This window comes from Mobula hypostoma, chromosome 5 (genome assembly GCF_963921235.1).
Source record: "Mobula hypostoma chromosome 5, sMobHyp1.1, whole genome shotgun sequence".
Taxonomy (NCBI): Eukaryota; Metazoa; Chordata; class Chondrichthyes; order Myliobatiformes; family Myliobatidae; genus Mobula; species Mobula hypostoma.
The window spans coordinates 54,364,681-54,436,769 of record NC_086101.1 but is presented as its reverse complement, the minus strand read 5'-3'; the positions used below and the strand labels follow the sequence as shown (position 1 = coordinate 54,436,769).

General features: G+C 40.5%; 1 long non-coding RNA gene across 1 annotated transcript; it reads right to left on the bottom strand.

Moving 5' to 3' along the window:
* Positions 1-17,518: 17,518 nt before the first annotated feature.
* On the bottom strand, positions 17,519-57,301 carry LOC134346206 (uncharacterized). Its single transcript, XR_010017863.1, has 3 exons — positions 57,220-57,301; positions 46,821-46,948; positions 17,519-17,632 (listed from the first exon to the last, which is right to left on the bottom strand). It is a non-coding gene; the product is annotated as an uncharacterized LOC134346206 (long non-coding RNA).
* Positions 57,302-72,089: the final 14,788 nt, after the last annotated feature.

Below are 72,089 nucleotides of genomic sequence, written 5' to 3'. Positions count from 1 at the left end.
CACCCTAATGATTGAAAGTTTATAAGCTTACCCTCTGCAATTTTAGAAATAAAAGGAAGCCTTCTATTTATAAAAGTATAAAATAGAATGCATTCCATGTCCTTTAAAAGACCATAAGACTATAAAACATAGGAGGAAATTTAGGCCATTGGCCCATCGAGTCTGCTCTGCCATTTAATCATGGCTGATCCTTTTCTCCACTCCTCAGCCCCACCCTCTGGCCTTCTCCCCATAACCTTTGATGCCATGTCCAATCAAGGACCTATCTTTCTTTCTTTTTAAATCTTTTTATTAAATTAGTCCACAAAAAGTAAACCATGTTGACACTAATACACTGTTGCAATATAAATTTGCAAGAGAAGAGGGAGTTGTATGACATGTATAGGAAGCAGGGAGTAAATAAGGTGCTTGAGGAGTATAAGAAGTGCAAGAAAATACTCAAGAAAGAAATCAGGAGGGCTAAAAGAAGACATGAGGTTGCCTTGGCAGTCAAAGTGAAGGATAATCCAAAGAGCTTTTACAGGTATATTAAGAGCAAAAGGATTGTAAGGGATAAAATTGGTCCTCTTGAAGATCAGAGTGGTCGGCTATGTGCGGAACCAAAGGAAATGGGGGACATCTTAAACAGGTTTTTTTGCGTCTGTGTTTACTAAGGAAACTGGCATGAAGTCTATGGAATTAAGGGAAACAAGTAGTGAGATCGTGGAAACTGTACAGATCGAAAAGGAGGAGGTCCTTGCTGTCTTGAGGAAATTAAAGTGGATAAATCCCTGGGACCTGACAGGGTCTTCCCTCGGACCTTGAATAGTGTTGAAATTGCAGGGGCCCTGGCTGAAATATTTAAAATGTCGCTGTCTACAGGTGAGGTGCCGGAGGATTGGAGAGTGGCTCATATTGTTCCGTTGTTTAAAAAAGGATCGAAAAGTAACCTGGGAAATTATAGGCCAGTAAATTTAACGTCGGTAGTAGGTAAGTTATTGGAGGGAGTACTAAGAGACAGAATCTACAAGCATTTGGATAGACTGGGACTTATTAGGGAGAGTCAATACGGCTTTGTGCGTGGTAGGTCATGTTTGACCAATCTATTGGAGTTTTTCGATGAGGTTACCAGGAAAGTGGATGAAGGGAAGGCAGTGGATATTGTCTACATGGACTTCAGTAAGGCCTTTGACAAGGTCCCGCATGGGAGGTTAGTTAGGAAAATTCAGTCGCTACGTATACATGGAGAGGTGGTAAATTGGATTAGACATTGGCTCGATGGAAGAAGCCAGAGAGTGGTGGTAGAGAATTGCTTCTCTGAGTGGAGGCCTGTCACTAGTGGTGTGCCACAGGGATCAGTGCTGGGTCCATTGTTATTTGTCATCTATATCAATGATCTGGATGATAATATGGTAAATTGGATCAGCAAGTTTGCTGATGATACAAAGATTGGAGGTGTAGTAGACAGTGAGGAAGGTTTTCAGAGCCTGCAGAGGGACTTGGACCAGCTGGAAAAATGGGCTGAAAAATGGCAGATGGAGTTTAATACTGACAAGTGTGAGGTATTGCACGTTGGAAGAACAAACCAAGGTAGAACATACAGGATTAATGGTAAGGCACTGAGGAGTGCAGTAGAACAGAGGGATCTGGGAATACAGATACAAAATTCCCTAAAAGTGGCGTCACAGGTAGATAGGGTAGTAAAGAGAACTTTTGGTACATTGGCCTTTATTAATCGAAGTATTGAGTATGAGAGCTGGAATGTTATGATGAGGTTATATAAGGCATTGGTGAGGCCAAATCTGGAGTATTGTGTTCAGTTTTGGTCACCAAGTTACAGGAAGGATATAAATAAGGTTGAAAGAGTGCAGAGAAGGTTTACAAGGATGTTGCCGGGACTTGAGAAACTCAGTTACAGAGAAAGGTTGAATAGGTTAGGACTTTATTCCCTGGAGCGTAGAAGAATGAGGGGAGATTTGATAGAGGTATATAAAATTATGATGGGTATAGATAGAGTGAATGCAAACAGGCTTTTTCCACTGAGGCAAAGGGAGAAAAAAACCAGAGGACATGGGTTGAGGGTGAGGGGGGAAAAGTTTAAAGAGAACATTGTGGGGGCTTCTTCACACAGAGAGTGGTGGGAGTATGGAATGAGCTGCCAGACGAGGTGGTAAATGTGGGTTCTTTTTTAACATTTAAGAATAAATTGGACAGATACATGGATGGGAGTTGTATGGAGGGATATGGTCCGTGTGCAGGTCAGTGGGACTAGGCAGAAAATGGTTCGGCACAGCCAAGAAGGGCCAAAAGGCCTGTTTCTGTGCTGTAGTTTCTATGGTTTCTATATTAATACACAAAAAAAATTAGTACAAACAGTGCAGTTTAGATATAAAATAACAAGGTAATATAATAGTATACTAATTTTCCATACATAACAGTCAAGAGAAGAAAAAAAACCCCAAAAAACCCCACTGTGCAACTAATCTAAAAAGCAAAGCAAAACAATGGGCTAACTAGGTAACAAGTAGACTTAAACAACTTAAAACAATCACGTCCTCAAACCCAACCTCCATTAAAAACAGTTAAAAAAGCAAGAAGGGAAATCAAGGACCTATCAAGCTCTGCTTTAAATATACCCAACAACCCGACCTCCTCAGCTGTCTGTGGTAACAAATTCCACAAATTCATCACCGTCTGGCCGAAGAAATTTCTCCGCATCTCTGTTTTTAATAGAACATCACAGCACAGGAACACGCCCTTTGGCCCTCAGTGTTGTCCCAGACTAAGTAAGCAAATGACACCTAATTAAACAAATCCCTTTTGCCTGCGCATTCTCAACAGATCTGAGTACCTCTTAAAGACCTCTATCACATCTGCCTCCACCATCAATCCTGGCAGCACATTCCAGGCAACCACCACAGTCTATCTAAAAAAAACTCCCACACATTTCCTTGGAACTTTCACTTTCTCCTTTGAAAAGGTTTGGCGCAGACTATGTGGGTTGAAGGGCCTGTTTCTGTGACTCTATGGCTCACTTTAAATGCATACCCTTTAGTATTAGACATTTCAAAGATACCAGATGTGTAGTCTATCCATGTCTCACATAATTTTATATACTTCTATTACATCCCCTCTCAGCCTCAGCTGTTCCAGAGATAACATCTTTAGTTTGTCCAACCTTCCCTTGTAGCACATACAGTATCCTGAAGAGGAGCTACTAACGAAGCAATCATAGTAGAATTTTTAAACACGAGAGGTTCTTCACACAGACTGTCACAGTGTACACTGGCCATATCGGAACCCAAGTGTGGAGGAAAGACCGATGTAGAGATGTTGATCAAGGTTTACTCGTAATAATTCCAAATGAACATAGGTGGCTCAGCCGAGAGACACTGTGATAAGTAACATTATCAAAACTTGGACCCCGCAATGAGTGCTAATCAGCCATCCACTTAAATAATACAAGTAACACAGAGTTTCCGAGCCTATCTCACTCACCAAGCCCAAAGAGAAATCAACAGGAGAATGCATCACAAAGAGAAAAGCACAAGGAAATCTAAGTGATTATCAACTCTCATTACACAACATTTAACCAATGTAGGTGCTCTAAAAACCTCAGGGCTTAACGCTCTCCAGTGCACCACACAGGCCCGAAGAGTTTATTACAGAAACGAAATGCGTTAGGAACTCCGGTGAGGCAGCATCTATGGAAAGGATGAGTTTACGTTTCGGGCCAAGAAACTTCGTCAGGACTACAAAGGAAGGGGGAAGAAGAAGTCAGAATAAGAAGGTGGGGAGGCAGGTGAAAGAGAACAAGCTAGAAGGGGATAACTGAAACCAGGTGAGGGGGAAGGTAATTGGGTGGGAGAGCAGGATGAAGTGAGAATCTGGGAGGTGATAGATCCAAAAGGTAAAGGCGGAAGAATAAGGAATCTGATAGGGAAGGACAGTGGACCATGAGAGAACAGGAAGGAAGCAGAGTACCAGGAGGAGGTGATGGGCAGGTGATGAGAAGAGAAGGGGTAAGAGAAGGGGAATGTGGAATGCAAAAAAGAGAGAAGGGAGAAATCACTGAAGACTAGAGAAATTGATATTCTTGCCATCTGATTGGAGGCTACCCAGACAGGATATGAAATATTAATCTTCCAACCTAGTTTTGTGGATGTAGATGAGACCATGGACCAACATATTGGAATGAGAATGGAGATTGGAATTAAAATAGTTGGCTGTTGTGGATGGAACGAGGAACATGACAAAATGGTCCCTCAATTCTATGTCGCGTCTCACCGATGTAGAATAGGCCATATTAGGGACACTGGATGCAGTAGATCACGCTGAGAGACTCACAGGTGAAGTGTTGCCCCACCTGGAAGGTGATTGTGAGTGAGGAGATGAATGGGTAGGTAGAATTCTCTTATCTTTCACTTATTTTCCAGTCAAACCAAAGGCTATAATCTTAGGGAGATGAGTGGTAGTGATGCTTGTTGTGTTATTTTTTAAGTTTATACCTCCAAATGTAACAGCCATGAATGTAGAAATATTTTGCACCATTTTTTTCTTTGTATACGTTGTTATTATGAATAATGTCTATCTTTGAAATAAAATGAAGGGCATAGGATCGAACTATGTCCCAGACCCAGATGTTTGTTTAAGTGCTGAACTTCCCAAGACCCTGGTTGAACTACATCTTCATAGGAGAATTTTTTAAGCCATCCTGTCACCATGGTTCAGATATGGCCCAAGTGCAGAGTGAAGCAGGTCGATAGTTCGCAGACTTTAATACGAACAGTGTTAAAGGGAAAATAAAACAATAAACGTCAGGCCAAAACAGGTCCGTTAACTAAAACTCTCAAAGAAAAACGAAGCCTACACTGTGGCTGAAAAGAACATCTAAATATTAAACGAATACCACTAGTCTTCAGAGTCAGTTGATTTGAAAGTCCAATATCTCAGGGAAGGCCGAATACAAAACAGCAACAAAGTGTTGCTATGCTCTGTCCAAGTCTCGACAAGCACTACGACAACAAGTATGGAGCTAAATACTATCACGATTAAATGATAATTACCTGACACGGGCAAATTCACAAGCGCAATTGCCGTATCTACTGCGCTGCCAAATCCGTGGTTGTGACACATCAAATGCAGCCTTTAACCAATCATCCAGGGACATGGCTGTCCCCTTGCTCCAGTCAAGAAAGATCTGATGCATCCAGCGTAATGCTACTTTGGCTATCATCTTTTTTTATTCAGGGTCTTGCCATTTCTGATTTCTGATCCCAAGTTACTCCAAGGATTCTTCAGAGATTAATGTGGGAGATATTCAGTCTTCCCACTTGCTTGGCTTACCTGATCCAGCTGTGAATATAAGACAATCTCCATAAAATACAGGAGCAGAGTTAGGCCCATCAAGCCAGCTCCACCATTCAATTGTGGCTCATTTACTTTCCTTCTCAACCCCATTCTGCTTTTTTTCTGTAGCCTTTGATGTCTTTACTAATCAAAAACTTATCAACCTCTGCTTTAAATATGCCCAATGACTTGTCGTTCACAGTCCTCAGCACCAATAAACTCCATGGATTCACCATCCGCTGGCTAAGGAAATTCCTCCTCATCTCTGTTCTAAAAGGACAGCCATCTATTCTGAGGTTGTGTCCTCCGGTCATAAAGTCTCCCACTATTGGAAACAACTTCTTCACATAATCTGTATCTAGGCCTTTCAATATTCAGTGTGTTTCAATGAGATCTCCCTTCATTCTTCCAATTAAGTCCTCTGAGAAACAGATTTCTTACTTATCAGTTTTAACAACTTGATGTCTTGGGAAGCGTAAATATATAATGTTAAATAAAATGATCTAAACAAATAATTATTCAATTTGAGTGCAATTTATATGTAATTAGATAAGAGTGACCCATATTTCACTGATTAATGAGGACTGATTAAGTTATGTCTCACTAAACGTGATAGAATTCTTCAGGTAAAGTTACTTTACTTCAGACCTTGTTGAAAATGTGAGTACCATTGAAGTTAATGAACGAAGTCCAATCTTATAATCTTAACCTTGTCTATCTAGTTAACTAGATTAAAATCTGTGGTGAAGAAATATTTTTATTTGGAAAGATTGTAACTATATCTTTTAGAATTCAGTAGATGAGAGATGATCTTACTGATGATTCTGTCGCACCTTGTCAGGCTGGATGCTCTGAGGACAATGTAAATCCAGGAGGACAAAGGGCTGACTAGTAGAGACCAAAATAAGGATGGATTTCTTCTCTGAGAAAGGTGCATTTTTTAAGAATTCTCTAACCTAGGGTATTATGGACCCTCAGTTCTGATGTTTATTCCAGCTAAGATTGATTTTTGAGATACAGAAAAATTTAGGGTTATGAGGATCAGGCAGGAAAGTGAATTTGAAGATCAGGCATGACTTTAATGATGGCAAGCAGTAATCCAGCATTTAATTCTTGTGTTCTGAGTTATCAATCAAATCAAAGAATTTAGAACTGAGAAAGGTTCATAATAAAAAGATTGAAGAAGAACTGAGAAAGGTTCTACAACATAAAGAACAGAATAGTGAATTGCATTCAAATTATATATAAAAAGAGAAATTTTAAAAAGGAACAAGCTTTAGAGGGATAATTAAATAATTACCATACATAGAGTTAACATTTATAAAATTCCTATCAATATCCCACTAGAAAACATAAAATAATATGACCAGTTTAAACAGTGAACCCTCTCATCAAAGACTCCCAGCATCAAGGACCATAGTCTCTTCTCACCACTATTACTAGGCAGGAGGTACAGAAGCCCAAGGTCTCACACCATCGGATTCAGGAACATTTATTACCCTATAACCATTAGGCTCCAAAACCAGCGTGAATGACTTCACTCACTTCCACTCCAAAATGATTCTATGGTCTACAGAATCACTGTCAAGGACACTTTACAGCTCATGTTCTCAGTATTATTTTTTGTTTGCACATTCTGTCTTCTTTTGCACATTGGTTGTTTGTCAGTCTTGGTCCGTTAATGTATAGTTTCTCATTGTAAAATTCTATTCTTTTTCCTATAAATGCCAGCAAGAAAATGAATCTCAAGGTGGAATATAGTAACATATACAGACTCTGATAATAAAGTCCAGCTTGAAATCTACTTTAAGTTTTGAACTCTAAGCAAGAGTGGGCTGATTGGCATTGCCTTACCAATTATCACATTGTAAAATTCTTCCTAATTATAGGAGTTAGCTTTTAGTGACGAGTGTAATAATCAATTAATGTGTAACTCCATCAGGTTCTTAAAATTAAGGGGATGCAACCAATCAGATATTGTTGCTGACAAAGCAAATAGCTGGGTAAATCAATTACAAATCTAGGGAATTTGCAAATTACAAGATATTCCTAAATTCCTGAATTTGCTGACCAACTCATGAATTAAAAATAGTTTGCATCATTAACACTATATGATTTCTTATAACAGGATCCATGTCATCAGTAGTCACTGTGACACTTATGTTTTTGTAAACTCAGTAGTCACTTTATTGGCTACATCCTGTAAATAATGCATGGCTATTTGAGTTACTGTCGCCCTCCTGTTAGCTCGAACCAATGACCATTCTCCTCCGACCTCTCTCATTAACAAGGCATCTTTGTCCACAGCACTACCACGCACCTTTTTTTTCTTGTTGCTTTTGTACAGAGACTGTTGTGTATGAAAATCCCAGGCGATCAGCAGTTTCTGAGATACTCAAATCACCTCATTGGGCACCAACAATCCTTCTACAGGCAAAGTCTCTCAGATCGCATTTCTACCTCATTCTGATGTCTGGTCTGAACAACTGAACCTCCTGATCATGTCTGCATGCTTTTAAGCATTGGGTTGCTGCCACACGATTGGCTGATTAGATACTTAGGTTAATTAGCAGGTATACAGGTGTACCTAAGAAAATGGCCACAGAATGTATGATTAAAATATTGTTCAAATAGTGATTGTGCAAATAAACCCAGAGACTTGTACATGTTTGATTCATGTCCTATAACAAGAAGGTTGAACTGCCTTTTGAGCACAAGGTTTATAGTCTAAGTCCTATATATTCTGTATGATTTAATCATGTTAGGGTGTTGGATGCACCAAATTTACACTGGGAGGTATATTCTTAGATCATTAATGCTAAATGTCCAATATAGCAGTGCTTGCCTATCATTCTCTAGGTCTAAAATTCAATTCAATTCCACTGAAATAAAATTTCAAGATCAGAGCACATTGTACAAACACTGCACTAGCATGAGCTCAGTTAACAGATTGTGACTTGTTCATTCACCAGTTTCACTACGATGACACTGAGTGATCCAAACACTGACGTTTTATTGAATGCACTTGATCCAGAGAGGTTGCCCTTGTGGAAGTTGTATTCTGTGGAGATGTAAAAGGGCCAAAAACTGGTTTAGATTACAATGAAAACCTCAATGAATGGAATAGAGTGTACTTCAGAATTAGAATCAGAATCATATAAGTCTTTAATGAATACTATAGAGAGAGTGTAGAGGAGATTTACAAAGATGTTGCCTGGATTGGAAAGCATGCCTTATAAGAACAGTTTGAGGGAACTTGGCTTTTTCTCCTTGGAGCAATGGAGGATGAGAAATGACCAGATAAAGGTGAATAAGATGATAAGAGGCATTCATTGTGTGGATAGCCAGAGATTTTTCCCCAGGGCTGAAATGGCTAACATGAGGAGGCATAGTTTTAAGGTGCTTGGAAGTAGGTATGGGGGGATGCCTGAGGTAAATTTTTCACACAGAGTGGTGGGTGCATGAAATGCACTGCCAATGATGCTGGTAGAGGCAAATACAATAGGATTTTTTAAACGACTCTTAGATAGGTACATGAAGCTTAGAAAAATAGAGGGCTTTACGGTAGGGAATTTCTAGGCAGTTTCTAGGCATGGTCGGCATAACATTGTAGGCCGAAGGGCCTGTAATGTGCTGTAGATTTCTGTGTTCTCTGTTCTATGTTCATGAAATTTGTTGTTTTGTGGAACAGTACAGTAAATTACTATAAGTTATGAAATAAATAAATAGTGCAAAAGATGACTAACATGGACATGTTTATGGACCATTCAGAAATCTGACGGTGGATAAGAAGCTATTCCTAAAACATTGAGTTTGGGTCTCAGGCTCCTGCATCTCCTCCCTGATGGTAATAGTGTCCTTAATAATGATGGCATGTTCCAGATGCTCAGTGCCCTTAATAATAGATGGCCTTCTTGAAATATTGACTCTTGAAGATATCCTTGATGACAGGGAGGGATATGCCATATTAGAACATACTGAGTTTACAAACCTCTGCACTTTCTTGGGATGCTGTGCTTTGGGAGCTTTTTGCCAAGTTGTGTTGTAACCAATCAGAATGATTTCCACTGTGCATTTATAGAAATTTCCAAAAGTCTTTGTATTGGCTCAGAAAAATAATTGCACATAAACTAGCATTTTGTTAAAATGTTTAAACCAATGGTTGTGATTTTTTTTCTCACAATTTATAATGAATGAAGTCCTAGGGTTGTAGTGATATTTACTGTATAATTAATATCCATTAGGGAAAACATAATATGAAACAGTTTGCTTTGAATCATTGGTTTCAAGGTGATCTTTGACCACTTATTTACACTGTTTCTAAATTAATATTTCTTCATCATAGCACCCAATCACTTAAAGCATCTACACGAAGCAGCATATACCAACAAAGACCCCCACCATTACTGTTGGGCCCTCTTTTTATGCTACCATCAGGGAGGATGGCTAGAAGGCTGAAGTTCCACATCGTCAGAAACGACTACTTCCCAATAACCATCAGGTTCTGAAACTGATCTACACAACCCTATACCTATTTTAGCAATAGAATACTAGGGGCACCCTCTGTTCTGCCCTTTGGGCAATTGATTTATGTTTGTTTTTTTTCAATGTGATTAAACACATTCAGCTTTTATTTTGAAATGAGTAGTTTCAGATCTGTATTAGGTCACTTCCTATGTAGTCAGGAAACAGTAAGTAGGAAAGCACATTGGCTGACAGAAGGGCAGAGGTCTATTTTAGGAGCTAAAGCCACTTCTATCTAAAGCCATCCTGTCGTCTCCCCAGCAGAAGTGTTTCTTGTAAGTTGATGTTATATTTTTTAGAAGCTATGATAAAGGTATCAACAAGATTTTGCTGAAATATAATGTTATTTTTAGTTCATTAAATACTAATCCAGATGCTAATGGTTTACACTTACATTTACTTGTAGGAAAGTTAAGTAAGCTCTTATTTATCTGTGCATATTTACTGGTGAGAATGGAACAATGTGGTGATGGTACTGCATTTTGTTGCTCTTCAGTTTCACTCTTTATTCACTATGCCATGCCATTGGGTCCTGACTCTCATGTCATTTTTGAATGGAGTTTGACTGACTGTCTACTAGATGTAACAGCACCTCAGCACCCTGGAAGGGCTGTACACCCATCACCCATTTGCTCTACCATGGACTTGTCCCTGACTTTTTTTCTCACTAATGTTTTTCAGTTATTTTCTTCTCTTCATTGCCTTGTATAATTTATCAACTGTAATTTTTTATACTCTGTGTGTTCTCTGAACTTCCCTGCTTGTAATGTTGCTGTAAGCAAATTTTTCATTGTACCTAGACCTCAGCACGTTGGTGCACATGTCAATAAACTCAACTTGCCGTTCGCTTCATCTCCTACACACAAGGGATAATCTTCAGTGACCAATTAATATTCTAATTGGCACAACTTAGGGCTGTGAGAGGAAACTGGACCACTTGGAGTAAGCTTACATGGTCACCAAGATAATGTGCACCGTAAACACAAAATAATCTGCAGATGCTGGGGTCAAAGCAACACTCACAACACGCTGGAGGAACTCAGCAGGTCGGGCAGCATCCGTGGAAAAGATCGGTCGACGTTTCGGGCCGGAACCCTTCCACGGATGCTGCCCGACCTGCTGAGTTCCTCCAGCGTGTTGTGAAGATAACGTGCACACTGCCTTCAGAGAATAACTGAAATCAGCATTAAACTCAGGTCTCTGGTGTCATAAATAGAGGCGAGACTGGCTACATCACTGTACCAATGTGCAAAGTTTGTGGACGTATGTGTAAAGCTTATGTTAAGTTGTCCTCAGGCTGCCTTAATCTTGTCTTTCAGGACCTTGCTTGAATTTGGGTATAGTTCTGTGGATCTTTAACCTAAGTAGCTGCGTATTGTACTTGAGCCCGGAGAGTAGGCTGGTTGATATTGAATATATTAGAGTGTCTGTAAGATTGGCTTGATTCTGTTCTTATCCTGACCCCACACATAGTCTCTTTTTCAAGAGGATTCACTGGATTCCCAAGAAAGGAGCTGGCTGGATTGTTCTTATAGAAATCAGTACAGACATGATGGGCCAGATGACTTTCTTCAGCTTTTTTTTTACAGAAAGTCTGTGATTCATCCTCTTTACAACAGACTTGAAAGAATGTCAGCTAACACATCTTTTTTATGATCTTTGCCACATGAAATTCTGCAGCTGCTGGAAATCTTAAGCAAGGTGGCAGAGGAAGTTATGCAGCGTCTATAGAGGGGAATAAATAGTCAGTGTGTTTCAGGCCTACCCCTTTCCTCAGAGGAAGAAGACAGAAAAGGAAGATCGAGGGAAGGGGAAGGAGTACAAGATTGATGAGACCAGGTGAGGGGGAAGGTGGGAAAGGGGAGGGAGATAACGTGAGAAGTTGGAAGGTGGAAAACATAAAGGGCTGAAGAAGGAGAAATATGATAGGAGAGGACAGAGGACTATGGAATAAAGGGATGGGGATGGGGAACCAAAGGGAGGTCATGAGGGCAGGGAAGAAGTGTATGAATGAGAGGACTCTTAGAAAGGGGGTAAACAAAAAGGGGCTGGGGAAAACAGAGGGCAGTGGTTACTGGAAGTTAGAGAAATTGATGTTCATCCAAACAGATTGAGACTACCCAGACAGAAAATGAGGTACAGTTCCCTCCTTAAAAACTCAAGATTAGCAGATAACAGTTCCTTTGCTACATATCAGATTGAAACATCGAAGGCACAGCAATCATTGAAGATTCTCTCATCCTTAGACAGCCAGAAGTACCCAGACTTTGCTTTTATCAGGATACTCTCACATTTTTCACACTCTCCACAGTACATCTAGTTTTAGTTACTGCATATGCTCCAGCATCAATATTATCTTATTTGTTGGAAAAATGGTAGGAATTGCTGTCCTCCTGATCAGTCACTAAGACAGTAGCTTCATTCATTATTTCTTCAAGGTTGATCTGATCAGCACTTTCTCCTTAAATTTTGATATCCATGGTAACCTTTTCACACCAGGAGTCACGTTAAATAGCCCTCCAGTAACAATTTACTGAGCTTTTGAATGCAGTTAATTCCTTCATGTGCTGTTCTATGTTGCTCATCTATTTATTTTATAAAGCGATGCATTAGACACATGCTGCATCTGTCATGCAGCTTAATCTATAATTGTTTGTGAGCTTGAGCCAACATAATTTGTTTTCTCATGATCATTTTTAAAGCCGGTACATTGCTCCATCTAGTCAATATCCCTCGAGGTCCTGAATAGAAAGTTCTCATCTTTTTCCATCCCAACCAGAAGATATAAGAGATCTCCGCATGGTTGTATGTCACAGAGACCCTGTCCAAAACCAAGCCCAAAATTATTCAAGCTATCTCATACCAATGTATGAAGCATCAGTATTCTAATGTTCGGTAGCATCTGACTGGGTTGGCCTCAATCAGTTCTACTCTATAGACATGAAATGTTTATGATCAGCAAGCTGAAAACAGATTTGCAATATCTCATTGTATCACTGATACACCGGAGATATTCCTATGTTACGCAGATGAACAATAGACCAAATTTCAATGCATTTCTTCAAGGTAAATTGCATTAAACATTCAAGCAAAAAATCGAAGTTTACATGGGTAAGCAGAAGATGCACATACGATTACTTGTGTGCATCAGATCTTACAGCACAGAGTTCTTCTATTTAATGAATTCCAAAAACTCATTAAATATGATATCAGATGTTCTTTGTTCAGTTTCATTCTAACAGTAATGTTAACATGTGCAGGTAGTGCTTGAATCACTGTTACAAATCAGTGATTTTATGAGGCACAGGCAATGAATGTTGCATTAATTAAACTCCATTTAGTTCCCATGCTGTTTTTATTGCCCCTCTACTGATTCAGCTATCATTCCCTTGTTAAGGAATAATAAGTAAGTCATTTACATACTGATTGATGAATAAAGGTAAGATAAATTTGCTCTTGCCAATATTGTTGAAAATTTTGTTTCTGAAAAAAATTTGAGCACACATAATGCAATCTCAAATGATGAGGTGATTTATTGAAGTCGTAATAGCTTTATCAAATGATGAACTTTATCTTCTGAGTGATTTATTATTGTTTCTGAAAGGGAACATTTTTCATCTGCCTTGGGATGACAAAAAGTACTTATGTCTTAATGCAGATTCGCTTTAATTTAATAGTATAAAAATCCAGAAATGGCTGTTGCAAAATTTTGGTCACATGCTTCTCTCTGGACATTTGAAGAACCTTACTATAAGTCATCATGCAAATCAGTCTTGATTACTCAGAGATGGTAGGAGCCATATGAAGAGTCTTGAATTGAAACATTAATTGACCATTTCACAATGAGTTACTCTGGCAGCTCTTTTCTTGCTCTAGACATTTACTTGTTGCAATCTCTTATATCTCCATGGTCGCCATTCAGGAATAGAAATTCGTTGATGATGTACAAAATACAAGCACGGACCAGGCAATTTATAATCCAAGATGGACACACAAAACCATCTGATGCTGGAATCTGGAGTAACCCAGAGATGAAGGATGTCAAACTGAAAAGGCAACTGTGCATTTTCCTCAAAAATTTGGAGGAACTGAGCAGGTCAGGCAGCATCACCTGAAGAATCTCAGACTGAAATGTCAACTGTTTATTCATTTTCATAGATACAGCCTGACCTGCTGAGTTCCTCCAGCATTTTGTATGTGTAACTTTGGATTTTCAGCATCTGCAGGCTTTCTCATGTCTGTGCATTTTCTTCCATTGGTTCTTCCTGACATTCTGAGTTACTCCAGCTTTATGCGTGTTGTTAACCAATTATCCAATATGATGAGTGCCATGTATGTAGGCATCTTGCTCCTAATTGTGGTACTGTGCTGGACTGGTCCATGTTATCTGTTCTATGTTTGATAAATTAGTAAAGACTACTGTTCAAAGTTTGAAGTTTTTTCATTATCAAAATATGTATATGTTATACAACTTACAGATTTGTCTCCTTACAGGCAGCCACTAAACAAAGAACCCATTTTCAAAAAGACCGTCAAACACCCAATGTGCAGAGAAAACACGTCCATGCATTTATTTTTAGTAGGCTTGAATCCTGTAATGCCGTTTTTCACAGCACTCTGTAAAAAATCCCTCAGACAGCTGCAGCTCATTCAGAATGCTGCTGCTACAGTCCTCACTAAGACCAAGAAAGTAGAACACATCACTCCATTTCCCAGATCACGACGCTGGCTTCCTGTCCATCAGAGGATCGGCTTTAAAATATTACAACTGGTTTATAAAGCACTGAATGGTCTAGGGTCAAAATATAACTCAGATCTCTTGCTGCATTATGAACCTTCCCCCAGCTCTCAGGTTGCCTGGGATGGGTCTGCTTACTGTCCCCAGGGTCAAAGCTAAACATGGTGAAGCAGCTTTTAGTTGCTATGCTCAACCTATCTGGAATAACCTTCCAGAGGATCTGAAGTCTGCCCCAACTTCAAGCTTTTAAAAACGGAAGCCTAAAACCTTTCTTTTCACTGTAGCTTTTAATTAGAATCTTTTTCTATGTAAGCCACTTTGAACTGTCTTGTGTTTGAAAAGTACTGTACAAATAAACTTGCTTGCTTGCTCCATTGGCTCTTCCTGACACTTTGAGCCACTCCAGCTTTAAGCGTATTTCTAACCAATTATCCAATATGAGAAGTGCCACATGTGTAGGCATCCTGCTCCCAATTGTGGTACAGTGCTGCATGTTCTCTGTTCTATGTTGGAAAGATTAATGAAGACTGCTGTTCAAAGTTCAAAGTGCATTTATTATCGAAGTATGTATATGTTATACAACCTTGCGATTTGCCTCCTCTTCGGCAGCCACAAAACAAAGAAACCCAAAAGAACCCACTTAAAAAAAAGGAGACCGTCAAACACCTAATTTACAGAGAGAGAAAAAAATAATGCAGACAATAAATGCAAGCAAATTATCATTCAGAACTGAAGTCCATGAAAGTGTCCACCCACAGACCCTCAGTTCAGTGCAGAGCCGAGTAATGTTGCAGAGCAGCAAGCTGAACCAGCCCGTTCCTCGCCTCAGGCCCTGACACCTTTGTAATCTGGCCCTGAGTTTAAATCGTTGTCCAGGCATTGGGTTCACTCACTTCAATATGCTCTGGAGCCTGGACCTAATCGCCTCGATTTGGCCTGTACCCAACCCTTACAACTTTGCCTGGAGCTTAAATCGATTGATACTTGGGACTATCCTTGCTTCCAGCGATGGGCCCACTGCCTCGCATCCACTGCTTTGCCTTGGTCTTGCTGCATCAAATTGCCACCAAGTCCAATGGGAAGTTAAAGGGTGTTGTTTGTGGTGATTGTTTACCAGATAAAGTGTGATTAACGAAATATGTTTCATTGGCCACCAGCAAGTAGATGCTGATCTTCTTCAGCACCGTCTTAAACTGATTGGTATCAAGACCAAATGAATGAAACAGGCCTATGAATTTAAAAAAAAAGTACCACCACAGCCTGTGGTCTCTTTTCCAAATTTCATAAGATCATGACGCTAGCCGGTGCTGTATAAACAGTGGTCAGTGCATTTTATTGTTTGGTTCAGTTGAAAGGTTCTTGCCTCTGAATCATAACACCTACCAAGCTGGTCAATAATTAAGTAGTCAGGCTGTCATTCTATACATGCACATTGCAGAAGGCACTGCTAGAAGTCCTGTTATTTTGGATGAGATTTTCAATCATTTCATGTTATTAAATAAAACCAGCATTATTTTGGAGACGAACAGGGAGCTGTCCTTGGTGTGCTACCCAATAATGAATTAACTATAATAAAAGAGGTATTCTGGTCACGTGGGAGCTCAATATACACAATTGGCTTATTCATATTTTTCTGCATTATCGCAATGATTTTACCTCTTAATAGGCATCCGTTAGTCTCATGAGACCATGGATCTGTGCCTTGGAATGTTTCCAGGACGCAGACCAGGGCAAGGTTGTACGGAAGACCAGAAGTTGCCCATGCTGCAAGTCTCCCCTCTCCATGCCACCGATGTTGTCCAAGGGAAGGGCATTAGGACCCATACAGCTTGGCACTGGTGTCGTCGCAGAGCAATGTGTGGTTAAGTGCCCTGCTCAAGAGCACACACGCTGCCTCAGCCAAGGCTTGAACTAGCAACCTTCAAATCGCTAGACGAACGCCTTAACCACCCGGCCACGCGCCAACACGATTGTACTTCAGAAGTTATTAAATGGGTACAAAATGTTCTCTGACATATTGAAAAGCAGTGATAAAGCTGTCTAAGTTTTTTGTTTCACTATCAAACCAAAAGTTCCTCAAGGTACTCTCGAGGTTGTCTTTGGTTAGCACAATGCTTTACAGGACCAGTGAACTGGGTTCAGTAGCCCGCCGGCGCCTGTAAGGAGTTTGTGCGTTTCCCCCATGACTGAGTGGGTTTCCTCCCACAATCCAAAGACATACTGGTTAATTAGTTATTGCAACTTGTCCTGTGATTAGGCAAGGGTTAAATTGGGGGTTGCTGGGCGGCGCAACTCAAAAGGCCGGAAGGGCCTACTTCGTGCTGAATCTCAATTAATAAATAAAGGTCCAAAGGTTTAAAGGTCCAATTTAATGTCAGAGAAATGTATACAATATACATCTCAAAATGCTTTTTTCCCACAAGCATCCATGAAAACAGAGAAGTGCCCCAAAGAATGAATGTCAGTTAAACGTGAGAACCCCAAAGACCCCCCTTCCACACATAAGCAGCAGCGAGCAACAAACCCCACTCCCCCCACTGGCAAAAAGAAGCAATCATCTGCACCACTGCCGAACACAAGCATGAGCTAGGCGATAGCAGAGACACAGACTTGCAGTTACCCCGAAGACTTAGCATTTCATCCCACATTCCACAAACCACAAGTTCTCTCTCTCCTTTATAAGGGAGAGTGAGATGTCCTCCATTTTTACAGCGAGTGGGAGACGTAACAACAACCCACTGGTTTACGATGCTAAAAGTCCGTTTTGTCCCTTTTTACAAGCTCGGTGCTTGAAGATCGCAAGATCTCGGGTCTTCGGACCCACAGTGAAAGATTTTCCTGCCTCCCCGATGACACAAGAGTCTCCTGACATGACACTGACCCTCGATCCGCCTGTCTCTAGAACCCTGAGATCTTAGGCTTCCAAATACGAACCCTTGGCATATCCCATAACGGCCAGTCATGAAACCCCAAGAATGGGTCCCATTTCCACAAAGAACCGAAGTTCGCATGTAACTCCAGGTCAGGGTCTTCAAAAAAAACCTGAAAGGGAAAAATAAAGATATTAACAATGGAAATAGAGCTGTTTCCAAAGGTGCAAGCAAAGGAATCGCCATTTTGCACTACCTTAACTCTGCCTCCACAATAAATAAACTCTTATTTTCATAAGCTTACTGTGGAGCTTCCTTACATATCCTATTCCCTTAGTGTTTTCTACTCCCTCCCAATCTCAAAAAATTTCATCCTGAATTCATCATGCTCTATCTTCACTACCTCCTAGGATTCTACTCATTGTATCAACTTCCATTGGATCTTTATTCTTCCTGCAGCCATCAACTTCGTTATTAGTTCACCAAGGTAAAGCCAGGGCAATTACATTATTTGGATGGGATCCACTATTAGCCTCATTAGGATACAGAAAGAAGCCATTCATTCCATTTGGCCTTTTACCTCCTGAATATAGAAAGAAAGGTGAAGAGGCAGGCAGCATTTAGGAAGCAGGGAGTCTGGACAGACTAGGAGAATGGGCAAACAAGTGGCATATGTAATACTGTGTAGGGAAATGTATAGTCATGAAGTTTGATAAAAGGAATAAAGGTGTAGACTATTTTCTAAACAGGAGCGAATTTAGAAAACAGGCGCAAAGAGTCTTGGGAGTCCTAGTGTAGGACTCCCATAAGGTTAATTTGCAGATTAGATTAGATTAGATTGAGTTGTTGGCAAGGAAGGCAAATGCAATGTTGACATTAATTTCAAGAGAACTAGAATATCAAAGTAAGAATGTAATGCTGAGGGTTTATAAGGCAATGGTTAGACCATACATGGAGTACCATGAGGAATTTTGATCCCCATATATAAGAAAAGATGTTCTGGCACTGGAGAAGTCGTAGAGGAGGTTTATGAGAATGATCCCAGGAATGAAAGGGTTAATGTAGGAGAAGCCTTTGATGGCTCTGAGCTTATACTTTCTAGAGTTTAGAAAAATGAGGGGGATCTCATTGAAACCAACTAAATATTGGATGACCTGAATAGAATGGACGTGGAGAGGATGTTTCCTATAGTTGGAGATTCTGGGACCAGAGGCCACAGCCTCTGAATAGAAGGACATCCCTTTAGATCAGAGAGGAGGAGGAATTTCTTTCGCCGGAGTATGGTAAATCTGTGGGATTTACTGCCGTAGGCAACTGTGGAGACCAAGTCATTGGGTATATTTAAAGCATAGATTGATATTTTCTTGATTGGTAGGGCATAAAAGGTTACAAAGAGAAGGCAGGAAAAATGGGATTAAGAAGGAATATAAATCTGTCATGATGGAATAGCTGAGCAGACTCGGTGGGCCAAATGGACTGATTCTCTTCCATGTCTTATGTTCATTTGGTTGTATGGCAATTGTCCACGCTGACAGCACCTATGGGGTCAGGGTCAAATGCATTAGCCGGTGCATCACTATAGTCCCCTTAAGAGCCTAGTATCACCATCTGCCTCATCATCTGCTTGCAAGTGTTACATAGTCCTAACCAATGACATTCTTCAATAAAACAAGAAATTCATCAGATTCAAGTAGAAAAGCTGGAAAATTTATATATCACTGAATTGCTGATCTCTTCCCCATTTCCTCTGCCCATTCTAGTGCAGCAGCAAAGGGAAGTGGGCCACTAAGTTTCAAAAAAATCCATGGAGATGTGCTGAGAGTTATATTATTGTGTCATATGCTCCATTATTTCTGTTTCATCGGCCCTGGTTCGTCCTCATGCATGTGTATATGTCAAACATCCCGGGTTTCTGACATGGGCTAAAAGCAAAAGAGAAATTGAAGAATAAAGACTCGATTTTGATACCATTCATTTAAGCTTTTCCATTTAATTAAAGTTTATGATAGCAAAGCATTTGCTGGGCAGGGAAGCAATTTTGTTTTTTTTAAAACCACTCTCTCATCATCTCTCTATGCTGATTACACTCAGTTCTGATGCATGGTCTCGATTTGAAACATTGTCAATTCCTTTCACCCCACAGGTGTTGCTCAGCTCACTGAGTTTCACCCGTGGTTTGCGTTTTCGTTCCAGATTACAGCATCTGCAGTCTCTTGTGACTGCTGTATTTTTTTTTGTTGGTCTATTTCTGGAAAATCCAGTAATACATAGAAATGCCAAGATTCAAAGTCTTTTGTATCAACACAAGGACTTTGGAAATTTCGTCTGCACAAAATAAGCAGAGGAAATGGGTCTGTGAGAGGGGGAGATTGTTTGACAAAAAGACTCATGAGGGGACTGGGGGAGGGTGGGGATAATAAGGTTAAGGGTGAGGAGTACCTATGGGGAGTAGCTGTAGGAGACTGGTGACTGATATAGAGTAGAGATAATCAAGGCAGTGCTTGTTGTGAAGTGGAGGATGGTGTTCACAGTGTGCTATAGGGCAATTGTTAGGCAAGAGGTGGTTAATTATGGTGAGTGTAGGAAAGTGAGGAGGTGATTAGAATTATAGAACCATATGTCACAGAAATTGGCCCTCAACCACCTCATCGATGATGACTGTAATGTATGTCCAGGCTATTCATATATGCCTCCATTCGGCAATATAAATATCTATTGATAGAGAACCTAAAGAAAACAATAAAACAAGTTACAAAGCTGATCTTACTCGAGTTGTATTTCCAGCTTGCTTGCATAGGCTTAGTTTAAGTGACATAGAATCAGGTTACACAACTGCTATAAAAGCCTCCTTCTGTTTATGTAGCCTGGGGGCCCATAGACCACACTTGTGCCAGTTACAATCCCAGGCAGGATACTTGTTATGGAGCAGCTGCCTTCTCACCATTTTCCCTTCAGACTATACCCTGTTCAAGTTTGTTGAATGAAGATCAGTAACGTAATGCTCAGATGGTATCAGAGTTTTGTACATGTTTATTGGGAGCTTCTTAGCATCTATACTGACAGGTTATTTCTAGAGGAGCAGCATCTGCAAAAATGTCATTTTATGAAGCCACCACAATTGCTACGGGCTACAATGAAAGTGAAGTTACGAACATCTTGCAGTGTCAGTGGCTGTTAAGGTCACAATTCCTATCAGCTTCTGTTCTCCAAGACACATAATTGAAGGCAATCCTTTTAGAGACTGAATCACTGACCTAAACGGAGAAAGCAAAAGCAGCTTGTAACTTGTGTGGAATGGTATCTGAAATGATAAATTCCCCCAGGGATCAATGCTGATCACAATTGAATGTATTGTATGCATAAATAATGCAGAGTTTGGCATAAAATTAAGGGCATTTAATTTGTATATGGTATCAAATTAGGGAATGAAATCTTCCGAGAATGGGAGAGCAAAACACTAAACACAAAGAGATGTGAATGAATTAAGAAAGGTGGGTTGCTCTGTGACAAATTCTAATTAACTTGGTAAAAGAGAAAGTTTTCTTTGTAGGGTCAGAAAGTGGTCTCATATTGTTTTGGGTAAAAAAGTTGACATTAAACTCTTATGAATCATTACAAAAATAATACAATGTTCAATACCTTATGAATAATGCCATATCTAATTTAAAATACTATCCATTCTGCTCTTCAGCTACCTTGTTACAAGATAGGAACTGTATTGTGCTACAAGGTAAGGCTTATCCCAGAGAATTCTTTCTTTATGCTTTGATTTAATCTCCACACTGGGGGATCATATGAATAAGGAAAACTTCGCTACAGATGCAATGGGATATGATGTTGGTGACAAGTCCTTTCTTTGAGAAAAAAAGTGAAGTTCCAATAATTCACTTCATTATGTTTTGCCATATGTCAAATGCATTTATTTAGCCATTTCTTTGGCTGTTACATCGCAAGACGTTGAGAACATGTACCTGGAGAATATCTGTTTGTTGGTGACAGGTAACATTTATTACGGAAGTGGCAGAAATAGATTTCCTATTAAGTGTGCTTGAAAATTGCCTCTCCTCTATATGAACTTCAATGGTGTCAACATCATCAAATCCTCTTAGTGTGTACAACCTATAGTCACTATTGATCAGAATCCTAACTATTGGCCACATAAATGTTGTTTTATGATTCAAAGCCTGGGTTTACTATTATAAGTGACCCCCCTCCTGACTTCATGAAAGCTCTCAATCATGTACATGGCATATCAGGATTGTGATGAAATAACCTTCCACTTGATAGGCTCCGTACTCCGCCACTGGTACCACATGGCTGCTACACGTACTGTACTTCTGCAATATGTCACATGTCCTTGATCAGCACTTCTCAACCCCACAAACTTGAAGCCATTGACGGACAAGGGAATAAAACAACAAAACACCTCTTCAACGTTTACACCATTAGACCTGGAAGTGCATCACTATTTCTTCATTGTTACTTGGCCAAACCTTTGACCTTCTACAGTTTGGCACAATGAATCTTTTCCATGAGGATAGCAGAATTTCAAGGAGCTCGTTCTCCACCCACCATCTCAAAGACTATAAGAAAAGGGCTCTAGATGCTGGCCTTAGCTGTGATGACCATTTCCTGGAAATTATATTTAAAAATATACTCCAGTTAATTATTAGTAGTTTAGCAGAGTGAAATTCCACCATATACATGGATAATCTAGTATATTGTAGAAGATTAATATCCTTGGCCTTTCAAAAAGTTGTTTGTGCCCAATATGACATGCCGAAATGTACACATTGGATCAAGCATACCACATCTACTCACTTAGGTACCAATATAACTAACTCCAGTACATCCTCCTACTTCTGCTGACATTGAACCAAAATCTAATCTTGCCTTCAGATTTCATAACTTTTCCAGTGGGATATGTGTTGGATTAGATTATGATCAAAAGTCAAAAGTTGAATTTATTGTCATATTCACAAGTACATGTATGCATTGGTACAATGAATCATGCATCATGTAAGCAGCATTCTCAAGAAAGCATAAATTAAATAATTTTTACAAGAACAAACACGATTAAGACAAAATAAAACAAAAATAGAATGAACATTACAGTTAAATTATGAATGGCGAGCCTTCCATTGAAGAATTTCATATAGTTGATTGGTAGTTTGCATGCTTGAGGACACTATGCAATTATCCATCAAGATTTAAAGATCTACAGCAAACTGAAGTGGCAGGCAGTATTGTATAATTCATAATCAATGATAGGAGTTCAGTGCTGTCAAAATGTGTTGAGTGAATTTCAGAGACAGGGAGCTCACAGGTAGGTAAGCATGGATCACAGAGTATTGAGCCTAAAGGAAGATGTTCAGGAGCAAAGCAGTAGCAAGTCCAGGAAGACAAGGATGTTACACCTTCTAGAAATCACCATTCTAAACAGCATTGTGCCAATGAAACATATAACAAGGTTTGGAAACTCCAATATAATCTTCTATTTGGTGTCAGTGACAGGATGTTCCAGCGCTAATCCATGCCTTTCCTCTCCAAAGCTCTTCCTTTCCATTCATCTACATCCAGCTTTAACTACCAGCAAAGCTTATCTTAGTGAGTTATGATCACTTCTGTGAGGAAATAGCAAGTAAGTGAGGCTCATCAGGAACTCATTGCAATTCTCTTTCCTTTATTCCTCAGATAACTCACTGTCTGAGCACTGACCATCAATCAGTGTGTCTTTCACAAACACTAACTCAGGGACATTCATCATGAGTGAACTGGAGATCAAGCCTGACAGGATCACAATGGGAGACACACAAAATGTGTGCAGACAGAAACTGCTGTTGATAGAAGATGGATGGAATTTTTTTGCACTGTGTTGCTTGTGGTAACTGATGCCTAACTATTTTCAAAGCACAGCAGTTTGGTGAAAAGCCTAGAATCATTGTATAAACATTGCTGGAGTCCCTGATATCGACCTGGGAACCTGCATCAATTTTAAACAGGATTTCCATGGGTGAACCAAGAAATATACTGTGCTCCAAATGCTCTCAGAGAGTTTGAAGCTTCTATTTCTAGACGATCTTAGACTCCAAATGGGCCAGCTGGTGGTGTAGTGGCATCAATACTGGGCTTCAAGACAGATGGTCCTGCGTTCAAGCCCAGCAGGGTCCCAACCTAGGCAGCAGAAAGGCCTGGCAATCTACTTCTGTATCTTGCCTTTGGACCCGATGGACTATGAGGTCACAAAGAGTTGGACTCGACTTAACAACTGAACAACAACGAAAGACTCCAAATAATTGTACGGTCATGGTATGCATGCCAGCATATACAACTCAGGAGTGCCATAACCCATATTGCTCCATCCATTGAACTCCTTTTAAAATCAACTGTTTTCTCCTTTCTTAAGTAAATGAAGCAGCTATTATCATGGGGTCCTTTATCATTCTATTTCATGAAGTTATTCTGACTGATCTCAAACCTTACTGTGAATTCTCCAGATTGCCACAACATATTGACTCCACAGGTACACCAAGAATGCCCTTTAGACTGCCCTCGATGAAGTGTTGTAACATCAATTAGACAGTCAGCCAAACTTCGTTCAAAAATGACATGTGAGTCACGGTATAGCCTCCTGCTCCTTGTTTTAATTGCAGACTCGATGGCATGGCATAGTGAATAAGGAGTGAAGCTGAAAACAAACAAAATACAATGCAATTACCACATTATTCCATTCACACAAGTAAATATACACAGATAAGTAAGAACTTTGTTACATTTCCTGTAGGTATAAATTATAAGATTCCAACAAGTAAATACTAAAGGTAAGTAGTGTGCATAAACTATTAGCATCTAGGTTACTGTCTAATAAACTCAAAAATTTGATTTCAGCAAAATCTTATTGATGCATTTAGAATAGCCTCTAAACAATATACTTCAACTTTCAAGTAATGTTTCTGCTGGGGAAACAACAAGATAACTTTAGAAACTTCTTTCACTCCTAACATAAACCTCTGGCCTACAGCCTTCCAATGTGCTTTTCTACTTGCTACTTCCTGACTGCACAGGAAGTGACCTAAGATAGATCTACACCGCTTATTAAAATAAAAGTTGAATGTGCCTAATCATATCAAATAATGTAAATGAATGGCATGAAGAGCAGAACCCCTTCTTTCGTGCTTTCCAGCATATGCACAGTCAGTGTTTTGGTGTTTGTTCACTATATTGGCTTTCTGCAATGATGTCAAAAGCCATTCCTGTAACTGAAGAACCCATGATAACTCGTCACTCTAGCAGGAGAACTGCTCCTCATAAAGCAAATGGGCACTAGAAACCTGTTTCTGATGACAAACAAGCAGATAATGAGAGGTCATGATTCAGGAAAGGTTTAAGGGGATGTAGGCCTAATCTCAACACTAGCTCAGGAAGGCATCTTCACCAGCATGGATGGATGGGGCTGAAGGGATTTATGGCTCTAAACCTTGTCTAGTTCATTTGCAGATTACAATCAGCAAGGGAATACACTGTATCAGAATTTACAGGATTTTGCATAATCAACATTGTTGATACTTTTCCAGTGCCTTGATATAGTTGCTATAGGTAGCCTAGGTCTTATAAACTTGTGTGGTAGATCACATGCTTTGTGCCACATCTGAGGTCTTGGTCTTCAAATACCACTTTCCTCACCCAACCAAAGGTTATGTTGAAGATGATTCCTTTGTTGATTCCTGCCTTTGCCAGGAAGTGACCTTGAGTTACAGGAAGAGAGCAATGCAGTGCAGCCAGGGCATGGTAGCAGAGGATCTCTATCTTACAAGTGTTGAGTGTAAGGATTATCCTCTTAGATACTTCAATAACCGAATTCATGGTGGCTTGCAAGTAGATGCAAATGCAAGCATTGTGTGCATAGCGCAGCTTGACTACTGAGGCTTGGATGATCCGGATAACAGGCTGAACAATTTTGTATTAGTTCTGAAGATTATTCCATTCCCATGAAAGCTGAGAGGAAGAACTATAGTAAGAAAGATTGAGAAAAAAATGTTAGAATGATGATTTGTGGAATTGAGTCGGTTGTGAAACTATTGATCGGTACCATGGAGCAATGTAAGTTGGAGATGAATTTCTGTGGGCAGCCAAATTTGAGGGGCATGCATACAGTCCACCCCTGTTGATGGAGTCAAAGGCTTTTGTGATATTAAAAATAGGTCATGTGTATAAATCTAAGAAAAATATAGGCAGCACATTTAAAACTATTATCCCTACACCCTTTGGCAACCTAGTGCTTCAAATCTTGTTCAAACACAAATGGTTCAGGTAACCTAAGACTATGATTGAGCATCTGACATGGAAACTCTGTCAGTGTCATGTCATTTTGTTAGAGTCCTTTTCCCTCTGTATCATGGGTCCACAGTTGTCATTCTAATACTTGCTTCAGCATTGAGAATCAAACAATTTACTTGAGAAATCAAGATTTCATGTGACAAGCAAATCTTCTAAAATTCATTGTCTTTTGAAAATGATGTAAGGGATTTCATTAATTATAGTTGCATCACAGGCACATTGGTGTTGATTTACTTAAGATGGCTTTTTCTGTCTGCAGCTTAATAAACTACAGCTCAATTAAGATTATAGTGTTATTTTCATAAGCCATGAGTTTATGAATAGTGTTGATGAATTTAGCCTAATTTGTAAAAAAATGTGGAAGGGAGAAATGATCATCTGGATGGCAGAAAATATGAATGATAAATTTGATGTCAGCCATGCTATTTACTTTATTTATTGCAATTAATTTGAAAATAGAATGTTGTATGGCTATGAAACAGAATAACTAAACATATTCCAGGAACAAATTGATCTAGAAATTAAGCTGTGCTGTATTCTATTTTGGGGAATAAGTGTTCTCCTGGGCTTACAATATAGTAGGCAGATAGTTTATATATGTAACAAAGGAGCATAATAAACAGTAAGCCAAGATGCTTTTCTGGAAATTTCAGATTTGATTCATCTTTCCTCTTAATTCTTCTCCATGTACACCTATTGTTAAGGAACATATTGTGCTGTTATATCGTAGCTGACTCAATCACTATTATTGTCATCCGGTTTCTTCTGAACTCCACCCTACCACAGACCATACTTTTTTGTTTTCTAATCAATTCCCCACTCCCTTCCTTTCTACGCAACTTGTTTTATCGTAAATTTTAATAGTTCTAATGAAAGGTCATGGGCATGAATCACTTGCTCCCTTCCAGCCCTGAAGCATACTGAGCAGAAAAAATATGAACAAGTGAAATCTGATCAGAGTTTCAAATGAAATTGTGCAGCTGATAATAAAGTGGAACAATATAATGAAGAGAATGATCGAGGGAGATCAGTCAAACCCGACAACTGGACTAACAGCAAGGCTGGTGATTCTATACAGTTTATGCAAATTATAGTTCCTTCAGTCTAAGTGAAGATTCATAGTTAGATTCAAATATTCAAAAGTTGTGGCAGAGAAACTTGTGAAGCAGCTCTGTTAGTAATGCATACATATTGTGCGACTTCTATATACAAATTCAGAAGCAGAGCTGAATATTTTTAATGTTGTTTATATCCATGTACTTAGAATATTTTAATGCTGTTTTTTATACAGACACACAATATTTTATTGTTTATATACAGACACTTTGGAAGGTCAAATTTAAGAGGAAAGTATACAATGAATGGCAAGACCCTAAGGAGTATTGATATAGAGAGGGATCTTGGGGTCCAAGTAAAATTGGGACAGCATGGTAGCATAGTGGTAGGCACAACGCATTGCAGTAGTGGTGACCTGGGTTCAATTCCCGCTGCTGCCTGTAAGGAGTTTGTACGTTCTCCCCGTGACCGGGTGAGTTTCCTCCTTGTGCTCTGGTTTCCTCCCACATTCTAAGACATACCAGTTGGTAGGTTAATTGGTCATTGTAAATTGTGATTAGGGTAGGATTATATCGGGGGATTGCTGGGTGACATGACTTAAAGGGCCAGAAGGGCCAACTCTATGCTGTATGTCAATAAATAAATAAATAAAATACTCCTTGATGGGAAACTTCTCTATCCACATGGGGATACAGTGGTAGGGAAGGTGTATGACATGCTTATCTTGATTAGTTAGGACTTTGAGTATAAACGAAGTGAGGTAATGCTGCAGCTTTATAAGACTTTGATTAGTTTACATCAGCGGTGTTGAGTCTGAACCAGAATCAGAATAGGATTTACTATCACTGATGTATGTTGTATAATTAGTGGTTTTGTGGAACAGTACAGAGTAGTAGGTTCCAGGGGATCATGGGTTTGCGTCTCTGGTGGACTATGTCCTGTCCAGGGCACAAGCCTGGGTGGGAAGATTTGAAGAACCGGTTGTTGCCCGTGCAGAAGGTTCCCCCTCTCCACATCACTGACGTAGTCCAAAGGAAGGACAAGTGCCGATACAGCTTGGCACCAGTGTCATTGCAGAGGATGCCAGAGTGAAGTTGTAAACAACATCAAACTGCCTCATGGACACCGACTTCGGATCTCTTTCTCTGGGTTTACTCCTGAAACCTTTCCCATGGGTGGGTATAGCCATAAAGCAGCAGAGGTTTAAAATAAGAGTGTTCCTTTTCCTAGGTGGGTTGCCTTCCAAGGCTGATGAGCCCCAGCTGCCTGAAGCAACTGGTTTTGAGGCACCAGAGGTCGGCCTTTGCCCCTTTTCTTGTCAGTAGAAACAGTTCCACCGGGTCTAGTAGCTAAGCCACATGTGAAGGCAAAGAGTTGGGCTTGGTTGTTAGAGGCTGTTAGAGTTGCACGCCATTTGGAGCACTTGAAAGGTAGTGGGAACTTATCCCCACTACCACCCTGTCTATGACAACCTTAGTAACAATGAGTATATGTAACCATGGTCCTGGGTATGACTCTAAACTGCAACTGGTGATGAGGCTTTGATTGGGGACTTTCAGAGCTTTGGGGAAAGTGGAGTTACCCCTTATTATTCATTGCTCTGATCCAGAACAGTAGCACCTGCAAAGGTTCCTGCTCAGGATACGAGCGAAGGCCGATAGCAGATCCGGCAGGTTCAGTAACTGAACTTATGACAGAGAAGGCGGATGAGCTACGACCTCAAATGACAATGGCTATAGTACAGGCGGATGAACATTTGGGAAGAGAAATGACGACTTCTTCAGTTCGCCCAACGGAAGACAGTAGCAATCCACCGTTGTTAGATACTAGGTTTCCTAGAATCTATTTGCTAAGAAAACCATGGTCAAACTCACAAAATGTATTGTACAACAACAGTGTCAAGAGGATCTTCAAGACAATTCTGAAGATACTTCTCTCGGTAGGGTTGATTCTGGGAAGCAGGGGATCCCCGACCGTCATCAAGCTACTGCTCATAAAATTCAAATAACACAAAAGAAAGTTATTGCCACTTGGAATGTGAGAACCCTATATCAAGCAGGAAGATTGGACAATGTGATAAATGAAATGGAAAGACTAAAAATTAACATCATGGGAATTAACGAAGTTCATTGGACAAGTGCTGGATCATGTCAGAATAGAAATAAGACACTAATTTATTCTTGTGGAATGTCCCGTACTAATGGAGTAGGAATTCTTATGGATGAAAACATGGCAAAAATTGTTTTAAGACATTGGACAATATCAGAAAGAGTGCTCCTTGTTAGATTCAGAGGACAACCATTTGATTTGGCAGTTATACAGGTATATGCACCAACAACAGATGGAACAAATGAGGATATAGATAAATTATATGAGGGGCTTGAACAAGCAAAGAATGGATGCAAATCTCAAGATATCGTTATTGTCATGGGAGATCTAAATACGAAAGTAGGACAAGGTGCTGATGGAAATACCATAGGAAAATTTGGACTAGGGGAAAGAAATGAAAGAGGCGAGAAATGGGTAGAATGGTGCAAGATGAATAATCAGGTCATTTTGAATACCTACTTTAAAAACCATCCAAGACACTTGTGGACCTGGAAAAGTCCAGGTGATAACACTAGAAATCAAACTGACTTTATTACTATAAACCAAAGATTTAGAAACTCAGTGACTCAATGCAAAATATATCCAGGTGCAGACTGTATGAGGGGTGATTGATAAGTTTGTGGTCTAAGGTAGAAGGAGTCAATTTTAGAAAACCTAGCACATTTATTTTTCCTACATTTACACACTTAGTCCAGCAGTCGTGGAGCATACGGATCCCTTCTTTGTAGAAGTGGTCCACAGCAGGGGTGATTGATAAGTTTGTGGCCTAAAGCAGAAGGAAATAAGGAGAAACTTCAAACGTTCCGCATTTTCAGTCGAGATGAACAGCACGTGCATGTAACGAGAGCTATATAACTCATTTCCTTCTACCTTTGGCCACTGTTATGTACCCCTAGGGGTTATTTTTTTATGGACTATACCTTTAAAAAGAGAGAGAGAGTTGTTCAACACAAGCATCTTGTTATTAAGAGACAGCGAGAGAGGCGAAGACTGCTTTGAGATGGTGTTATGGTTTCTCTGTAGCGTGTTTACACTTCTGCAAGGACACTGGCAGCTTCTGTGTTCGTACAGAGAGAGAAGGGAGGAGCTGCTTGATGAACAGCTGATGTTCAGCATGGTGAGATAAATAGAAGGTCAGATGATAGACTGACAGACACATGGTTTTGGACACTGGACGAGCTTTGTTGTGCCCACAGAAGGGTGGGTTTTTGGAGGGTAGTTCAGGAGGATCGATCAGTGGCTCTCGCAGTGTGGAAAAGGGTGTGACCAGTGGGAAGTGTGACGAGAATACACATAAATTAAGATGTTTGCTGGCCTGGGCTTGCATCAGTGGCATCAGCAGTTGGTCTGCCACCTGTCCTCAGGGGAAGGAGAGATAAGGAACAATGAAGCAGCATCTGGAGATGTGTAATGAAGGGACGGGAGAGAGAGCCGTCTGGAGCGGCTCCCCCTTTGAACCCTGAACTGTTTGAAGTGATGGACAGGCGATACCCCAGCAGGGGGATAAAAAGGGACAGGTTCGCTAAGGCAGGACACACACACGACACCCGAGGTAACGAGACCCTGGAAGCGGTGCGCCTCTCACGAGTCGGTGGGAAGTACCGGACCATAAATGCACAGGGTGGAAAGGTACGATCAGCGGGAACCCGGTGTGTGTCCACCCTCGCTTGGGTGCCGGGTTCACTGCAGAGGATCGACCGCATCTGGAGGAGGGGTCACAGTCGGTGACCTCAGGTGACATCACAAAGGACCCACCCGAAAGCTGCTTGTGAGCAATATCGCTGGTCTGTGAGTGGAAGCCGTTTCTGAATGATCAGTTGTTCTCGTTCTCTCTCTCTCTCTCCCCCCACGTTGTCCATCGCCATGGCAACGATTACTGCGAACTGAACTAAATCGAACTGGACTTTTGTGTCACTTTGAAATTGGTCATTTACCCCTAGACAACGATAGAGCTTGATTGATGCTGTTATCTTAACTCTGTGCACATGTGTGTTTAGCATTGCTGAACTGTTGCATTTATTATCCTTTCGATTACTGTGTTGCTTGTTTCTTTAATAAAACTTTCTTAGTTCTAATAATCCAGACTCCAACTGAGTGATCCATTTCTGCTGGTTTGGCAACCCAGTTATGGGGTACGTAACATAAGTTATTCGTGTGTCCAACCCCCGCCTGGGTTGATAACTCCAACACAGAAGACGATCTCATCTTTGTGGTGATATTCGGTGACTTTAAAGGAAGAGAAGAGAGGAGAGGAAGGTTTGAAACAGAAGAAACCTAGTGACAAAGAGGTCACTGTTTGGACTCTCTCTCTCTAAGTAGCCCGTAAGAGTGAGTTTGAGTTCCATTCGAACACGAAGGTGTGACTGTCACGTAGTTAATTCACAAGAATGGGTTCTCTGGTGAGGGGAGTACCTTTGTGAATACCACTTGTGTGTTACCCGTTACCCTTGTCTGGGTGTGGTAGTTCACTGAAGAAAGGCACCCCTGTGGCAAATCATTGTTGGAGTTATTTTGTATGTCGTGGAACTGGATAAGTGGCTATCACGTTGTGTGTTTGGGGTTGGTTCCCTTGAAGAGGGTCCGCTTAGTGATAAGCTACTGTTAGTGTTAATCCATATGCGGATTCTGTTTGAGTATCCTGTGGCCACCACTTTGGAATGACCCATAGCTGAATTTGGGTGTTGTACCACTTGTGTTGAAAGGATATTCGTTGAAGATAACTGAAAATGATATTTTGTGTGTGGAGTGGAACAACTTTGGAGATAAAACCTACTACTATTGTTATTTTGTACTGCTGTCATGGAATCTGTGGAATATCGACGTAATTGCCTTCTCTTGACATTTACCCTGGATTACAAATATCTCTCTCCATCACTACTCAACTCAATACCACAAACTGAACTGAACTTTACTCATCATTGTAAGACTATCTATTTACCCCTGGACTTGAAGAAGCTTGGTTTTCATATATTTCCACACTTATACATATCTAATAATTGCTAACTTGTTTTATATATCTGATTTTATATTACTGTATTGCGTAGTTACTAATAAATAGTATTAGTGAATAGCAATACAGACTCCAAAGTGTTTTCTATTTCTGCTGGTTCTTTAACCCTTCATGGGGTATGTGACACCACAAACTTATCAATCACCCCTGCTCTGGACCACTTCTACAAAGAAGGGATCCATATGCTCCACGACCGTTGGACTAAGTGTGTACATGTAGGAGGGGACTATGTTGAAAAATAAATGTGCTAGGTTTTCTAAAATTAATTCCTTCTAGCTTAGGTCACGAACTTATCAATCACCCCTCATAATAGTGACCATAACCCAGTGATAGATCATGTCGAAGTAAAACTTAAAGAAACTAAAGAAGCAAAAACCTGAACAATCCCTTGACTACTCGCAATTAATAAAAGAAGAAAACTTAAGACAAAAATTTACAATTGAAGTAAGAAGTAGATTTCAAAGTCTAGAAATAGAATCTGTTGAAGATGATAGCAATCATGTAGAAATAAAGTTTAACTCTCTGAAGGATGCCTTGGTAGAATCAGCAAAGTCAGTGATTCCTAAAAAATTAAAAAGCACAAAGAATAAATGGATGACAGATGAAATCAAAAATCTAATGGAAGAAAGGAGACTGAAGAAAGCAAATCCTATAGAATATGTCCTTAGATAAAAAGATAAAAGCTTATGTCAAAAAGCCAAAGAAGAATGGTTAAACTAGGAATGTGAGCAATTAAAAAGAATCCCTATTAACGATCCAAGAAGTTTACATCAACAAATCTAGAATATCACTGGTAAAAAGCTCCTCTGTTCTTCAGGTGGATGTTTGAAAGCAAAGGACGGTACCATTATCATGGAAAAAGATGAGATTATAAACAGATGGACTGAGTATATTCAGGAATTGTTTGAAGACAATTGAGGTGAAAAACCAGAAATTACGGAGAAGATTGAAGGTCCAAGTATTTTAAAATCTGAAGTTCGTAATGCAATAAATAAGATGAAGAAAGGAAAGGCAGCAGGTCCTGATGAATTTGTAATAGAACAAATTATTGCCCTTGAAGATTATGGAATTGAAAAACTTACTGATTTAATCAATGACATTTATGAGACTGGAATAATACCAGAAGAGGTGAAAAAAAATCAGTATTTATCACTCTTCCCTAAGAAATCTGGAGCAATAAAATGTGAATTACATAGGACTATAAGTCATTATCATCAAGATACTTCTAAGAATTTTGATGATAAGAGCTAAAAGTAAGATACAAGCTGAAATAGATAAAGAACAATGTGGTTTTGTGAAAGACAAAGGTACAAGAAACATGGTCTTGATGTTAAGGATACTATCAGAATGAACTATTCAAGTGCATAAAGATTTGTTTGCTTATCGACTACACAAAAGTATTTGATAAAGTGAAGCACAATAAGTTATTTGAAATATTACAGGAAACTCTAGATCTAGATTCGAAAGACCTCCGCCTAATCAGAAATTTGTACTGGGAACAAACTGCTGCTGTAAGAATAGATGGAGAAGTGAGTCAGTTTATGAAAATCAAGAGAGGCGTTAGACAAGGGTATGTTTTCTCCCCTGATTTGTTTAATGTGTAGAGTGAAACAATATTACAAAAAATAAGAGACATCTTGGGAATCAAAGATAGTGGTGAAAACATCAGTAATTTCAGATATGTGGATGACACTGTGTTAATTGCAAGTACAGAGGAAGAACTACAAAACTTAGTTGATATAGTTGTTGAAGAGAGTGTAAAAATGGGTCTATCCATCAATTGCAAAAAGACAGAACGTATGGTGATGTCCAAAAAGAAGGAGAATCCGATCTGCAGGCTGAAAATAAACAGGGAAGACATAAAACAAGTAAAGAACTTTTGATACTTGGGAAGCTGGGTGACATCAGATGGCAGGTGAGACATGGACATCGAAAGAAGAATAGGGATGGCAAAAAACACCTTTACGAGAATGAAGAGTATAATGACCAACACTAAACTATGCATGACAACCCACCTCAGAGTACTGAAATGTTACGTTTATCCAGTTATGTTATATGGCTCAGAATATTGGACAGTATCTAGTAACATGAGGAAACGAATTGAAGCAGCAGAGATGTGGTTTTTGAGGAGGATGCAAAGAATATCATGAACAAAACGAATATCTAATGAGGATATCATGAACAGAGCAAGCACAAAGAGAGAAATAATGTATGAGATCATGAAAAGGCAATGTAATTTCATTGGACATGTGATTAGGAAAGAGGAGTTAGAATGCATGGTTATTATTGGGAAAGATTGAAGGGAAGAAAGCAGGAGGAAAACAAAGACAAATGATGATGGAGACAGCAGCCAGACAACTGGAAATGAATACCAATGAATTGATCCACTTGACCTGAAACAGGAGTATGTGGGCCATGGCAGTCAAAGCTCGAACTGGGCATAGCACCTGATGATGATGATGATGATGATATATAACCAGAGTAATATATAAAAATTAATATAGGTTACAATAAGAATATGTTAAAAAATAAATAATGCAAAAAGAGAACACAATAGTGGAGTAATGTTTATGGTTCATGATCTGTTCAGAAATTTGATGGCAGAGAGGAAGAAGCTGATTTTAAAATGTTGAATGTGCATCTTCAGGCTCCTGTATCTCTTCCCTGATGGTAGTAATGAGAAGAGAGCATATCGTGGGTGTTGAAGGACCTTCATGATCGACACCACCTTCCTGAGGGATCAGCTTTTGAAGACATCAGCAATGTTGGTGAGGCTAGTGCCCGTGACTGAGCTAGCTGAGACTACAACCGTCTGCAGCTTTTTCCCATCCCGTTCATTGGAGCCTTCATACCAGAGAGTGATGCAACCAGTCTAAATGCTCCTCATGGTACAGTACATTTATAGAAATTTGCTACAGTTTTTGGTAACATACCAAACCTCCTCAAACTTTGTGTGTCTTTATGATTACACGAAGAACAGGAAGGTTTGGAGAGGGTGCAGAAGAGGTCCACAACATGCCATGTGGGTTAAAAGGTATTAGTTATGCTTGTCAATAGTATACTTGTGCAAACTTGGATTGGTTTCTTCGGAGCATCAGAAGCTGAAAGGCAACCCAATAAAAATGTATAGAATTATGAGATGTATGGCTAGGGTAGATAATTAGAGTTTTTATTCCAGATTGGAAGTATGCAATACCAGATGTCTTAGATTTAAGGTGAGAGGAGGAAAGTTTAAAGGAGATGTATGAAGCATTTTTTAATACTGAAATTAGTAGGTGCTATGAATGGACTGCTAAGGGATTTGGTGGAAACTGATACAATAACAAATTTTCGAAGAATGGAGAGATACAACCCATGTGTAGACAGATGGGATTAGATTAAATCAGCATTATCAGCTGGAGCACCTCTAGCTGGATCGTACTCTTCTTTATTAAATGCTCATTATACTGCAGTGTCGTTCAGCGTATTTAATAAGGTACATGTTTCAACTCATTATCTTAATTCTCCATAACTGAAATTTCTTTGCCTTATTTTGCACTTTTTTCATTACGATAACAATGAGTTAAACTTAGTGATCTCTCTTTTTAACAATATTGTATGGCAATAATTAATATCAACCTCTACAGTACTGAAGAATAATGTGGCATCATTCCTTCAGTTTTTATCCTTGGATCTTAACAGTGGATGTATATATAGTTTTCACTTTTCCTCCAAGAGCCTTAAACAAGCACTCGTTCTCTCTGATTCTTTTTGTATCTGATTTCAAGTCACCCATCCTAATATACATTTCTCATTCTTTGCACTGTTAACTTTAAAAGTCTTAATTCTGATTGCTTAATAAGATGCTCTATTGCTTACCCTCTGCAGTCAGGACCTTGATATCCTCCTTCACAGTTTGCTATGCAAGCCCCCTCAAAACCCAAGAACACCAAAGCTCTAACTAATAGAATCATAGAAAAGTACAGCTCAGAGAAAGGCCCTTCAGTCACCTACTCCATATTGAACCTTTTAAACCACCTACCCCCATCGACCTCCACCCTGACCAAAGCCCATCATATCCCTGCCATCCATGTAGCTATCCAAAATTCTCTTAAATTTTGAAATCAAGCTTGTATGGACCACTGGCAGCTCATTCCACACTCCCATGACCCTCTAAACAAAGAAGTTTCCCCTCACGTTCCACTTAAATTTTTCAATTTTCACCTTTAACCCACCCTTAATGTTAGACACTGTTAAATGACATAGTCAATAATTCCCATTTAAAAAAAAAGTCATGAAAGTATCTTGTGTGATAAAAACATTTTGTTTTCATTTTAAACATTTATACAGCATTCTTTGTTTTTGGAGATGCAAGTGATTGTATATGCTGGAATTCAGAGCAACAAACAATTCAGTGGAAGAGTTCTGCAAGCCAGGCATCTGTGAGAGGAAATTAATAATTGACTTTTCAGGTTAAAACCTTGCATCAAGGCCACGCAACTCAATGATCCTTTTTTTTCCGAGACGCTGCTTGACCCACTGAGTTTCTCCAGCAGATTGTGCGTTATTGTATTATTTTTGGTTTAATTTTCATAAATGTCAAGCAGCAAATATCCAAAGTAACACATACAAAACGCTGGAGAAACTCAGCAGGTCAGGCACCATCTATGGAGAAGAATGAAGAGATGACATTTCAGGCTGAGACTCTACACCAGGACTGGAAAGGAAGGACGAAGAAGCCAGAGTAAGAATGTGGGAATAGGGGAAGGAGTAAAAGCTAAAAGATGATAGGTGAAGCCAGAAAGATAGAGAGGTGGAGAGGAAGGATGAAGTGAGAAGCTGGGAGGTGATAGGTGGAAAAGGTAAGGGGCTGAAGAAGAAGGAATCTGATGGAAGAGAAGAGTAGACCATGAGAGAAAGGGAAGAAGGAGGGGCACCGGGGGAAGTGGTAGGCAATAAGGTCCCATACCGAAGGTTGGTTAGGAAGATTCAATCGTTAGGTATTAATATTGAAGTAGTAAAATGGATTCAGCAGTGGCTCAATGGGAGATGCCAGAGAGTGGTGGTGGATAACTGTTTGTCAGTTTGGAGGCCGGTGACTAGTGGTGTGTCTCAGGGATTTGTACTGGGTCCAATGTTATTTGTCATATACATTAATGATCTGGATGATTGGGTGGTAAATTGGATGAGTAAGTATGCAGATGATACTAAGATAGGTGGAGTTGTGGATAATGAAGTTGGTTTTCAAAGCTTGCAGAGAGATTTAGGCCAGTCAGTAAAGTGGGCTGAAAGATGGCAGATGGAGTTTAATGCTGATAAATGTGAGGTGTTACATTTTGGTAGGACTAATCAAAATAGGACATACATGGTAAATGGTAGGGCATTGAAGAATGCAGTAGAACAGCGGGATCTAGGAATAATGGTACATAGTTTCCTGAAGGTGGAATCTCATGTGGATAGGGTGGTGAAGAAAGCTTTTGGTATGCTGGCCTTCATAAATCAGAGCATTGAGTATAGGAGTTGGGATGTAATGTTGAAATTGTACAAGGCATTGGTGAGGCCAAATTTGGAGTATTGTGTACAGTTTTGGTCATCGAATTATAGGAAAGATGTCAACAAAATAGAGAGAGTACAGAGAAGATTTACTAGAATGTTACCTGGGTTTCGTCATCTAAGTTACAGAGAAAGGTTGAACAAGTTGGGTCTTTACTCTTTGGAACGTAGAAGGTTGAGGAGGGCTTGATAGAGGGATTTAAAATTATGAGGGGGATAAAAAAACATAGAAAATAGGTGCAGGAGTAGGCCATTCAGCCCTTCGAGCCTGCACTGCCATTCAGTATGATCATGGCTGATCATCCAACTCAGAATCCTGTACCTGCCTTCTCTCCATATTCCCTGATCCCTTTAGCCACAAGGGCCATATCTAACTCCGCTCTTAAATATAGCCAATGAACTGGCCTCAATTGTTTCCTGTGGCAGAGAATTCCACAGATTCACCACTCTCTGTGTGAAGAAGTTTTTCCTCATCTCGGTCCTAAAAGGCTTCCCCTCTATCCTCAAACTGTGGCCCCTCGTTCTGGACTTCCCCAACATCGGGAACAATCTTCCTGCATCTAGCCTGTCCAATCCCTTTAGGATCTTATACGTTTCAATCAGATCCCCCTTCAATCTTCTAAATTCCAATGAGTACAAGCCCAGTTCATCCAGTCTTTCTTCATATGAAAGTCCTGCCATCCCAGGAATCAATCTGGTGAACCTTCTTTGTACTCCCTCTATGGCAAGAATGTCTTTCCTCAGATTAGGGGACCAAAACTGCACACAATACTCCAGGTGTGGTCTCACCAAGGCCTTGTACAACTGCAGTAGTACCTCCCTGCTCCTGTACTCGAAGCCTCTTGCTATGAATGCCAGCATACCATTCGCCTTTTTCACCACCTGCTCTACCTGCATGCCCACTTTCAATGACTGGTGTACAATGACACCCAGGTCTCGTTGCACCTCCCCTTTTTCTAATCGGCCAACATTCAGATAATAATCTGTTTTCCTGTTCTTGCCACCAAAGTGGATAACCTCACATTTATCCACATTAAATTGCATCTGCCATGAATTTGCCCACTCACCTAACCTATCCAAGTCACCCTGCATCCTCTTAGCATCCTCCTCATAGCTAATGCTGCCACCCAGCTTCGTGTCATCCACAAACTTGGAGATGCTGCATTTAATTTCCTGGTCTAAGTCATTAATATATATTGTAAACAACTGGAGTCCCATCACTGGAGCCTTGCGGTACCCCACTAGTCACTGCCTGCCATTCTGAAAAGGTCCCATTTATTCCCACTCTTTGCTTCCTGTCTGCCAACCAATTCTCTATCCACATCAATACCTTACCCCCAATACCGTGTCCTTTAAGTTTGCACACTAATCTCCTGTGTGGGACCTTGTCAAAAGCCTTTTGAAAAACCATATATACCACATCCACTCATTCTCCCCTATCCACTCTACTAGTTACATCCTCAAAAAATTCTATGAGATTCGTCAGACATGATTTTCCTTTCACAAATCCATGCTGACTTTGTCTGATGATTTCACAGTTTTCCATATATAGTTAGATAGAGTTGATGTGGATAGGCTTTTTCCATTGAGAGTGGGGGAGATTCAAACAAGAAGACATGAGTTGAGAGTTAAAGGGCAAATGTTTAGGGGTAACATGAGGGGGAACTTCTTTACTCAGAGAGTGGTAGCTGTGTGGAACGAGCTTCCAGCAGAAGTGTTTGAAGCAGGTTCGATGTTGTCATTTAAATTTAAATTGGACAACTATGTGAACAGGAAAGGAATGGAGGGTTATGGGGTGAGTGCAAGTCAGTGGGACTAGGTGAGAGTAAGAGTTCGGCACGGACTAGAAGGGCCAAGATGGCCTGTTTCCGTGCTGTAATTGTTATATGGTTATAAGGAAAAGAGAAAAGAGAGAGCTGGAGTGGAAAATTGAAGAAGGGAGAAAGAGGAGGGAAAACTTTACCAGGTGAGAGAAATTGGTGTTTACTTCATCAAGTTGGAGGCTAACCAGATAAACTATGAAATGTTGCTCCTCTAATGTGAAATTAGCTTCACCTTGGCAGTTGAGGAGGCCATGGACTAACATGTCGGAATGCGAATGGGTATTGGAATTAAAATGGTTGGCCATCAAGAAATCCTGCTTGTTGTGGATGGAGCGAAAGTACTCGACTGTGCTCATGGAAGGACGTACAAATTTACAGAGGATGCCAGAATTGAATTCCAAACTCCAGAGTGCTTGAATCTGTAATGGCATTGTGCACCACTACCATGGTGCCTCAGGGTAATTGACAAGACACCTTTGAATATTCAAGCATGATTGCTGGAACAGGGTATTTCATCTGGATGGTATTATGCAGATTAATGGACTTGGTAACTGGACAGAAGATACTGATTGTAAGTAAGAACGTTAACTATTTATTTACAAATAAACTGTGAAACGCTCAAATAATCATAAGTCAAACAAGTACTTATCTAAGCTCCTCCATTACAAAATCTACAACACTAAACATTCGGTAACACTTCTAACATGAACGGTTACTTCGTTAAGTCCCAAGTTACAACACCAAATGTTCAACAAGCAGGTACTTATCTAAGTGTGCACCTGCACCCTTCTGCCTGCTGCACACTTTCTCAATGGTTCCTGAGCCCTGTTTGAAACCCAGTCTGAAGGAGAGCCCCAAGTGAAAGTGGACAGAGTTTTAAATTCCTTCCTCATAATCAATATTAAAAACACATTTCAAACTACTTCATCAATTTCATTTCAAGAATAATCTATAATTGATTCTGTTTCTATTTCAGTTTTTATGCCATAATAATCTTTCTCATTAAAATAACTCTTAAAAACAGTACTTTTTTCTTCATTAAGCTAGTGAATAAATAACACTCCAATCCCCTACTATGTGAATTAATGTGATTTGTTATGAATTACAATGCTCAAGGGAAATACATCTGAAATTATATATATAGAGATATATAAAATATATACATAATTAAAATGTATGCATGTACATGCAGAATGATATTAATTGTATAAAATTAGTTTCCTAAAGTCTTTGTTTATTAAAATTAACACATCTCAAATTTTCTTGAAGAACACATAGAGTTTGTAGTGTTATTTTTCTTTCTAGCCAATTTTGAATATTAGATTAGATTAGATTATGAGGACAATCAGTCCTTGTTTATTGTCATTTAGAAATGCATGCATTAAAAAATGCTACAATGTTCCTCCAGAATGATATCACAGAAACACAAGACAAACCAAGACTAAAACTGACGAAACCACGTAATTATAACATATAGTTACAACAGTGCAAAGCAATACCGTAATTTGATAAAGAGCAGACCATGGGAATGGTAAAAAAATTCTCAAAGTTCCGATATCCTCATCATCTCACGCAGGCGGCAGAAGGGAGAAATTCTCCTCGCCATGAACCTCCAAGCGCCGCAAACTTGCCGATGCCGCACCATTGGAAGCACCCGACCACAGCAGACTCTGAGTCCGTCCGAAAACTTCGAGCCTCCAACCAGCCCTCTGACACCAAGCACCGAGCACCATCCTCTGCCAAGCGCTTTAACCCCGCCCTGGCCGCCGAGCAACAAGCAAAGCCGAAGACTCGAGGCCTTCCCCTCTGGAGATACTGGATTACACAGTAGCAGTGGCAGCAAAGCAGGCATTTCAGAAGTTTCACCAGATGCTCCTCCATGCTCTCACATCTGTCTCCATCAAATCAGGATTGTGCACGGCACCCTACTTGACAGATAACAGATATTCACCACCAGAGTGGCCACTGCGAGCTGCGTCGCACTGCCATCTTCTCCTGCTGTTTAATATGGCAATTAAACAGTTCATCCTTGTTGATTAATAGATTGAATATCCTACATTCTGTTCCACGCAAGAACATCTCCATGCAAACAATATCAGTTTTATTTGTGAATTCTCTTCCTAGCTTTAAAATTCATGGCAGAACAGCTTTATCTAACTTTAACATTAGCGTTACTTCAGCAGTAAGAAGTAAGAATCTTTGATAAGTTACGGTGAAAATTTGACTTAAACCATTACTAGTTCTTTTATATAGAACTACCCCACCCCAACACAAAGAAGATTAAACTCCTTATTTGAATCGGCCTCTTCCTCTCTACCCTTCTCTCTCTCTTCATCTCCTTCTCCTCTGCCCCTCTCTCTCTACCTCTCTATCAACATTTTTGTGCCTTTATTTTATGCAGGTACTAATCCTCCAGCAACTACCAGCTCATTTCTTACTTTTATCCTATTTCCTATTCCAATTCTATCTTTACTTTTGCTGTAAACTTCATGTGACATTTCGAAAAATCTTACATTTTTATCTTGCATTTAAAGGAACAACTCTGAGCTAATAATTTAGTATGTAAGAGTTATCTGAAACAATTCCTCCCCTGTCAGAGTGATATCTGCAAATCATCCAGACATCTGCCCCAGAATGATGTGGAATGGTGTTGGTTGGATGCTCATGAGCAAGTGTTTAAATAAATTGAGGATACAGCTATGGCAGAGCCTGTGCTGCAATAGTTTGATAACAAGAAGGAGCTGATACTGCCAAAGATGGTTTTGGAGCAATGAACATCCTCTGGAAAAAGGTGGTGATCCTTTCAGTGAAGGACTCCCATAACGTGCAAATTGGAAAAGCAACTACAAGCTCTGGTGACCACATACCACTGACTGCTTTGGTTTTCGTTGCTGCTTGTGGGATTCAAGCTACCCCATCCTAAATACCTGTCAAGCTCTGCATCAGAATAACAGCAGGGAAATTCCACTGCCTAATGCTGTGCCAGTCAGGTTGGCCTTTCAGTCTTTGTGCAGATGTCATATGATAATCTGCACACCTCCTTCATACCAAGTGACAAATCCCTGTAGGATCAAAAACCTGTATATTAATCTGAATTTGTGTAATTTACAATATTAATTTCTGCTGAGAGAAACTGCCTGAAAAACAAAATAGAAAATTAATTTGCGTGATGGTTAGTGTGACACTATTACAGCTCGGGGCATTCTGGAGTTCAGAGTTCAATTCTAGTGCTGTCTGTAAGGATTTTGTATGTTCTCCCTTTGAACTGTGTGGGTTTCCTTTGAGTTGTCTGGTTTCCTCCCACCAGTCCAAAGACGTACCAATTAGTAGGTTAATTAGTCATTGTAAATTCTCCTATGAATCGACTAGAGTTAAAGAGGTGGGTTGCTGGGTGGTGAAGTTCATTGAGCTGGAAGGACCTGTTCTGTGCTGTATCTCTAAATAAAATAACAAACACATTTGTGGCACCATTAACAAAAATTTACACATTGTAATCTGTAACCCCCTGCTGATATATATAATGTAAATCTGTGGGTAATAACAGAAAAGAATCATTAGAGGCTCAGGTTATATCTCCTTACATCTATCTTCCAGTACAGAGTAGCACTCCTAATTTTGGCTTTAAAAACAATGCACTGAAGGGATTAAATTTGACTCATTAAGAGAAATCCACAGTGATTCCCTTCCTGGGCTGCTGAGGTAATCAGCTTCAAATTAAGAAAGACCTTTCCTGATATTTCACAGTGAGTTTGTGCATCAAATTAACTTTTTACTATGGTTCATATCTTTCATTCATTTATGTCATCTGTTATCCCTCAAATCACCATGTAACAGGTGATTACCTTCAGAAAGACCCTAGCATTTTCTCCAAGCAATTTAACTTTTAGCCTATGGGTTATAAATGATAATTAATTACATTCTTATGCAGAAGCATCTAATATGTCAGAATAAGAATCTTTTTCTGGACCTATTGCGATTATTTTATAATGTGGTAATGGCTGCATATCATATTCCAATTCTAGAATTAATTCTATGAAGCAACTCTTTGGATGCAATATGCAATAGATGTCCAATGACAAATTATTCACTTAGAGCAGGGGTTCCCACCCTTTTTTGATTTTATAGACCAATACCATAAAGCAAGGTGTCCATAGACCCCAGTTGGGAACCCCTGATTTAGAGAAAGAAACTGAGGATGATTTTTTCATGCTATATTCCCTAAATAGTTTTTTAAGTTATTTGCACAGTTTGTCTGACAATAGAAACATGTAAGTGGGATACAGAATGCAAAAGAAATGAAATTCAACATGAGTAACACCTCTTACTTTCTCTTTTACTATTTCCCTTTCGGTGTTAAATAAGAAGAAACCAATGATTTGGCCTATCAAATGGAAGTCTACCTGAATGAAAAGGTACATGGGTCAAATGAATCCCGCTTATAAATATCTGAAGTTTTCCACTTTAGTTAGCCCTTTGAAAAGGCATGAAAGGATGTTGAAAAATGCATGTTGAATACTGGACGAGTATTCCTCATTAGTGAGATATCTCTCAGTCTGATTGATAGCCTGAACTTCCATCATTTATTTTGAATATTTTGGGAGGCAACACTGAACATTTGAGCTGATGATAAAATTTACTGGGACCAATAGTCTAAATTCTGAACAAGTAAGATTTAAGTATGATGCACAAGTATGAACTTGCTAACCATAGGAACAGAAGTAGGCCATACAGCTCTTTGAGATTACTCTGCTATTCAACATGATCTTGACTAATCTTATCTGCAGTCTCATAAAACATAGAACACAGAAATCTACAGCATATTACAGGCCCTTCGACCCACAATGTTGTGCCAACCATGTAACCTACTCTAGGGACTGCCTAGAATTTCCCTAGTGTATAACCTTCTATTTTCCTAAGTTCCATGTACTTGTCTAAGAAGCTCATAAAAGACCCTATTACATTTGCTTCCACCACCGGAAAATCACCAGATCACCATGATCCTTAACTCTACTGTTGTCCAATTAGCTATACCTTCAGCCTTTACAGATCTTTCAAGTAGAAAATTCCAAACATCCCCAGTATTCTGAGAGAAGAAAATTCTCATTATGCTTTGCTTAAAAGTCTGGAGAATATTAAATATTTTCACAGACACTGCTTCTTAGATAGTGCAGATGAATGAGTGGCTGAGGAGATGGTGCAGGGGGAAGGATTTCAAGTTTGTGTATCATTGGAACCTTTTCTGCAGCAGGGGTGACCTGTACAAGTATGACAAGTTGCACCTGAACTGCAGGGGATACGGTATCCTGGGAGGGGTTTGCTAATGCTATCGGGGAGGGTTTTAACTAGATTTGCAGGAGGGTGGGAACCAAAGTGAAGAGGCAGAGGATGGGGCGGCTGGTGCACAAGTAGAGACAGCTTGTAGGGATCTTGTGAGGAAGGATAAGCAGATAATAGAGCAAAGATACACTCAGCCAGATGGTTTGAGATCTGCCTATTTTAATGCAAGGAATAACACAAGCAAGGCGGATGAACTTAGAGCGTGGATCAATATGTGGAACTGTGATGTTGTGGCCATTACAGAGACTTGAATGTCTGAAGGACAAGAATGGCTGCTGTGTGTGTTGGGCTTTGTTTCAAAATGGACAGGGAGGGAGCAAAATAGGTGGGGTAGTGGCTTTGCTAATCGGGGATATTATCATGGCTGCAGAAAAGGAGGAATTCACGGAGAGATTGTCTATTGAGTCATTGTGGATGGAAGTCAGAAACAAGAAGGGGGCATAAACTCCACTGTTTTTTTATAGATCAGCCCCCACCCCAGTAGTAGCAGAGACATCGAGGAGCAGATAGGGAGGCAGATTCTGGAACGGTACAATAATAATAACAGGGTTGCTGTGATGGGTGATCTTAACTTCCCTAATATTGACTGGCATCTCCACAGAGCAAGGGGGTTAGATGGGGTAGAGTTTGTTAGGTGTGTTCAGGAAGGTTTCCTGACATAATATGTAGATAAGCCAACTAGAGGAGAGGCTGTATTTGATCTGATATTGGGAAATGAACCTGGTCAGGTGGCAGATCTCTTGGTGGGAGAGCATTTTGGAGGTAGTGATCATAACTCTATCCCCTTTACCATAGTGCTGGAGAGGGTTAGGAGCAGACAATTTGGGAAAACATTTAATTGAGGTAGGGGGAATATGATGCTATTAGGCAGGAACTTAGGAACATAAATTGGGAGCAGATGTTCTCAGGGAAATGCATGGCACAATCATGGCAAATGTTCAGGGAGTATTTGCATGGCATTCTACATAGGTATGTTCGAATGAAGCCGGGAAAGGATGGTAGGGTAAAAGAACCCTGGTGTATAAAGGATGTAGAAAATCTAGTTGAGAAGTAAAGAAAAGATTATGGAAGCTCAAGAAACTAGGTACTATTAGGGCTCCAGAAAATTGCAAGAAGGAGCCAGGAAGGAGTTCAAGAATGAATTAGGAGAGCTAGAAGGGGCTATGAGAAGGTCTTGGTGAGCAAGATTAAGGAAAACCCCCAAGGCATTCTACAAGTATGTGAAGAGCAAGTGGATAAGCCATGTGAGTAGAGGACCAATCAGGAGTGATAATGGGAACATGTGCATGGAGTTGGAGGAGGTAGCAAAGGTACTTTGCCTCAGTATTCACCAGTGAAAAGGAACATGGTAATTGTGGGGATGACTTACAGCGGACTGAAACGATTGAGTATATAGAAATTAAGAAAGTGGATGTGCTGGAGCTTTTGAAAGATAATAAGTTGGTTAAGTCACTGGGACCAGATGGGATATAACCCAGGCTACTGTGGGAAGTGAGGGAGGAGATTGCTGAGCCGCTGGCGATCACCATTGCATCATCAATGGGGATGGGAGAAGTACCAGAGGATTGAAAGGTTCAAAGGTTTTAAAGTTTCAAAGGTACACTTAATGTCAGAGAAACGTATACAATGAACATCCTGAAATTCTTTTTCTTCACAACAATCCACGAAAACAGAGGAGTGCCCCAAAGAATGAATGACAGTTAGAACCCCAACCCCCCCCCAGCTCCCCCCAACACATAAGCAGCAGCAAAGCAATGACCCCCCCACCAGCAAAAAAGCATCGACACCCCCCACCGTGCACTCAATTGTGCAGCAAAGCATCAATAAAGGCATAGACTTGCAGTACCCAAAGGCTACTCATTCACCCAGTAATTCGACAAACCCCAGGCTCTCTGTCTCCCTATTAGGGGAAAATGAGATGTCCCCGTTTCTCAGTGAGAGGGGAGACATAACAAACAACTCGCTGATTTACTATGTTAAAAGTTGGTTGTGTCGCTTTTTCTGAGCTCTGTGCCCAAAGAACTTGGGTCTCTAGGCACATAGCCAGCAGCCAGCTAGCTGCTTTTGATATTCCATGTATTCTCACGACACACCAGTTTCCTGCAGAGGCATTGACCTCGAGTCCGCCCACCTCCAAAGCCATAAAATCTCTGAACCTTAAAGCTGTGCTAGCCTTCTAGGCCGTGTCCTCGGCATATACAACAGCAGGCACTGGGAGCGGGTCCTATTCCCACAAAGAACCAAAGTCAACGTGTAACTCCAGGTCGGGGTCTTCAAAAAAGCACTGAAAGGGAAAAATAGAGATATTAAAGTTAGAAATAGAGCTGTTTCCGAAGATGCAAGTAAAAGAGTCGTCGTTAAGTGCCATCGTCCTCCTAAACTCTACACATTGTTCCCTTGTTCAAGAAACGGAGTAGAGATAATCCAGTGAGTCTTACTTCAGTGGTGGGCAAGTTGTTGGAGAAGGTCCCGAGAGGCAGGAATTAAGAGCATTTGGAGAAACATAATCTGATTATGGGTAGTCAGCATGGCTTTGTCAAGGGATGGCTTTATAAACCTGAGCGAATTCTTTGAGGATGTAGCAAAGCACACTGATGAAGCTGGAGCAGTGGATATAGTGTATGTGGTATTTGATAAGGTTCCCCATGTGAGGCTCATTCAGAAATTACCGAGGCATAAGATCCAAGGAGAACTAGCTTTGTAGATCCAGAATTGGCTTGCCCACAGAAGGCAAATGGTGGTTATAGATGATCCGTATTCTGCATGCTGGTGTTCCATAGGCATCTGTTCTTAGACCCCTCCTTTTTGTGATTTTTATAAATGACCCAGATGAGAAAGTAGAAGGGTGGGTTAGTAAGTTTGCTGATGGCAAAAAAGCTGGAGGTGTTGTGGATGATCTGGAGGCTTGTCAGAGGTTAGAGCGGGACATTGATAAGATGTAGAACTGGGCTGAGAAGTGGCAGATGGAGTTCAATCCAGATAAGTGTGAAGTGGTTTATTTTGCTTGGTCAAATTTGAAGGCAGAATATAATACTGAGGGTAAACCCTTGACAGTGTGGAAGATCAGCGAGATCTTGGGGTCTGTGTCCATAGGACACTCAAAGCTGCTGCGCAGATTGACAGCATTGCTAAGAATGCGTATGGTGTGTTGGCCTTCATCAACCATGGGATTAAGTTCAAGAGCCATGAGGTAATGTTACAGCTATATATGACCTTAGTTAGACCCCACTTGGAGTACTGTGTTCAGTTCTGGTCACCTCACTACACGAAGGATGTGGATACTATAGAGAGAGTGCGGAGGAGATTTGCAAGGATGTTGCTGGATTGGAGAGCATGCCTTATGAGAATAGGTTGAGTGAACTTGGTCTTTTCTCTTTGGATTGATGGAGGATGAGGGGTGACCTGATAGAGCTGTATAAGATGATGAGAGGCATTGATCGTGTGGATAGTCAGAGACTTTTACTCAGGGATGAAATGGCTACACGAGGGGGCATAGTTTTAAGGTGCTTGGAAGCAGGTACTGAGGGGATGTCAGAGGTAGTTTTTCAGACAGAGAGTGGTGGATGTGTGGAATGCACTGCCAGTGATGGTGGTAGAGGCGGATACAATAGGGTCTTTTAAGAGACTCTTAAATAGGTATGTGGAGCTTAGAAAATAGGGGGCTATGCAGTAGGGAAATTCTAAGCAGTTTCTAGAGTAGGTTACATGGTGTAGATTTTGATATTCTATGTTCTATATTCTTTGACTCTTTCCAGCATCTTGTTTTTAATCAGTTTTAAGAGTTCCACCAATTGAGATAAAATGAAACATATCAGTTGATATCAGATGTTCAAATTGTGTGTTATTGAAGTTGCATAAGTGATGGTAGAACAGAATATACAAGGGAAACTTCACTGATTAATAACTGAAAATCATAGTGAACTACAGAACAATTCTTACACTGGAACACAAGAGCAAGCTATCATTATCCAGAAAGGGAAATAAACTAATAAAATGGGGAACACAAAACAAAATACTGGAAGAACTCAGCAGACCAGGCAGCGTCATTGGAAAAGAGTAAACAATTGACGTTTCAGGCTGAGACACTTCATGAGTCCTGATGAAGGGTCTCGGTCAAAACATCGACTGTTTACTGTTTTCCATAGATGCTGCCTGGCCTTCTGAGTTCCTGCCGCACTTAGAGTGTGTTGTTTGGATTTCCAGCATCTACAGGTTTTCTTTTGTTTCTGAAAGAAAGTGGGGAGAATCTTGAAAAATGCCATGACAAAGCTTGTGTAGCAAGGGCTCAGGTGAGAAAGGAAAACATTTATAGATTAAGATGCATCAGTATTATATTGGATTACTATAGTTCAAATCAACTTTTTTTTTAAATTTGGATAAGGAATTCACAATTATCATGTACTTTTTTCACACATATAACCTTTTCCATTTTTTTATATGTATAAAACTACAATTATTTATACATTCTTAAGTACACATTGAGATGATATAAAAGGAAAATAAACATTTAAATAGATAATTATGTACTGTGGTAAATCTAACCTATTAGGCTAAGTAATGAAATTAGTTGTTAAGAAAAATAGTAATAATAGTTTCCATACAACCCTTCTGGACCATTTCCACTGGTCCAAAATGTTGCATACAAGCCTATATACCAACCATTGTAGGTGTTTATATCCCAATTTGTTCGTGCTTGTTCCTGCCCGCAGACATAATTATCCAATCCCTATGTACTTATTTACTTAATTTTTTCATTTTTTTTTATCCCTTTCCCAAATCTTTCCCTTTACTTGTGTTAATTTTCTATTTTCCAAAAAAAACAACAAACATTTAGACTAGGGGTGCTTACGTTAGCAATATAACTGTGTTGATGAGAAGAGCAATATAAATCATTAGGAGAGTCATCTAAAGTCTGCTCGCATTGGGGTTATATATTCAATCCATTTATTCCAGATTTGATAGAATGTTTCTTTTTGAGTTCTCAGGGAGTAAGTCAACTTTTCCATTTTGAATATTTCCAAGATAATTTCGTACCAATCTTCTAATGTAGGTGGTATTGGATTTAGCCATTTTCTAGTGATTGATTTCTTACTTGCCGCTATGAGGGCCTGCAGCAACTTTATATCTTCCTTCTGTTCAAGGAACAATACATGCCCCAAATAGAGCGTCTCAAAGTTCAGAGGTATCTGGGACCTAAGTACCTTAACTAATGTTCTATGAATACCTTCCCAAAATAGACTTAATTTAGGGCAATCCCAGAAAATATGAAAATGATTTGCCTCCTTGGAGCCGCACCTTCTCCAACACATCACATTTGTATCTTTATATTTTTCCTGATATGGGGTCTTGAAGTATCTTATAATGTTTTTCCAACAATGTTCTCTCAAAGTCAAAGGATTAGTCGAGGACCATTGAAAGCTGCAGATTTTCCCCCAAGCCTCCTCTGAAAGTACCAACCCCGCTTCTTTCTCCCACTTCTCTTTAATATACAGTGTATTTACATTTTTAGCATGGGAGAGTGCATTATATAGGCGAGAAACTGATCTACTAGGTATTGAACTGCAAGCCGAATTCAGAATCTTGAAAAATTCTAATTCTACTGTTGATAGGTCTGTATATCTACAACTCTGGTTAACATAGTTTCATATTTGAAGGTACCTAAAAAAAGTCATTATGTTCTAGGCCATGTTTGTCCTGCAGGATTTGGAAACTTTGTAATACTCTTTTATCTATAAATGAGAGGTAGGTTGTAAGACCTTTCTTTATCCATAGCTCAAATCTTTTATCTCCTCTGTTGGGAAGGAATTCAGTATCATATGCACACCATCTAAAGAGTTTTAGCATGTTATTAATTCCACATGAATTAACCAGTTCAAATCAACTTCTAGTCAAGAAAACTACTTTTAGTTGATACTTTTGAGGACCTTCATACACATAACCTAATTTCTGAACTTGATGACATATTTTTCTAAAGTGAGATAAGATTAGGAAAGATATTTGCTAATCATTGATATATGAAGCATAAAGTAGTGTAGTGAATTATTTACGGAAAATTTTTCACATTCAGCTTGATTTACGGAAGAATTTTGGGAGAAGTGACAAAAATAGGCATTATGTTTATTCACAGTGCTGCTCAAAACCATGGATAATGTTAGATTTTCCTTTAAAACCGTATGATATGAAGGCAGAATTAGACCATTCAGCTCATCAAATCTGCTTTGTCATTCAACCATGACTAATTTTTGTCGCACCTTCATGATCTTCAAACTGTAATTTAGCTTTCAAAATTTCACGATACTAGAGCTGAGAAATTATATAGTTTTTCAGAATATAGTTACATTTCGTCAGTAAAATGAAAATCTGATTGGAATCTCTTTGGGTATCAGCAAGGATTCTCTTCACGATTCACAAACAACATGTAATGTGTGTGGGTTTTATCAATGTAATTTTATTTCTAGATATAAATTCACAAGACGAAAAAAAAGTATGTTGTTCTATGACTCTATTCGTCCAGGTGTACTTTGATGGAACTATGCTGAAGAGTAGTTCAACATGGAATAGATGGGTTGAATGGCCTGTCTCTGTTCTAGAGTGTTCTATATCTCTAATACATTAAAATATATCTATATTATTGTTCCCATTGTTCTGATTGTATCAAAATAATTGAACCTAAATTCCTATTAGACACAAAAACAACAGAATAAAATTAATCCATTTTATTTTAATGCAGAATTTATGTGCCTATATAGTATGGTGAAGCAGTTCTAAGTGCATAATAAAGTTAATAAAATATCATTAGATTTTGTTACAATATTCTGCTATTTAAAGCAGAATTATTTGTGCAGCTGATTCACAAATGTGCTCTTTTTTCGTGACATTGAAACAGACGAGATCTTTTGTCTGTATTGGACTTGACTTGCTGAAGGTCTGAATACCCGCCCCTAGGCTTACATGCACTTACTGCATTTTATTTAAAAAGGAAATGACTGGGTGTTTTGTTAATACTCTTCTATTATCATGAAGACAAAGAGTTAAAACTGCTGGATCATCAGCAATGCAAGGGAACAGCATGCCCTGTTTGTAGCTCGTTAAGGAACTAATAAAATGTAAAATGAAACACAGCATGGCATTATTGAGCTAATTTTGCAAATATGCAACTCTTGTATTGATCCTTAGCATTTCATCATTTACCTTAATGAAAAGAAAATCGTGAAAAGTGATAATTTCATGATGCTGGTGGACTAGATTCCCTACCAGCAAGTGCTGCTGGAAAGTTAACCTTCATAAGTTAAAGTCCATTTTGATTAAAAATTATTACCTCATTAAACAAATTAAGTTTTAAATTAATTTCACTTTACAAAGTTGCAAACTGTCTTACAGATCTCAAAAATAATTGGTTTTTCATCTGGTTACATGGGTCCTTCATTTTGTTCACCTGTTCATCAATGCGAATATCTAATATGCCAATCAAGTGCAGCAACTCAATGCATAAAAACATGGAGACATGGTCATGAAGTCCAGTTGTTATTTAGACCAAATATCAGAATGGGGAAGAAACGTGATTGTGAAATGACCGTTGGTACCAGATGAGATGGTTTTAGTATCTCAGAAACTACTGATCTTTACACTTCAACCATCTGTACAGTTGACAAAGAATGGTGCAAAAGTAAAACAAAAAAATTCCAGTGTGTGGCAGTTCTGTAGGCAGAACTACCTCATTAATGAGAAGTTAATGAGGAGATTGGACAGACTGTTTCAAACTGAGAGTTACTCAAATAATCACACACTACCAGAGTTCTGTGTGCAAAAGAACTTCTCTGAGTGCACAATATGTCAAACCTTGAAGTGGAGGGGCTATAGCAGCAGAAGATCACAAACATACACACAGTGGGTATTTTATTAGGTACAAGGGATGCCTAATGAGGTGGCCACTGAGTACATATTAATCGTTGGCACCAGATGATGGATATGATTTCAAGCCTTCCTTCTCGGAGAGAATCAGGTAAGAAGATAAAATCCTCAGTAGGATTCACCAGAAATCTCTCAAACCTTATATTATTGTGTCATCCTTTCCCCAACAAGGGAAAGATGTGTGCTGGAGATTAGGGGACCCTCCATTTAAGTTTACAGTTGAATGGTTCCACTGTAAAATGATGATAAAGATTAATAGAGTAGATGGATGTCAAGGAGGTAGGTTGTATGGTTTAGCATTTGGTTTTCTAGTTGGACCAGGGAGTTTGTGTCCTGCTTCAGGGCTCAGCGCACTAATGCAGAGGTCCCAAACTTTTTTGTTCCATGGAGCCGAGCCGTTAATCAAGAGGTCCAGGTTGGGAATCCCTGCACTACTGAGATCTGGATAGTTTGACATCAGCAGGTGGCAGGGCCTCTGGCACTGATTCAGACCCTGTAGTGAAGAAGGGTGGGATGGAGAAGAGGAGAGCTGTCGTCATTGGAGACTCTATAGTCAGGGGAGTAGACAGGAGATTTTGTGGATGTGAGAAGGAAACCCACATGGTTTGTTGTCTCCCAGGTGCCAGGGTCGGGGAAGTCTCTGACCGGGTGCACGACATCCTGGTATGAGAGGGAAAGCAGCCAGAAGTCGTGATACATGTTGGTACCAATGACATAGGCAGGAATAGGGATGAGGTCCTGCAGTGTGAGTTTCGGGAACTGGGCAGAAGGCTAAAGAACAGGACCTCAAAGGTGGTGTTCTCAGGATTGCTGCCAGTGCTATGTGACAGTGATGGTAAGAATTGGAGGAGATGGCAGTTGAATGCGTGGCTAAGGAGTTGGTGCAGGGAGCAGGGTTTTAGATTTTTGGATCATTGGGATCTCTTCTGGGGAAGGTGGGACCTGTACAGATTGGATGGGTTGCACCTGAACCCGAGGGGGAGCAATATCCTTGCAGGTAGTTTTGCTAGCATGGTTCGGGAGGGTTTAAACTAATTTGCAAGGGGGATGGGACCCGGAGCGATAGAGCAGTGAAAGAAGTGCATGGAGTAAAGCCAAATCTAACATACAGAGAGGCTTTGAGGAAAGAGAAGCAGAATAAAGGGTGTAAAGGTAGTAAGGCAGAAGGGCTGAAGTGTGTGAACCTCAGTGCAAGAAGAATCAAGAACAAAGGTGATGAACTGAGAGTTTGGATACATGGAATTATGATGTAGAGGCCATTACAGAGACTTAGCTGGCACCAGGGCAGGAATGGATTCTCAATATTCCTGGATTTCAGTGCTTTAAAAGGGATAGAGAGGGAGGAAAAGGGGAGGAGGGGTGGCATTACTGGTTAGGGATACTATTACAGCTACAGAAAGGGTGGGTAATGTAGCAGGATCCTCTTTTGAGTCAGTATTGGTGGAAGTCAGGAACAGGAAGGGAGCAGTTACTCTACTGGGTATTCTATAGCCCCCCCGGTAGCAGCAGAGACACAGAGGAGCAGATTGGGAGGCAGATTTTGGAAAGATGCAAAAATAACAGGGTTGTTATCATGGGTGACTTTAACTTCCCTAACATTGATTGGCACCTGATTAGTTCCAAGGGTTTAGATGGGGCAGAGTTTGTTAAGTGTGTCCAGCATGGATTCCTGTCACAGTATGTGGACAGGCCGACTAGGGGGAATGCCATACTAGATCCAGTACCAGGTAATGAACCGGGTCAGGTCACAGATCTCTCAGTGGGTGAGCATCTGGGGGACAGTGACCACCGCTCCCTGGCCTTTAGCATTATCATGGAAAACGATAGAATCAGAGAGGACAGGAAAATATTTAATTGGGGAAGGGCAAATTATGAGGCTATAAGGCTAGAACTTGTGGGTGTGAATTGGGATGATGTTTTTGCAGGGAAATGTACTATGGACATGTGGTCGATGTTTAGAGATCTCTTGCAGGATGTTAGGGATAAATTTGTCCCGGTGAGGAAGATAAAGAATGGTAGGGTGAAGTGAGGTGACAAGTGAGGTGGAAAATCTAGTCAGGTGGAAGAAGGCAACATACTTGAGTTCAGGAAGCAAGGATCAGATGGGTCTATTGAGGAATATAGGGAAGCAAGAAAGGAGCTTAAGAAGGGGCTGAGAAGAGCAAGAAGGGGGCATGAGAAGGCTTTGGCAAGTAGGGTAAAGGAAAACCCCAAGGAATTCTTCAATTATGTGAAAAACAAAAGGATGACAGGAGTGAGGGTAGGACCGATTAGGGATAAAGGTGGGAAGATGTGGCTGGAGGCTGTGGAAGAGAGCAAGGTCCTCAATGAATACTTCTCTACGGTACTCACCAATGAGAGGCAACTTGATGACGGTGAGGACAATATGAGTAAGGTTGATGTTCTGGAGCATGTTGATTTTAAGGGAGAGGAGGTGTTGGAGTTGTTAAAATACATTAGGACGGATAAGTCCCTGGGGCCTGACGGAATATTCCCCAGGCTGCTCCATGAGGTGAGGGAAGAGATTGCTGAGCCTCTGGCTAGGATCTTTTTGTCCTCGTTCTCCACGGGAATGGTACCGGAGGATTGGAGGGAGGCGAATATTGTCCCCTTGTTCAAAAAGGTAGTAGGGATAGTCCAGGTAATTATAGACCAGTGAGCCTTACGTCTGTGGTGGGAAAGCTGTTGGAAAAGATTCTCAGGAGATAGGATCTATGGGCATTTAGAGAATCATGGTCTGATCGGGGACGGTCAGTGTGGCTTTGTGAAGGGCAGATCGTGTCTAACAAGCCTGAGAGAGTTCTTTGAGGAGGTGACTAGGCATATAGATGAAGGTAGTGCAGTGGATGTGATCTATATGGATTTTAGTAAGGCATTTGACAAGGTTCCACACGGTAGGCCTATTCAGAAAGTCAGAAGGCATGGGATCCAGGGAAGTTTGGCCAGGTGGATTCAGAATTGGCTTGCCTGCAGAAGGCAGAGGGTGGTGGTGGAGGGATTACATTCAGATTGGAGGATTGTGACTAGTGGTGTCCTGGGACCTCTACTTTTTGTGATTTTTATTAACGATCTGGATGTGGGGGTAGAGGGGTGGGTTGACAAGTTTGCAGATGACACAAAGGTTTGTGGTGTTTTGGATAGTGTAGAGGATTGTCGAAGATTGCAGAGAGAGATTGATAGGATGCAGAAGTGGGCTGAGAAGTGACAGATGGAGTTCAACCCGGAGAAGTGTGAGGTGGTACACTTTGGAAGGACAAATTCCAAGGCAGAGTACAAAGTAAATGGCAGGATACTTGGTAGTGTGGAGGAGCAGAAGGATCTGGTGGTACATGTCCACAGATCCCTTGAAGTTGCCTCTCAGGTAGATAGGGTAGTTAAGAAAGCTTATAGGTTGTTAGCTTTCATAAGTCAAGGGATAGAGTTTAAGAGCCGCGATGTAATGATGCAGCTCTATAAAGCTCTGGTTAGGCCACACTTGGAGTACTGTGTCCAGTTCTGGTCACCTCACTATAGGAAGGATGTGGAAGCATTGGAAAGGGTACAGAGGAGATTTACCAGGATGCTGCCTGGTTTAGACAGTATGCATCATGATTAGAGATTAAGGGAGCTAGGGCTTTACTCTTTGGAGAGAAGGAGGATGCGAGGAGACATGATAGAGGTGTAAAAGATAAGAAGAGGAATAGATAGTAGATAGCCAGCGCCTCTTCCCCAGGGCACCTCTGCTCAATCGAAGAGGACATGTCTTTAAGGTAAGAGGTGGGAAGTTGAAGGTGGATATTAAAGGAAAGTTTTTTACTCAGAGAGTGGTTGGTGCGTGGAATGCACTGCCTGAGTCAGTGGTGGAGGCAGATACACTCGTGAAATTTAAGAGACTACTAGACAGGTATATGAAGGAATTTAAGGTAGGGTGTTATATGGGAGGCAGGGTTTGAAGGTCGGCACAACAGTGTGGGCCAAAGGGCCTGTAACGTGCTGTACTATTCTATGTTCTATGTTCTTAAGCATAATATTCAGTGCCCACTGACACTGCCGACTTTGGGGTAAATGTATTTCAATGAGATCAAATGTGCCAAATTGTAACAAACTCAGGAAGTTAACAAGATTAGTACCTGGTTTCTTTGTGTGATCTGACAACTGACAGCGGAGAGGTAAGCAAATAGAACCAGAGAGGAGAGGATGGATTGCTGGGTAAATAGTGTTTATAGTAGGTGGGTGAAACCAGGAAGGGGAGAAAGTGATGAGGCATGGGGATGGGTGGTGGGGTGAGGGGAGTTAACAAAAATACAAGGACTGGAAGTGGAATGGGTACAAAAGAGAAAGAAGTGAGGGGAAGAAGCACAGGAGGTAAGGGTTCACCAAATTTGGAAAAGTCATTGTTCATACTGTTGGTCTACAGATATCCCAGGTGGTATCTGAGGTGTTGTTGGTCTAGTTTGTGCCTCATGCTGGCAGTGAAGAAGACCAAGGACGAACAAGTCTGTGTGCAAATGAGAAGCTGCATCCTGAAGCTTAGTACGGCCAATGCAGACAGAGCCCAGGTGCTCTGCAATATGGTCACCTGGATCTCTGATGCAGAGGAGGTCACATTGGAGCACCGAATGTAATAGCTAGACTGGAGGAGGTGCATGATAAATGTTGCCTCACCTGAAATCTGAGCAATTCACTAGCAGGTCTTTGATTTGATTGTCATCAGAAGTACTCCCTTCAACACACACAAAATGCTGGAGGAACTCAGCAGGCCAGGCAGCGTCTATGGAAAAGCGTAAACAGTTGATGGTCCAGGTGAGACCCTTTATCAGAAATACTCCCTTGTATGTTTGTATTGTTTTATGTACAGTATACCATTGTGAGAAGCAATGTACGACACTATGGAAGTAGTGATGTGACCACATACGAATACTGTTAATAAACTGGCAATCGCTTCAGAACACCCAGCAAGTCCTCCTTGACATTCTCAACTTATTGTTCATTGCCCCAGTTAAGAGATCTTTGTTTTCTGTTAGTAACACTATCTGAACCTGACACACCAGACATCTTGTGAGTTATAGAAACCATTCATCGGGTTTCCCATTCACATTTATTCCTCAGTTCTTGATATGACAAAGCAATTTACATTCCTGCATTATTTCAGCACCCTTGGACAGTCTGACACCGCAGTGAGAATACTACCCTTCTATCCCTTGCCTTTTGAAACTCTGGTTTGAACAGGCATCCTAACAAGATTTGCCAAGTTGGTTAATAATATACTTTTAAGTGAAACTCATACAAGTAGTGATTCTACACACTGAAGTCATCATTAATTAACCTGGATGAGAATATTAAAAGCTGATGCTTACTGTTGATGTATTACTAAAATCTATCTCTTTACTAGACTATATCTAAGAACAATACGTTACACTAGCATTAGTCATATTCACTAACATTCCCCAATAATATTGATAATTATGTTGATCTATAGAAAACTTTATATTTGTAGTCAAACAATACCTGAATCAAAATCAAGCTTATTATTGGAATTTGTTGTTCTGAGGCAGTAGTGCAGTGCAAAGGCATAAAATTATTGTAAATTTCAAAATAAATGGTGCCAGAAAACCTACTTTTCAACTGAGATATGGTATGTACAGTCAATATTAATGAATTGTTTGCTCATTTTCACAATTTAATGTAAAACAGAAATGTATCCCTTAAAATGGAAATTCTTGTATGTGACATACAGTTTTATCTGGAAGAATTTTGGGAAAAGCATGAAATGGGTGACATGGATGTAACACTTACCAAATGAACTGGGGTTAGGAGGCCATTCAAAATCAGCTAGGGGCTTTACTAATTAGCTTATGGAATCAAGTATGTGTTCCAATGCTTCCCACAGTTCTGTTCAAAACCAAGAAAGATTGGGCAGCAGATAGATCCAAAGAGAGGGATAAGGTGAGTGTGAGTTGGGTGATTGAGGTCCAACAAAGTTCAGATAACTTCACAGAAATGTATTAACCTTCCATTGAATGACATCCACCAGTTCCTTTACATGCCAAAAATGAATCCCCTGTAAGCTTGAAAAGCTATGTGAAACATGCAAATTGGGAGTTAGGTAACTTTTCTATAATATCCGACTGGTGTTGTTAAGTATATACTATTTCTATCTCATAATGTAAAAAGCAGTTAACAATGCTCTGCACAGCACTTGCCAGAGGTGTCTGAATATCAAGTAAGTCAAGAACAAAGGAGATACTGTAGATGCTGGAAATCTTGAGCAACACACACAAAACGTTGGAGAACTCGGTAAGTCAGGGAATATCTATGGAGTCAATGTTTTGGTGTGAGATCCTTCAGCAGGACTTTGGTCTCAGTCCAAAACATCAAATGTTTATGCCCTTCCAGGGATGCTACCTGACTTGCTGAGTTTCTCCAGCACTGTGTGTGTGTGTGTGTGTGTGTGTGTGTGTGTGTATGTGTGTGTGTGTGTATATTGATTAAGTAAGTCAATATAGCAACAAAAGTGCCTTGGTCCCCATGAGTGAGATAAACTATACAGAACAAACTCCTTCCTGCTCTTGTTAATGCTCAGAGATTTCATTCTACCGACTCCTTAAATAACTAAAGCTGGTAGAAAAGAAGATTATAGCAATAAACATAAAAAATGTTCTGCACAATTTACTCTGCTTCTGACTTTTATTCTGGTAAATGGCTGTAATTTTCCACATTATACAACAAGTAAAGTGTAATAATATTCCAATAAACCTACTTCTGCTTAAATATAAAGGAGCATAGCACAAGTACTATTAGTTGGACGTGTTAGAAAATAGAAAATCTTGTAACTCTGCACATAGAACCTTAGTAAACTTTCGGACTATGAAATATTTAATAAAATGTTAACTTAATCCATATGAATAATGAAAAATGTATTTTAACAGTAAATTAATAAATTTTGCCGACAATGAATAAGAGAAAATTAAAGTGAATGCTAATAAATATATACAGAGAATTAAAGTACTATTCATTCCATGCATTTACCGTGCTTACATATGGAGCACAGAAAAAGACTTTTTAACATACTAGGTCCATGTCATTCAATTATTTCTCTAAACTAATCCCATTTACTTTCACTAGTTTCATAGACTTCTATGCCTTGGTGATTCAAGTTTTCATTGAGGCACTTAGGTCTTGTGAAATGACCTGCCTTCTCCACCAGCTGTGATAGTGAGTGCCATTTTCCAGCCACCTTCCGATCTCTCTCAGATCACCAATGAAATTCATAATGTGGGAAAACTGCCCCTTCAGAGAAACTGTAACCACATGTCTGGATGACTGCATCTTCAACAATGTGCAAGATGCCACACAAGACCATAGAAGCACCATCCGCAACGACACACTCATTCCATCACCAATACACGGTGGGAACTAACTCATAAAAATTCCTACCAAACTCATGGCCTTGACCACACAGGATCAGGGTAGCAAAAGCATAGGAAGATCATCACCTAGAAGTTGCCCTCCAAGTCTCACACTGTCCTTTCTTGAAAATATATTGCCAATCCTTCACTGTAGTTGGATCAAAATCCTGAAACACCTTCCTCAACAGCATTGCGGATGTACCAACACATCAAGGACTGCAGCCTTTCAAACAGGTAGCTCACCACCACTCTCTAAAGGACAATTAAGGGTGGACATTTAAATCCAGGCTCAGCCTTTGAAGCTCACTACTGTTGAATAAAACAAATCTATTGTGTTTAATTGATGATGCTAGAATTTTTACACAGTGAGAATATAAGAGTGGAGACTTTGGAAACCTCTGACATAATTTGATGTAAACTTATTAATTATTTTAAAATGGGAAATACAAATTCATGTGCTCTTGTTTGTTTTCTGTATTTTCTATATTATCATTTATACAGAGCATCTCAACAACAATTTGCAAAAATGCAGCTAGTTGACCATAAGATCATGAAAACATAGGAGCAGAATTAGGCCCCTCGGCACATTGAATGTCCTCCACCATTCCATCAAGACTAATTTATTATTCTTCTTAACCCTATTCTTCTGCCTTCTCCCCATATCCTTTGATGCCCTGACTAATTGAGAACTTATCAACCTCCAGTTTAAATATACTCAATGGCTTGGCCTCCACACCTGTCCATGGCAATGAGTTCCACAGATTCACCATTGCCTGGCTAAAAGAAAATTCCCCCTCATCTCTGTTTTAAATGGATGTCCCTCTGTTCTGAGGCTGTGCCATCTTGTTCTGGACTCACCCACTAGAGGAAGAATTCTCTCCACTTCTACTCTGTGTAGGCCTTTATATGTTTGATAAGTTTCACTGAGATCACCCGTCAGTCTTCCAAACTACAGTGAGCACAGGCACACAGCCATCAACGCTCCTCATATAATAACCCTTTTATTCTTAGAATCATTCTTGTGAACCTGATCTCCAGTGCCAGCATATAATTTCTTAGATAAGGGGCAAAAAACTATTCACAATACTCCACATATGGTCTGACCAATGCCTTATAAAGCCACAATATCACATCCTTGCTCTTATAGTCTAGTGCTCTCAAAGTGAATGCAAATAATACATTTGCCTTCCTTACCACCAACTCAACCTGCAAGTTAACCTTTAGGGAATCCTGCACAACTCCCTTTGTACCAATGATTTTTTAAAAAATTTCTTCCAGTTTACAAAATCATCTATGCTTTTATTCCTTCTACCAAAGTTCATGACCATACACTTCCCTTCCTATATTCTATCTGCTATTTCTTCTTTGCCCATTCATCTAGACTGTCTAAGTCCTTCTGCAGACTTTCTTCTTCCTCTACAAGACCTGCACTTTCACCTTTTTTCTCATCATCTGCAAACTTGGTCACAAAGCCAAGTTCATCATCCAGATCATTGACATACAATATATATACAGAAAAAGGTCTCAACACTGACCCCTGGCAGGCAGTCAGCTAATTTTCTATCCATTCCAGTACATTTCCCATAATACCATTCACTCTTATCATGTTAAGCAGCCTCATGTGCTAAAGGCCTTGTCAAAGGCCTTCTGAAAATCCAAATAAACAATATTCACTGATTCTCCTTTGTTTATCTTGTCTGTTAGTTTCTCAAAGAATTCCAACAGATTTGTCAGGCAAGATTTTCCCTTAAGAAAAGCATGTTGACTTTGGCCTATTTTATCATGTGCCTCCAAATACACCAAAACTTCATCCTTAATAACATCTTCCATCCACTGAAATCAGGCTAACTGGCCTATAATTTCCTTCTGCTTCCCTCCCTTCTTAAAATGTAGAGTGACATTTGTATCTTTTCAGTCCTTTGGAACCATTGCAGAATCTAGTGATTCTTGGAAGATCGTAACTAAAGCCTCCATACTATTCAGCTACCTCCTTAGAACCCTGAGATGTAGTCCATCTGCTCCAGGTGACTTAACTACCTTCAGAGCTTTTAGCTTCTCCTTCAAAAAAGCAACTAGATTCTCATTTGACTTTATGCTGTCTTTTACTTCTATTGTCAGCCACTTTTGCCATCTTCCTCTCTTTATAATAGTTCTTAATCTGTGGGATGTATCTATCCTGCATCTTCTATATAGTACAGAAACTCCAGTCATTGCTCTTCTGCCATTATCCCTGATAGTGTCCCCTTCCAATCAACTTTGACTTGCTGCTTTCTCATGCCTCTATAATTCTTTTAACTCCACGGTAATACTGATGCATCTGACTTTATCTTCTCCCTCACAAGCTGCGGGGTGATTTCTATCAGATTATGATCACTACCTCCTGCGGGGTCTTGTACCTTAGGCTCCCTATTTAAATCTGGTTCAATACACAACACCCAGCCCAGAGTTGCCTTTCCCCTAGAAGGCTGAACCATAGGCTGCTCTAAAAAGCCATCTCAGAGACGTTCTACAAATTCCTCTTATTGGGGTGCAGCGCCAAACCAATTTCCCAAACTGCCTCTATATTGAAATCCTCCATGAGTATCATAACATTGACCTTATTACATACCTTTTATATCTCCCATTGTAATTTATAACCCACATCATGGTCTACTGTTCAGTGGCCTGCATATACTGTAACTCTCATCAGGGTCTTTTTACTCTTGCAGTTTCTTAACTCTATCCACGAGGATTCTACATCTTCCAGTCCTACAGGATGTCACCTCTTTCTCAGGATTTGATTACATTTTTTACCAACATAGCCTCTCTAGCCCCTTTGCTTAACTGCTGATCCTTCTGATAGAAGGTATATATTTGTATGTTAATCTTCCAACTGTAATCTTGTTTCAGCCAAAAATTAGTGATGCCCACAATGCCAAGCTTGCTAATCTCTAACTGTGCTACAAGATCATCTACCTTATTGCATCTACTGTGCACACTCAAATACTGTATCACTCCTCCAATCCTGTATTCATCACCCTTTACAATTTTGCCCCCATGTTACATTTCAACTCTTCCCACTGACTGCAGTTTTGCCCTATCATCTGCCTATCCTTCCTCACAGTCTCACTACACGCTGCATCTACTTACATACCAACTGCCCCATCCTCGGCCCTATCATTGCAGTTCCCAACACCCTGCCAAATTAACTTAAACCCGTTCCAACAGCTCTAGCTAGCAAACCTAACTGCAAGAGTGTTGACCACCCTTGGATTCCAGTTTAAGCTGTCCCATTTGTACAGATTATACCTTCCCCAGAAGAGATTCCAATGATGCAGAAATCTTAAATGCTGTCCCCTCCACCAGATCCTCAGCCATACGATCATATAATTGCTGCCCAGTATAGCACATGGTACTGGGAGTAATTCAGAGATTACCCTCTCAGAGGTCCTTCTCTTCAGCTTCCTCCCTGACTCCTTATACTTACAGCACAGGACCTCTTCTCCCTTTCTAACTATGTCATTGGTGCCAATGTGTACAACGACCTCTGGCTGCTCACCTTTCTTCTTGAGATTCTTCTGTAGCAGTTCTGAGACACCCTGGACTCTATCACCAGGAGGCACCACACCATCCTGGCTTCACTTTCAAGGCTATAGAATTGGCTTTCTCTCACCTTACCTGTCGAGTTTCCTATCACTATAGTTCTGCCTGACTTTACAGTTCAGTGCTAAGCCTCAGGGCTGGTTTGATGTCACTTCCAACCTCGCTCGGAATTGTTTCTTCGCTCTTGAAGTAGCCCTCCGTAAGTCAGACTTGGTTTTCTTGTACAGACCTGGGTCACCAGACTTAAATGGCACAGATCCAGCTTTCATCAGATGACAAACCTCCTGGTTCATCCACGGCTTTGGTTTTGGAATGTACAGCAAGTTTTTGTAGGCACACATTCATCCACAGGAGTTTTTAATTAGATTGTTAACTACTGTGGCATACTCATCCAGATTCAAATATGAATCCCTGAATACAGTCCAGTCGTTTGATTCAAAGCAGTCCTGTAAGCTCTCCTGTGCCTCCCTTGACCATACCTTCTTGATCCTCACTGCTGGTGCTGCAGTCCTCCGTCTCTGCCTGGACTCAGGGAGTAGAAGTACATCTAGGTGATCGGACTTCCCGAAGTGTGGTGTAGAATAGCACGGTAGGCATTCTTGATGGTGGTGTAACAGTGGTCCAGTGTGTTGATTCCTCTGGTACTACAAGTGATTTGCTGATGGTAATTATTTCATGACCTTTTTCTAGCTGGCCTGGTTTAAAAATGATCGTGAAGGCATCAGGGTGTGCTGTTTTGTGCATGTTGAACCCATTGCTCAGATAATCTAGAGCCTGTTTGATATTGGCCTGAAGCAGAATGCAAACCACTACCAAAATAATCGCAGAAATCTCCTGCAGCAGATAAAATGGACGGCACTTAATTGCGAGATATTCCAGGTCAAGTGAACAGAACTGAGACACCACAGATAGACTTATGCACCAAGAGAGGTTGTTCATGAGGCATACACCTTCACTTTTACTTTTGAGAGACTCAATCGACCTGTCCTGATGGTGTATATTGAAACTGTCAATCTGAGGCTCTGTCCACACTGGACAGGATAAATCTGTAAGTGAAGCTTTTTCTCTTCATTTTGACCATCCGTCCACACAGAAATGGCATTTTCCTCCCCCAAAAACGGAGATTTTCAGAAACGCTCTCCAGAGTGAATAAATCTGAAAACGCCTAATATCCGGCATAGTGTGTACAGGGTAACCTGCTACTTTTAAAACCGCTGTCATGATATGCCAGAACAAATGGTGGCAGCAGCGCGTCATTTCATTGTGTTCTTGAACGCAACATAGAAACATAGAAACATAGAAAATAGGTGCAGGAGTAGGCCATTCGGCCCTTCGAGCCTGCACCGCCATTTATTATGATCATGGCTGATCCTCCAACTCAGAACCCGGCCCCAGCCTTCCCTCCATACCCCCTGACCCCCGTAGCCACAAGGGCCATATCTAACTCCCTCTTAAATATAGCCAATGAACTGGCCTCAACTGTTTCCTGTGGCAGAGAATTCCACAGATTCACCACTCTCTGTGTGAAGAAGTTTTTCCTCATCTCGGTCCTAAAAGGCTTCCCCTCTATCCTCAAACTGTGGCCCCTCGTTCTGGACTTCCCCAACATCGGGAACAATCTTCCTGCATCTAGCCTGTCCAATCCCTTTAGGATCTTATACGTTTCAATCAGATCCCCCTTCAATCTTCTAAATTCCAATGAGTACAAGCCCAGTTCATCCAGTCTTTCTTCATATGAAAGTCTTGCCATCCCAGGAATCAATCTGGTGAACCTTCTTTGTACTCCCTCTATGGCAAGGATGTCTTTCCTCAGATTAGGGGACCAAAACTGCACACAATACTCCAGGTGTGGTCTCACCAAGGCCTTGTACAACTGTAGTAGTACCTCCCTGCTCCTGTACTCGAATCCTCTCGCTATAAATGCCAGCATACCATTCGCCTTTTTCACCGCCTGCTGTACCTGCATGCCCACTTTCAATGACTGGTGTATAATGACACCCAGGTCTCGTTGCACCTCCCCTTTTCCTAATCGGCCACCATTCAGATAATAATCTGTTTTCCTATTTTTGCCACCAAAGTGGATAACTTCACATTTATCCACAAAAATTGCATCTGCCATGAATTTGCCCACTCACCCAACCTATCCAAGTCACCCTGCATCCTCTTAGCATCCTCCTCACAGCTAACACTGCCACCCAGCTTCGTGTCATCTGCAAACTTGGAGATGCTGCATTTAATTCCCTCATCCAAGTCATTAATATATATTGTAAACAACTGGGGTCCCAGCACTGAGCCTTGCGGTACCCCACTAGTCACCGCCTGCCATTCTGAAAAGGTCCCGTTTATTCCCACTCTTTGCTTCCTGTCTGCTAACCAATTCTCCACCCACACCAATACCTTACCCCCAATACCGTGTGCTTTAAGTTTGCACACTAATCTCCTGTGTGGGACCTTGTCAAAAGCCTTTTGAAAATCCAAATATACCACATCCACTGGTTCTCCCCTATCCACTCTACTAGTTACATCCTCAAAAAATTCTATGAGATTCGTCAGACATGATTTTCCTTTCACAAATCCGTGCTGACTTTGTCCGATGATTTCACCGCTTTCCAAATGTGCTGTTATCACATCCTTGATAACTGACTCCAGCAGTTTCCCCACCACCGACGTTAGGCTAACCGGTCTAAAATTCCCGGTTTCTCTCTCCCTCCTTTTTTAAAAAGTGGAGTTACATTAGCCACCCTCCAATCCTCAGGAACTAGTCCAGAATCTAATGAGTTTTGAAAAATTATCACTAATGCATCCACTATTTCTTGGGCTACTTCCTTAAGCACTCTAGGATGCAGACCATCTGGCCCTGGGGATTTCTCTGCCTTCAATCCCTTCAATTTACCTAACACCACTTCCCTACTAACATGTATTTCACTCGGCTCCTCCACCTCACTGGACCCTCTGTCCCCTACTATTTTTGGAAGATTATTTATGTCCTCCTTAGTGAAGACAGAACCAAAGTAATTATTCAATTGGTCTGCCATGTCCTTGCTCCCCATAATCAATTCACCTGTTTCTGTCTGCAGGAGACCTAAATTTGTCTTTACCAGTCTTTTCCTTTTTACACATCTATAAAAGCTTTTACAGTCCGTTTTTATGTTCCCTGCCAGTTTTCTCTCATAATCTTTTTTCCCCTTCCTAATTAAGCCCTTTGTCCTCCTCTGCTGAACTCTGAATTTCTCCCAGTCCTCAGGTGAGCCACTTTCTCTGGCTAATTTGTATGCTTCTTCTTTGGAATTGATACTATCCCTAATTTCTCTTGTCAGCCACGGGTGCACTACCTTCCTTGATTTATTTTTTTGCCAAACTGGGATGATCAATTGTTGTAGTTCATCCATGCAACCTTTAAATGCTTGCCTTTAAATACAACCTCCAACACCACGACAATATCTGACAATAGATGTGTAACAGCCTAATGTAACATTGTATGGAAATACAAGATAACACTGATGCAGACATGGTATATACATTTAACGAAGGTGCTTTACTAATGTATTGCTTGTGCAAACATTCAATAGATGCAATTGTCACTATTGCCCAGTAACTCATTTTATTGCACATGTTAAGTACAGCAAAATAATACACAAAGACATGGCAAAAGTAAAGGCAAACAAATGAGGTAACAGCAAAATTCACTTTTGCCAGTAACAAGCCTTATTGCATTTAGTTGTAGCTGTCGTCCCTTTCATCGGTGAAGAGACTATGGCTGTAGGAAATGTTTCTGGACAAACTCGCACCAAGTCTTTTGTTTGGCAATTTCCTTTTAAGTTTTCCTAGTCTGTAACTGGAAAAACGTGCACCAAGTGTACCGTTTCCTCTTCGCTTGTTTTCTGTGTGTCCTGCGCATGCCCAGTAGGAGAAGAGTCGCTCAAATATCCGTTTTAATGCGGACAGAGGTATTTTTAAAAACGCCTAGTGTGGACACCTGTCATTTTTACATGAAACCGGCGTTTTCAAAATTATCCAGTCTAGTGTGGACTTAGCCTGAATCACTGTGTCTGGTATGGAAGAGGTTAACCAGGATTCCATGAACCAAAGGACGCAAATGGTCCTAAACACGAGGAAGTCTGCAGATGCTGGAAATTCAGACAACACACACAAAAAAATGCTGGTGAACGTAGCAGGCCAGGCAGCATCTGTAGGAAGAAGTACAGTCGACATTTCAGGCCGAGACCCTTCGTCAGCACTAACTGAAAGAAGAGATAGTAAGAGATTTGAAAGTGGGAGGGGGAGGGGGAGATCTGAAATTGTAGGAGAAGACAGGAGGGGGAGGGATGGAGCTAAGAGCTGGAAAGTTGATTGGCAAAAGGGATACCAGGCTGGAGAAGGGAGAGGATATTGGGTGGGACGGGAGGTCTAGGGAGAAAGAAAGGGGGGGGGGGATGCCCAGAGGATGGGCAAGGAGTTACAGTGAGAGGGACAGAGGGAGAAAAAAGAGAGCAAGAAAAAGGGAAAAGAAAGAAAAATAATAAATAAATAGGTAAGGGATGGGGTACGAAGGGGAGGTGGGGCATTAGCGGAAGTTAGAGTACTCAATGTTCATGCCATCAGGTTGGAGGCTACCCAGATGGAATATAAGGTGTTGTTCCTCCAACCTGAGTGTGGTTTCATCTTGACAATAGAGGAGGCTGTGGATAGACATATCATAATGGGAATGGAATGTGGAATTAAAATGTGTGGCCACTGGGAGACCCTGCTTTCTCTGGCGGGTAGAGCGTACGTGTTCAGCGAAACGGTCTCCCAGCCTGCGTCGGGTCTCACCAATATAGAGAAGGCCGCATCGGGAGCACTGGATGCAGTATATCACACCAGCCAACTCATAGGTGAAGTGTTGCCTCACCTGGAAGGACTGTCTGGGGCCCTGAATGGTGGTGAGGGAGGAAGTGTAAGGGCATGTGTAGCTCTTGTTCTGCTTACAAGGGTTAAGTGCCGGGAGAGAGATCGGTAGGAAGGGATGGGGGGGGAACGAATTGACAGGGGAGTTGTGTAGGGCGCGATCCCTGCAGAAAGCAGAGGAGGGGGGAGGGAAAGATGTGCTTAGTGGTGGGATCCCGCTGGAGGTGGCGGAAGTTACGGAGAATTATATGTTGGACCCGGAGGCTGGTGGGGTGGTAGGTTAAGACAAAGGGAACCCTATTCCCAGTGGGATGGTGAGAGGATGGGGTGAGAGCAGATGCGTGTGAAATGGGAGAGATGCTTTTGAGGGCAGAGTTGATGGTGGGGGAAGGGAAGCCCCTTTCTCTAAAAAAGGAGGACATCTCCTTCATCCTGGAATGAAATGGTCATAATGTCCTTTTGATACAGCACCCTAGCTCTGAGATCTTCAATTTTATTTACTGGAGACAGTACATTTACCAGGATGATAGATGGTATTAGGAGACTAAAACCCCTTTTTCTTAAACACACCTGTACACCCGGCCTGTAGCCACATTTTCTATATGGAATCCACTGAGAAGTATGGCCACAATTGGCATTGTTTCCGTCAGTTTTAAGCAGCAATAGACTATTCAGTTGCATTAAAACATATTTATTACCTGTACGGACCTTGGAAGCAATTGTATCAGGCTGAAACAGGAATATTTAATTGTATCCATCGAGCTGTGCTGCACTAGATTGCATTCTCAAGGCACCTCAGAAGGCATGTCAACTCTGGCAGGGTTTACAGGGCATGACTTCGTACAAAGTAAAACGCAATAGTGTGAATGGCAGCAATATTTTACTACCAGATGAGCTCAACACCACCTATGTCTGCTTTGAAAGGGAGAATGTAACTACAGCTGTGAAGATTCCTACTGCTCCCAGTGACCCTGTGATCTCTGTCTCAGAGGCCGATGTTAGGCTGTCTTTAAGGAGGGTGAACCTTTCCAAAGTGGCAGGTCCCAATGAAGTACCTGTTAAGGCTCTGAGAACTCGTGGCAACCAACTTGGCAGGAGTATTCAAAGACATTTTCAACCTCTCACTGATATGATTGGAAGTTCCCACCTGCTTCAAATAAGCTACAATTATACCAGTGCCCAAGAAGAGTAGTGTGAGTTGCCTTAATGACTGTCTTCCAGTAGCAGTCACGTCTATGGTGATAGGCTTTGAGAGGTTGGTCATGTCTAGAATGAACTCTTGACTCTGCAAGGACCTGGATCCATTGTAAGTTGCCTATCACCACAATAGGTCTATGGCAGATGCAATCTCAATGGCCGTTCACACGACCTTAGATCACCTGGACAGTACAAACACCTATGTCAGGATGCTGTTCATTGACTATAGCTCAGCAATTAATGCTGTCATTGAGAAGTTGCAGAACCTGGGCCTCTACACCTCCCTCTGAAATTGGATCCTCCACTTTCTAACCGGAAGACCACAATCTGTGTGGATCGGTGATAATATATCCTCCTCGCTGACGATCAACACTGGCGCACCTCAGGGGTGTGTGCTTGGCCCACTGCTCTACTCTCTCTATACCCATGACCATGTGGCTAGGTAAAGCTCAAATACCATCTATAAATTTGCTGATGATACAACCATTGTTGGTAGAATCTCAGGAGCGAGATATAGCAGTTAGTTGAGTAGTATCACAGCAACAATCTTGCACTCAATGTCAATAAGACAAAAGAGCTGATTGTGGACTTCAGGAAGGGTAAGGAAAGGGAACACAAACCAATCGTTATAGAGGGGTCAGAAGTGGAGAAAGTGAGCAATTTCAAGTTCCTAGGTGTCAATATCTCTAAGGATCTAACTTGGTCCCAAGATATCAGTACAGCTATAAAGAAGCAAAGACAGTGGCCTTTGGAAATTGAAGAGATTTGGTTTGTCTCCTAAAGCACTTGCAAACATCTATAGCTGTAACGTGGAGAGCATTCTGTCAGGCTGCATCACTGTCTGGTATGGGGCTGCTACTGGACAGGACCGAAAGAAGCTGCAGAAAGTTATAAAATTAGTCAGCTCCATCTTAGGTACTAGCCTTTGTAGTATCCAAGACATCCACAAGGAGCGGTGCCTCAGAAAGGCAACACCCATTATTATGGACCTCCAGCCTCCAGGGCATGCCCTCCTCTCATTGTTACCATCAGGAAGGAGGTACAGAAGACTGAAGACACACACTCGATGATTCAGGAACAGCTTCTTCCCCTCTGCCATAAGAATTCTAAATGGACATTGAACCCATAAATGCTACCTCACTTTTTTAAAAAAATATATTATTTCTGTTTTTGTACTATTGTTAATCTATGTAATACACATATATATACTTTTTAATTGATTTACTTATTTTTTTCTTTCTATATTATCAATCATTGCATTGTACTACTGCTGCTAAGTTAACAAATTTTACGGTAAATGCTGGTGATAATAAACCTGATTCTGATTCTGGTCACAGTGCCACTGACCTTGCTGCTGCTGCTTTGCCTGCCCTGATAGGTCATTCCTCCAACAATATCCAAGGTAGTATATTTGTTGCTGAGGGGAATGGCCACAGGGGAATCCTGCACTGACAGCTTACTCTCCTTACCGCTTCTGGTGGTCACCCATCTACTATCTGAAGCCTACATTCTGTGTGTCACCAGCTCAGCAAAAGTTTCCCCAAAAAGAAGAAATTGTAAGAAAAAATAATTGATGCACGGTCCAAGTTTGATTAATAATTCTAATAAAATAATTCTTGGTGATTAGCAGGTGCTATTCAAAGGAGCCTGTTCTTTTGCTACATTTTTCTTACAATTGCCTCACCTCATCAACTATAATTTATTTGTGCTCATAGCCACAATAAATTCCTGTTACACTATTTTTTTGGGGTTTTGTAAGTAGTTTTAGCATGTGCATTCACTTCAATAAATACAATCTTGTCAAACATGCGGCAAAATTCTTTCATAACCAAAACAAGTCAATGTTCAGAGGTCAGGTAGAATTAGTGTGAAAGGAATTCTTCATACTTCACATGGGAAGATAACCAATTCCATATCCTAGTTCAGGAAATGCATGACAATGTGAATTAACGTTTAAAACAGATATGGACTAAGTGAACTGAGCTTCCTGTTCTCCTCTCTGAACCTCTTTGGTGTGGTTACCTCAAGATTTAAAAATCTCAAAGAAAACAGTAACTGTGGTTTTGACCAACTTTAGATCAACTTCAAATATCTTTGAAAATATAATGTTGAAACCATTGCAGTATTAAAATTCATTCATCAGATCTTCATTATCAGCTCATCATGTTGCATTATTCAATTTGCCATGGATGTGTGTATTGTGCTCTAAATCAGAGAGTCTGGAGTAAACAATTAGGAAGGAAGTTGCGGAGTTGATCAATCTCCTATACAAATAGGTAATTTCTCTGAGGGACATGTCATATACCTGGCACCCTCATTTCACTGAGATTCACCTTGAACCCATCAGTGTACCCATTAATTAAACAGAAATAAGAACCACTCTTGCCTTAGTTAATCCAAACAGTGCTGCCAAACACTAAATTTCCCTTTCGTAGGATCTCCTGACAATATTTCCAATTA